Below are 72,089 nucleotides of genomic sequence, written 5' to 3' on the forward strand. Positions count from 1 at the left end.
ATTTTCCCTAGGCTATTCAAATCGAGGTTGTTCAGCCTACTTAGTTGCTGACAAAAAATCGCTTCGAGGTTCATCGCTGGAGCTATTTTTAAACTTAATTGGTTAATTTAATTGTTATAGTAGGTTAAAAATTATCCTCTAAACCCACGACCGCCGACAACGGGACAGATCTCATACAGGGGACAACGGAAGGTAGGTTGTTTATTTTTACATTAAAAAGCGCTTCTTAAGATCCCTTTATACAAAGTTTTATGTTGCGAGTAGCTAATTTGGGGCCCCATTAAATCCCGCAGTATTTTTCTGGGCATTTGGGATACAAATTCACCGCAACATTCCAAACCAGCGCGTTACACAGAGTTCCACAGGATCCCACTCGAAAGCTGATTTAAATGGCCGCTGATTTACAGCAATTGAACACTAAATTCCTTCCATTTGGCCTATAAATTAATGTAAATGAGATTTAAAAATCATGTTTTATTGTGAATTCTTTGTGAATGTTATTTGGACACTTAGGCTATTTAAAAATGTTAATCTTTTCTTAAGAAATGGATAGATGTTTAGATCTAGTAATTGAAGTTTGGAATTAGCTACAATTGGGTAACTAATTAATTATATGCTTTAATTTCAGGTCATCCAAGTAAGATTGTTTCATATTTGTTTCAGAATGCTTCAATCTATAATAACTGAAAATGTATTTCAGTTCTCCTAATTTTTAAGAAAGTTATGGCCATTTCACTGTCCTCGATCACAGCTTTTGTGTTAAGTCAATGGAAAATCAATAGGGAACAAGATGCTAATTTCCGAGTATGAAAATGGCCATAACTTTTTTAATACTGAAGATATGAAAGTGAATTAGGTGTCAAATTAAACTTATTTTTGAGCTTTATCTGATGGGATAAATTGCAAACTTGATTTTTTAAATCTCAAAATTTTGTAACATTGCTAGTATATGGATAGGACAGGTTTGGAAGGAAATGGACCAAACGCGCAGGTGGGACTAGTGTAGCTGGGAAATGTTGGTCGGCGTGGGCAAGTTGGGCCGAAGGGCTTGTTTCCACACTGTATCATTCTATGACTCTATGAGTCTAATATGGTCTGTGCAGAGTTAGCAGATACTCCCTGCATGGATTTTTTCAGCATAATCGGGTTTTCTTCCACTTCTGAAAATATGTGCAGTCCATAGGTTAGTTTGTCGCAGCAAATTGCCCTATCTCTAAGAGGGGTGGAATCAGAGGATGAGCTGATTAGAATGTGGACATAATAAAATAGGATTAATGTATGGTTAGTGTGGATGATGCTGGTGGGCGGCGCGACTCACGTCTCTGCAGTCCGTCTGTCTTTTTATTATTTTTTGTCTCATTTCAATGTAGTTTTAATTTTTTTGATGGGGTATGTGTGTGTGGGGGGCGGGGGGTGGTGGGGACACTTTTAAAATCTTTCCCCTGCACGGAGAACCCGACCTTTTCCCTGTCGGGTCTCCGTTGTCGTTGGGGCCTAGCACCGTGGAGCGGCCTCCGGCAGGTATGACCTGGGGTTCCAGTCCCGGAGCCTCAGAGCTACTCACCATTGTAGAGCTGGCCGAGTTCGGAGCGGTGGTGGCGCGCTGCTGCGGCCCGACCCCCGGAGATTCGGAGGCTTACCGCAGGTCTGGTGGACAGTAATAGCAGGAGCCCGCGGGTCCCTGCTGGGAGACCGCTTTTCGGGGCTTCCGCAATGGCAACTTCACCCGCCCAAGTTGCGGGGCCGAAGAGTACCTGGAGCGGGGCCTTACATCACCGCCCCGCGCGGCTTGGAACGGCTGCGGGACTTTGCTAGCGCACGCCCGGGGCTCCAACAATAAGACCCGGAGCGTGGCCTTGCATCACCCGGCGCGGTGTTAATGGTCGCGGGACAATTACCATCGCCCGCCGGGGGCTTTGACTCTGATATCGGGAGGGGAATGGGGAGTGCAGGGGAGAGATAAGTTTTTGCCTTCCATCACAGTGAGGAGGAGATGCCCTGTGATGGATGTCTGTGTAAATTGTGTTGTGTCTTGGGTCTTTTTCTTGTGTGTATGACTGCAGAAACAACATTTAATTTGAACCTTGAGGCGCAGGCTCTTGGCACACCTCACAACCATGCCTACCATCAATTTTTATTAATACTGATTTGTGATTAATACCATTTATGATTCCTCACCGATGTCTCCTCTACATCCTGTAGTTCTGGTCTTGATTCCCCCTCCACCCAGGCAGAACAAGGATAGAGTTCCACTGACCCTCATCTTTCATCCCACCAGCCTCCACATCCAATATATATATCATCTGATATTTCCTTCACCTCCAAAAAAATCCCACCACCAGTCACTTCTTCCCATCCACATGCCTTCCTACCTTTGACAGTGACTGCTCCCTCCACCACTCCTTGGTTCACTCATCTATTCCCACCCAAACCATCTTCAAGACCAGTATTAAAACACATTTATATTCCTTGGCTTTTGACCCTGCTTGAGACTTTGCTCCTGTTTTAGTGCTTTTAATGTTTTTAATTTTATTGTTTTTACTCTCTCTTTTAATGTTTTTATTGTCGTGTAATAATTTTTTGTCCATGATTAGTCATGTACAGCACTTTGTGGCAACAGTGGTTGTTTTAAAGTGCTCTATAAATAAAGTTATTATTATTATTATAAAACCACCCCCTCCACAGGTACTTTCCCCTGCAACTACAGTAGATGCAACACACATCCTCCATATCCACCCTCACCACCATCCAGGGATCCCTACAGTCCTTCCAAGTGAGACAGAGATTCACATGCACCTTGTGCATCCACATCTATGGCATCCGGTGGTCCCAATGTGGTCTCCAGTACACTATGTGACCAAGCATATACTCAGCAACCGTTTTGTCAAACATTTATGCTCGTTCCACCAATGCCTACAGGATCTCTCGCTTGCTAACCATTTTAGCTCCATTCCCATACTGACCTTTCTGTCCTGGGCTTCCTCCGTTACCAGAGTGAGACCACACACAAACTGGAGGGACAGCCCCTCATATTGGTTAGCTTACAAGTCAATGGGATAAACATTTAATTCTCCAATTTTAAGTAATTATTACAAAATGACTCCCTCCCTTCTCTCCATATACCAACCCCTCCCCTTTCCCGATCTCGCCCATGCTCCATTTGGCTTGCATCCATTTCTCCCCTCCCCAACATTCCTTCCTTAAGCTTAACATTCTCTATGCTTGTCTGGTATGGTCACACAACCTCGCAGGATAAGATTCGGCTGGAGAGAATAGTGCGCCAAGCTTCTAAGATCATTGGTTGCAGCAGACTTCCCTCAGTGACATCAATTTACTCAACAAGACTCACCAGAAAGGCCAAAAAAATCATAGCAGATCACTTTCACCCGGCACATTACCTCTTTAATCTCCTCCCATCAGGAAGGAGATATAGAAGCATTAAAAGTAAAACATCTCGCTTCAGAGACAGCACCTACCTCCAAGCCATCAGATATTTGAATTTGCACTAATCATTTTGCACTTTCTTTTGCACTTGCACTTACGCTTAATATGACGCTGTTGGGTACTGTCCTTCCTGTATATATTGTCCTTCGTACGGTATTGTCTGTATTATTTATTGTGGTGTATGTGGTGGTTATATTGTACTGTATTGTATCTGCCTGAGAGCGAACCAAGACACATTCCTATCAACTTGTTGACATGGCAATAAATTTCTTGAATCTTGAATCTTCACAATTCATAAGGAGATAAGTGGTAGGAGCAGAATTAGGCCATTTGGCCCATCAAGTATACTCCGCCATTCAATCATGGCTGATACCTCCCTCATGTTTTCAAGAGAGAGGAAGATTCAGCTCTTTCGGGCTAAAGTAATCAAGGGATATGGGAAAAAAGCAGGAACGGGGTACTGATTTTAGACAATCAGCCATGATCATATTGAAAGGTGGTGCTGGCTCGAAGGGCTGAAGGGCCCACTCCTGCACCTATTTTTCTATGTTTCTATGCTTCATAACCCCATTCTCCTGCCTTTTTTCGATAACCCGACAACCGTACTAATCAAGAATCTGTGCTTTAAAAATATCCATTGATTTGGCCTCCAGTGCCTTCTGTGACAAATAATTCCACAGATTCACCACCCTCTGACTAAAGAAATTCCTTCTCATCTCCTTCCTAAAGGAATGTCCTTTAATTCTGAGGCTATGACCTCTAGTCTTAGACTCTCCCACTAGTGGAAACATCCCCTCCACATCTACTCTATCCAAGCCAATTGACAACTACCCATTTGTTGTACATCCTCTGGTTTTTCATCTTTGGCCTTTGCCCAATCATCTGCCTATGAAAAAACCCTCCTCATCTGCATCAGCCTATTACCTGCCAGGCTTTGCCCTGTCCCTCCTCATCCAGCTTTCTTTTCTCCTCCTTACAATCAATCAGAAGGTTTGCTACCCAAAACATCATCTACCAACATTTTTCAGAGATGCTGCCTAACCCTCTGAGCTCTTTGTATCTTCTCCTCTTTATGATTATGTATTCCTTAGTCTTCCATATATTGACAATTCAAGTGGTTGAGAGAACCTGCCCCCACCACCCATTTGAACAAATGAATAAGTTTATGAATGAATGAATCTCGAATGCTCACAAAGAGTGCATTTGAGATTCCTGTGTGGAAAAATCTAATCTGTGGATCCTTTCTAAGCTTCTTGTCCCTATGCTCTGTGAGGGAGGTGGGGGGGGGGGGGGGGGGGGGGGGGGGGGGGGGGAGAAGAACAATGGAAGACCTGGCATGGGGGGACTGCTGTGAGGGGGGAGAGGAAGAACAATGGAGGACCTGGCGTGGGGGCCCGCCGTGAGGGAGGTGGGAGGAGAACTATGGACAATTGGGGAGAGTGGGAGAACAAAGGACAATGGGAACCCAGCGCGGGGGGACCGCTGTTTGGAAAGAACAAAAGTAGGAGCCGGCGTGCTTTGTAACTTTGTCAGTGCCGTAGGTGGCTGCTATTTCTATACATTGGGTATGCAGCAAAGAATTTCACTGTGCCTAGTCACATGTGACAATAAAGTATTCCATTCCATCAAATGAAAATAACAAACAGCAAGAACTGATCCTTGCGGTAAATCACTGGTCTTAGGTATCCAATCACAAAAATAACTCTTCACCGTCAATTTTCTGCCTCCTATTACCAAGACAATTGTGGATCCAATTTGCCAAATCGACCAGGATCCCAACATTCTGGACACAGCCCTCCATGTGGGACCATATGAAAAGGCTTTACTGAGCTAAAATATAGATCACATTAGGCATAATGCAATAATCTATACGTTACTCTTCGATAAAATCAGAAAATAATCAGACAGGATCCCTCCTAGATTACTTACCTTCTTTGATTAATCCCAGTCTTTCAGTTTAGATTACTGCCCCCCACCTCCCGCCACTGCAAACTTTTCCTACAACTGATGATAAACTCATAGGCTTTCACTTAGATATCTCAATCCCAATACTCTTCTGGAATGAAGGTAGCAGACGTATTGAGTCCCCCCCATAACCTGGTACTTCACCTGTGGCAAGTGATGATTGGATGAGAAAGTGTCCTAGCATTTTGCAGTTCCATCCCACTGATTACAATATCCTTTTCCTTAAATAAAAACATATTCATCTAAGTCCTCACCTGCATCATTTGGTTTCACACAAATTGCCACATGTGTATATTTTATCCCCCTGGATACCACCATTTATTTCTTGAGCTTATTTGAAAAACAAATTTTCAAGTTGCCATTCTACTTTCTTTTAGTACCCGTTTACATTTTGTATACTCTTTGAACTCCTTCCCCTGTACTCTATACCCACAATAGGCTTTTTCTTTAAAAATAGTCACAATGATGGCTGGATAAAAATATATTGACTGTTCATTTTGTTTACTAGAACACAGACAGCACATCACAATAGTACAGGAAAGAAATTTAGCATTTGCCAATTTTGCTTGTAAATTTAATTTATATTCACAAATAAAAGAAAGTGTGTTTTGTTTTCTCCCCAGTGTGGACATGTCAAATAGGGCATAGGTATAAGGTGAGAGGAGATGTGTGGGCGAGATGTGTGATTTTTGTAAAGAACACTGTGGTGGGTGCCTGGGATGCACTACCAGGGGTAGTGGTCGAGGCAGGTATGATAACGGCATTCAAGATCCTTTTCGATAGGTACATTAATATGTAGGGAATGGATCATGAGCAGGGCACGTCCAACTTGGCATCACATTTGGCATTGATATTGTGGGCCAAAGAGCCCGTTCTCATGCTGTACTATTCTATGAAGAAAAAATATTGATGTAGCTTGAATAAAGTTACTTTAAAGCCACAGATTTTCTTATTAGGAGAACTTTTATGTCCTATGCATTTAAATTAGGAATTAATATTTATGTTGCACCATACACATGCAATGTTGTATGACATTCCTTTGTCAATGAATTGACACCGATGCAACACCTTTTCAAAATAAATCTTAATACCATCATTTTACCAACAAAAGTATGTCATACAATCAGACTAAGTATTTGCATAGCAATATTACATTTGCAAGCAGTACTTTGTACAGACCACAACATATCTCCAAATTAATCTTTAACTATACTTGCATTGAGATTTGCGGTGCATTTACTTTTGCTCAGTAGCCGCCAAGTCAAAAATTAATCACTCAAGTCACAGTTAATAGATAGGACTATTTACAAAACAATAGACCATACAGGGACTAGTGTACTGATAACCGAGGCATGGGTTTAAAAACTGCTGCACCATTGAATTCTCCATGGTTGACAAATTGATTATTTACAGCTTTTGGTTACTTTGCTTGGCACAAATTGATTGGAGCATTTTATACACTAGTGTGACTGAACGTACAGCAGCCCATTGGTTGAAGAGGAGTTCGAAAGAACCTTGGGTCATGGAAGGTACTACACATATACTGAATCTATTCAATTTCTCCTTTTTCTTTCTTCTATTGTTACAATCTTACAATGATTTAAAAGTTACACATCAACTTAAACAGTCAGCTCTAGAGCATTTCTTTACTTATAAAACTCTGATCTTGGATGTATATTTATTTGTGTGTTTGTGTGTAATCACATCTTCGTGAAAAAACGACGCGGTAATGGTAATATTTTTAAATATTCCGGTTGACATTTTTCCCTTGGTCCTAAATTGCCTTAACTGAAAATTTCATGCTTTATTTCTCGAGTTATTAATGAAAATATTCAAAAATCTGACAAAACATTGAATTTAAAAATGACTGTCTTTCGCTGATGATGTCACTGAAGACCAAAGATCATAGCTGAAGACTGCGGCGGCCCAACTCGCTGTCCTTTGGTTGACGCTCGCCCGCCCGCCGCCTCACTCGGGGTTCTCATGTTGGCGCATGGTGGGGAGGGGTGCTGCCGCTCTCTGACTCTGTCGCTGCCCTCTCTCTGCCCCTGCCTCTGCCCTTTGCCACAGGCCGCCCCCCCCCCCCCCCCCCCCCCCCCCCCCCCCATCCGCAACTGCGCATTGAGGGGACGGGATCTAACGGGTCCCACTTGGTCTAGTACTTTATAAAAGTATTAGTTCAAAATGTAATTTAAGTTTGCTAGGCTTTGGCATAAGTTTAGTGTATTATTGTCATGTGTACTGAGGTACAGAGAAAAGTTTTTTTGATGTTGTGTACTATTGGTATAATCCTATAGGAATTTTAAAAAATGAATAAAGTTTTTATTGGGTGTCCTTAAAGTAAGCATACAGGTACAACAGGCAGTAAAGAAAGCTAATATATGGTTGGCCTTCATAAAGAGAGGAGTTGAGTAAAGAGCAAAGAGGTCTTTCTGCAGTTGTACAGGGCCCTGGTGAGACCACACCCGGAGTATTGTGTGCAGTTTTGGTCTCCTAATTTGAGGAAGTACATTCTTGCTATTGAGGTAGTGCACAAGGTTAATGGCGGGACTGTCATATGATGAAAGAATGTAGTGACTGGGCTTGTATTCACTGCAATTTTATAGGATGAGAGGGATCTTATAGAAACATATATAAATTATCAGGGGATTGGACATGCTAGATGCAGAAAACATGTTCCTGTTGGGGGTGTCAAGAGCCAAGGGCCCCAGTTTAAGAATAAGGGGTAGGCCATTTAGAACATAGATGAGGAAAAACTTTTTCACACAGAGTTGGGAATTTGTGGAATTCTCTGCCTCAGGAGGCAGTGGAGGCCGATTCTCTGGATACATTCAAAAGAGAGTTAGGTATTCTTAGGGCCAGCGGAATCAAGGGGTACGTGGAGAAGGCAGGAACAATGATCACATTGAATGGTGGTGCTGGCTCAAAGGGCCGAATGGCCTACTCCTGCACCTATTGTATCTATGTATCTATAAAGTACTTTGCTATTGAAAGAACATAGCTTTGCATGGGAAATTGCGTCCATAAATTTGATTGTATTTTTTGAAGAGGTGTCTAATAGGATTGATAAGGGCACGGCTATAGATGTTGCCTCATGAACTTATGCAACATCTTTGACAAGCTCCCACATGGTAGGTATGATTAAATGGGATCCAGGGCAAGTGAGCCAATTCAATACAAAATTGGTTTGGTTGCAAGAAGCAGGTGATCCTGGAAGATTGTTTTCAGATTGGAGGCCTAACCAGTGGTGCATTGCAAGGATCAGGGTTGGGTTCCCAGCTTGCCATCTAAAATGCGAATATGGGTGGCATGATTAGAAAGTTTGCAAAGGACACCAAAATTAGTTGTATTGTGGAGAGCAAAGGAGGTTATCACATGTTACAACAGTACAAAGTGAATGACAGGCCCCCGAGTGTTGTCGGGTACATATACACAAGTTTCCTGAAAAAGACAACATTGTTTGGCAGGCTGGTCAAAAATGCATATGACATGCTTGCTTTCATAGGTTAAGGAATTTAGTACAAGAGCTAGGATGTCATGTCACAGTAGTACAAGATATTGGTGAGATTGCACATGGTATATTGTGTGGTCCCTGTTTACCACACTTTTAGAAGTATGTGATTAAGTTAGAGAAGGTGCAGAAAAGAAAAATCACAGGTTTACTGCTGCGGCTGGAGGAATTGAGTTACAAGTAAAAACTGTTTCCCCTGGAGGCCGAAAGATGATATTACGGAGATTTATAAAATCTTGAGGCCTAGATAAGCTGAAGTCAGTCTTTCCTCTCGGTAGGTAAGTCTAAAACTAGAAGACATGTGGTAAGGTGAGAGGAAAAGATTCATTGGGAACCTGAGGGACACATTTATCCACACAGAGTGTGTGGGTATATAAAACGAACTGCCAGGGAAAGCAGTATAGGCAGGTACAATTACAATGTTTAAGTTATTTGAAGAGATATATGGAAAGGATTAGAGATATGGGCCAAATACAGGCAAATGGGACAAACTCCAATCAGAACGTTGATCAGAATGGATCGGTTGGGTTGCGCTATTTAACTTGATGAGTTCGATTTTGTCCGGCTCTATGAAATTGAAGTCTCTATCATGTCTGCCATTAGCTAACTTGCTTTGGTTCTTCATCTGCAAAAACAGCGATTTTGAAAATTCAAAGTCAGGCCCAGTTTCTCAAGTCCATTGTTTCTCCATATGTGTCCATCCTTCTCCACCCCTACAACCATGTTCCCTCTAATTTTTAGTAGTTTGTGGGATCAGAAATCTTGTATTGTGCATTTTTTTATGCTGTTACAAATGTGTGTGCGCACTGAATTCTTGTGCAAATATATGACCTCATAAGCTTTTGGTGTAGCAGTTTTTACTATTTCGTTAAGCCATTCAACTTTAAACCAGCTTGCAGTTTTTTTGCGCTTCACACCCTTTGCATCCTTTGAATTTGACATGGTGAATCAAAGTTTCTTTTAAAAAATCTCAATAAGCCAGCTACAGAATTTGAAATGGATCTTCGTAAACTGTACAATAAAGTCAATATGATTATGCGATTTTTACAAATAAATATAAATTATATACTGTATAATACTGTATAATTATTGATTACTACATCTTAGGTAACACTGTAGTGTCTTGGACATATAGACTCTTGAATGTTTTCGTTTTTCAAATGAAAGTTCTTTATTTTAACTGTAACTAGTCCTCCCCTTCCCCTCCCTCCCCTCCCTCCTCTCCCCTCTCACTATACCCCCCTCCCCTCCTCCTCCCTCTCCCATCTCTCCACTCCTCCTCCCTCCCCTCTTTATCCCTGTCCCCCTTTCCCCCCTCCCCCCTCCCTCTCCCCAAGGTCCAGTTCCGTCCATTTATCACTGGGTTCCTGCCAGCAGCGCCGGCATCTTTATGGAGGGCGGCCCTGGCACTCCCCTGGGTGAAGCGCGGGGACGGATGTGGTGCCCGTGGACCGGATTTCTAGAAACAGCACAGAAGCAGGCCCTTCGGCCCATCGAGTCCGCACTGACCAGCGATCATCCCATACCAACCACACCAACCTATACACTAGGGACAATTTAACAACCTACTTATGCCAATTAACCTATGACTCTGCAAGTGTTCGTAATGCGGGAGAAAAACTATGCAGTCACATGGAGAAAGTACAAACTTTGTACAGACAGCACCCATAGTCAGGATCAAACCAGGGTCTCTAGTGCTGTAAGGCAGCAACTCTGCCACTATACCTCTTCAAGTATTTCCTTTCACATTATATATCTCATTATGCTCCATTAAACTAGACTAATTTCCTACAATATGCACATTACTGAAAAAAGTTACCTCGCTGTATATTTCCTCGCTCCAATAACTTTCGACGATTCTATATAGTGTTCAATTCCATAAACAGTTTTTTTTTTAAACTGTACCTGTAATTTCTTCCACAATTCCTTTTAAAACTAGAAGTCTGATCTCGAAAGCTGATGCTTATCCAAATCAAATATACTGATATCCTCTCTTTAATTTGTTTGTAACAGTTTCTCTTCCATCCATAATGGGCCTGTCCCACTTACACAACTCTATTGGTAACTGCCGGCACCCGTCATAGGTCGTTGCAGGTCGCTACGACTCTTTGGGTGACTGAGGAGACTACTCACGACCATACAGGCGATACACTAGCGACATGTCACGGGTGAAGCCTGTATAGTTGTGAATAGTCGCCCAAAGAGTCAAACCTTGTTCTGGTCGCCGCTGGATTTTCAACATGTTGAAAATTTTCAGCGACCTGCTGTGGCTATGACGGGTGCCTGCAAGACGCCGAAAAAATTGCATGTGGGACAGGCCCATTAGAAAACAGATTAAGGGCATTTAATCTGTCAGATCCACGTTGCTTCTCCTGTTTCTTCCGCACCCCTCACATATTTTTGCAGTTATGACTATATACAACTTTAAACAGGGCACTTAATACTTTTCTAGAATTTGTTGTCAGCTTTGGTTCCCTACTGCTCTTTTACTTTTTTTGTATCTGTTCTTTATCTAGCATGTACAGCTTTTAGGATTGCATCAAATAAAGTCTTAGTGTTTGTTGTAGGTTTAATTGAATTGAATTGAATTCAATATATTAGCCAAGTATGTATATATACAAGGAATTTGCCTTGGTGCTTTGCTCACAAGTAACAACACGATATACAGTAAACAATTAAGAATGAAACATTATAATTTAAACATGTGAAGAATGAAATATAATAAAATAAAATACCAGTGCAAAAGGAGGCTACAGACTTTTGGTTGTTGAGTAGAGCTACTGCTCGTGGAAAAAAGCTGTTTTTATGTCTGGCTATGGCGGTTTTTATGGTTTTATGTCTGGCTGTTTTTATGTCTGGCTTTGACAGCTTGGAGCTGCCTTCCAGAAGAGTTCAAAGAGTTTTTGGCCAGGGTGAGAGGGGTCAGACATGATCTCATCCACTCGCTTCCTGGCCCTTGCAGTGTACAGTTCGTCGATGGGGGGGGGGGGGGGGGGGGGGGGGGAGAGAGGGTTGCAGCCAACCACCTTCTTGGCTGATTGAACAATGCGCTGCAGCCTCCGGACATCGTACTTGGTGGCTGTGCCTAACCAGGCCATGATGGAGAAAGTTAGGACAGACTCTATGATGGCTGTATAAAACTGGACCATCATTGCCTGTGGCAGATTGTGTGTTCTCAGCTGTTGCAGGAAGTACATCCTCTGTTGGGCCTTTTTGACTGTGGAGTCATGGTGGCCTCCCATTTAAGGTCCTTGGAGATGATGGTTCCAAGGAACTTAAATTACTCCACAGATGTGACTTGTGGTGTTGTTGATGGTGAGTGGAGTGAGGGGAGAGGGAGCTCTCCTAAAGTTTACAATCAATTCCACTGTCTTAAGAGCATTGAGCTCCAGATTCATGGATTTAGGACTCTCCCAACCCATCTGCCTCTGGATCAAGGACTTTCTGTCTAACCGCCCCCAGGCCGTTAGACTGGGCCATCACCTCTCCACCCCCATCACACTCAGCACTGGCTCCCCACAGGGCTGTGTGTTGAGCCCCCTCCTCAACGCCCTCTACACCCACGATTGTTTCCCCGCCCACTCCACCAACACTATCGTCAAGTTTGCGGACGACACGACTGTGGTTGGACGTATCTCAGGAGGAGATGAGACAGCCTACAGGGAGGAAATCCAAAGACTGGCAGTGTGGTGTTCAGACAACAACCTCATCCTAAACACCACAAAAACAAAGGAAATTATCATAGACTTCCGTAAGAACAGTGCAGCCCCCAAACCCCTATTCATCAATGGGGACTGTGTGGAAAGGGTCTCAGACTTCAGATTCTTGGGCACACAAATTACGGAGGATCTCTCCTGGACTACAAACACCACCACAGCAGTCAAGAAGGCCCAGCAGCGACTCTACTTTCTGAGGATCCTCAGGAACAACAACCTGGAGGAGAAGCTGCTGGTGTCTTTCTACCGCTGCTCCATCGAGAGTGTGCTGGCGTACTGTATAACCACATGGTATGCCAGCTGCTCTGCTGCGGACAGGAGAGCCCTTCAAAGGGTCATCAACACCGCACAAATAATCACTGGCTGCCCACTGCCCTCCCTGAAGGACATCTTCAGCTCTCGCTGCCTTGGCAGGGCAGCCAACATCCTGAAGGACCCTTCCCACCCTGGACACAACCTGTTCCACCTGCTCCCCTCTGGCAGACAGTACAAGTCTTTCAAAACTTGCACAAACAGACTCAGAGACAGTTTCTACCCCATAGCCAACTTAACAATGCAAAATAAGAAATAACACTCACATTCAACTGAAATGTTTTACCTCAGCTACTATTGTTATTTATCTGTAATTTTTTTTTAATATGTATATATTTTTACCTTTTCTTATATATTTAAAATTACTCTTGTGAATCGCACCGTGGGATTGACTTTTAAATTTCGTTGCACCATGTGCAATGACAATAAAGAGATTCATTCATTCATTCATTCATTCATTCAGATTGTTGCGATGGCACCAGGACGCCAACTGTGTCACTTCCTGTCTGTAGGCAGATTCCTTCACATCCTGGATTTGTCCAATCAGGGTTGTGTCATCTGCAAACTTGAGAAGCTTGACAGAGGAGTCTGTGGAGGTGCAGTCGTTGGTGTAGAGAGAGTAAAGGAGAGGGGAGAGTAGCTCCTATGCTGAGGGTCAGCGGGTCCGAGATGTGCTTTCCCAGCCTCACAAGCTGCTTCCTGTCTGTCAGGAAGTTGCCGATCCACTGATAGAGGGGTTCAGGCACAGTCAACTGGGCAAGTTTGGAGTGTCATAGCTCTGGCACAATGGTGTTGAAGCAGAGCTAAAATCCACAAACAAAATCCTTGCATAGGTCCCCTGGAGGTCTAGATGCTGGAGGATGAAATGCAGGCCTAGGTTGACTGAGTCATCCACTGAACTATTGGCCTGGTATGCAAACTACAGGGGGTTCAGCAGGGGGTTTGTGATATTTTTCATGTGGGCCAGCACATGTCTTTCAAGGGTCTTCATGATTACAGAGGTCAGTGCGACAGGCCTGTAGCCATTAAGATCAGTAATCTTTGGCTTTTTGGGTACTGGAACAATAGTGGAGACTTTGAAGCAGGAACGGACATTGCAGGTTTGCAGGGACTGGTTGAAAATGTTGGTGTAGACTGGTGCCAGTTGTTCGGCACAGAGTTTGAGGGTAGAGGGCGAAACGTTGTCCGGTCCTGGAGATTTCCGGCTTTTCAGTCTCCTGAATAGCACTCCTCCTCCTCAATGTCTATTGTTAGTGATGGAGAAGTGGCCAGACTGATGTTGGGCAGCAAGGAGGGGGTGGGTTGTGGACCAGGGCACAGTCTTTGCTGACACATTTTGCCAATCATTGTAGATTTCTTTATTCAACTTTAGTTGCAATACAAATCCCCCAACCAAAGCCAATTATTAATTGTTTTCCAAAAGACCTCACATGATTGAGAGTCTGGTAGCACTGGACTGACTGAGTTTCCCCAGACCTTTGGGCATTATTTTTATGAATGCAGAAACATACTTCTAATTGATTTAAAAACATTACACTGTTTTCCAGTGAATAGGCAAGTTTAAAAAGGATCACAAGAAATGTGTGCTGGTTTAGATGTTAGATGCCCAATCGAGGAACACTCGGCTTTAGTTCTATAAAACACAAATAACTTAACTCTAATTAAGGTGTAGGAAGGAACTTCAGATGTTGGTTTACACCAAAGATGGACACAAAATGCTGGAGTATCTCAACGGGACAGGCAGCATCTCTGGAAAGATGGAAAGGATGACGTTTCAGGTGGAGACCCTTCTTCGGTCCGAAGAATTTGAAGTTAATCTGGTTAATAATTTCAGACATTGTGTTTTTGTTTCAGATTTCCAACGTCTGCATTTTTTATTATTTGCATCGAAGATCTACTCAGATGATAGCCATAATCATTGAATGGAATTAAGAAATCTGGGAAAATCCAAATTCAAAGGGAAAATACTGCCACTATTTTTTCCCACTTAGGTAGAACATATGCCTTCAGAATTGGAATTGGCAAGGAAGACACAAAATAATATCAAAAAGATAGCTTTTGGCAAATTATGTAATGGTAGCGACAATGGATGGGTGCAAGATATCCCAGCACATTATTTTATATTTAGTAAATCAAAAGCTGGATATATATTTAAAAAAAGCTACAAATATGACCAACATTATTTTTAAAATCCATGTACCACATTGAAACCGAAAGACTGCAAATATTGGTTTATTGTAATTTTTTTGCAAGAGACAAGTCTGACGCAGTAGTCAGATTCCTCACCCATGGGAGAAAAAGTGAAAGACTTAATGTCCAAGAGATTGAGCGACAAAGTGATCGGAGCCTTAGGCTGGCAAATTGACGTGTGGTTAAATCATTCAGGATTGCAAAGGAATCAGCAGTAATGTTGACTGATCAGTAAAACAGATACAGAACCTTTGCTCAGTGATGACTAAAGTCAGCAAAATGGTGAATTCATGAGGAGCTAGTAATGAATTGATTTGACAAAACTTGAAAAGTTCAAGAAAGTTCTCCAGGTTACCACAATGATAGATTGTTGATGAATTTACTGAGTAGGCGGAATACTTTTAGCCACAGGAAATCAGACTCAAATAAACAAAAAGGGATCAGTTGGGATATAAGAGTAAACATAAGGACAGAGGCTGCTGGCGAGTCGCCAGCGGTGACAGGCTGTATGCAAAACCAACGTGGGCGTGAAGATGCCACAGTTGTGTCACAGTGCCAGTGGGACTGTATCACATTGCATAGCATGAATGATGCAGTGTAGACAGCTAACCTTGCAAGCTCAACTCATTTAAATATACTGAATACGCACCCTGTGGAGATGTAGAGAATGTGATGTATGCATAGGTCGAATATTTAAGAGAACATCACTTAAAGGGCATATGTTTACACTTAAATGGCTTTGTGCCAAGCTCGAAGGAACAAGGAAAGCAGATGCATGGGCATAGTACCAAAATGTTCGAGTATCTTTCAGATACTTATTTGGGCCCTTTAGAGCTGGTCTTCCCCATCAGTCATCCTCTGAACAGTGCCCATAATATGCATACCAAGTCACTGAAGAATCATACACAGAGATATGACAAAAAAAAATATCCAAATGAAATAATTCTTAAAATGTACTTCAAATATATCACAAACAGAGCGAAGAGACTTCAGTCTGCTGAGGTTGGATACAAATTGATAGACAATTGACCATAGTGAATCAATAACTTATTTTACATAATTTCAAATAAAATTATGAACTATTAAAACATAAAACATTGGTTAGCAGCTTAATACCTTGTCTTGATCAATTTAGCAGTAAATGAGAATGAATTGGATTTATCAAATGTTATCTAACAAAAAATATCTCGACACACTTTGTAGAATTATAAAAATCTGAATAAAGCTAACAATCCCAATTATTAATAATCTTCTTAATAAGGGAACTAGTCAAACAGTTCCAATATAACAAGAATGATTGTGCCACTAGAGCAGGCCTCAGTTTCCACATTACAACTTTCCAGAAATACTGCACGAGGCATGACAGGAAGATCTTTCTCATACAGAGTTGTGAGTTTGTGGAATTCTCTGCCTCAGAGGCCGATGGAGGCCAGTTCTCTGGATACTTTCAAGATCGAGCTAGATAGGCCTCTTAAAGATAGCGGAGTCATGGGAAATGGGGGGAAGGCAGGAACGGGGTACTGATTGGCGATGATCAGCCATGATTACATTGAATGGTGGTGCTGGCTCGAAGGGGCAAATGTCCTACTCCTGCACCTATTGTCTATCAAATTCCAGTAAAACCTCATTTGCCTCCAATACTGTAAACAGTGAAAATGAATGATAAGAGTATCACCATGGTAATAAGAGTAAGTAATGGAATATTTCATGTGACCCACTGATGGTTATGCACTCCATTCTGAATGTACTACAAATCTTAATTACCTATTGCAATCCAACAATGATTAAATTATAGTTCAAGCAAAAATAATTTTCTCTAATAAACCATTAAAGTATGTGCAGTTTAGGATATGTTAAACCCTAAGCTATGCTGCCTACTTAATTTTTCATCCCACCTTTCTGAACTAAATAGTTTTGTTATTGCAAGTCAAATCTTAGATTTCATTTATATGTTCTCAGTAAAATGCTTTTTGAAAATATTAGCTTCTGTTAAATTAACAGTTTCAAAATAACAAAATAAAGATTTAAGTGCTCTTGGCATCTAATTGTTATTTTATGACAAACATTTCACATGATGCTGTACTACTGAACAACGAGGATATTATAGGAGAAATAGGCAATAGGCAGGAATTGTTTTAGGAACTGACAGGGAAAGTGGAGCCATCACGATGCAACAGAATCCCTTCCTACAAAAGATAGATAATACAGAAGTGGTCTAAGGTGAAGATTGTATCAATCCATTATACATCAACAATATCAGTCCACATCCAGATCCTGACTTGGAACCAATATTGTCTAAAAACAGGAAATCCAAGTGCATTTCATTCAACTATGGTGTGTATATAGTTGAAAAATGGGCCTAACATGCTGCCTAATTGAAATGCTTTTTAATTTTTTTTTTCTGATTTATGTGATTAACTTATTTAATGAGGTAGAAAGGTGGAATAATACATTGTGTTTAGTCACACGTTTCAGTCCTGAATATCCAACAGCAACAAAAACAAATTAACATCTTTTCATCCCTCCCTGCCATTAAATTTGATCACCCTTAACTAATGGTGTGTTCAATTCAGAGAAAAAGAATGGATTTGTAATCACCATGACAGTATCTTTTGCTAAATGACTTTGTCTTCTTGGTATTTATTTTTGCTTCAGAAGAGCACAAAGAAACAACAGCATTATATATTTTACGTGCATCAATGATTTAAATGTTAACTGGATTAAAGCTGCAAATTTTTAAAGTGCCAATTATAATAGCCAAAATTTAATAGCATTACATTTTATATTTAAAAAAATCACATTGTACATTTTTAAACACAATTGTATAGTCTAAAGGCAGGCTTAAAATCTTGTCAACGCCATATGTTAGAATAATTTAGATTTTCTGCTATTTCAGAAATTACACATTCTTTGAAATTTGAGTCCAGATGGATGATTTGCCTCTGGGGCCTTGTTAAATGAACCAGATCACAGGACCCACAATCGGTCTCATCTAAACATTATGTGAATTGAGTTCCGACCTAATAAACCAAAATAACAAATTATTGGAAAGAGAACAGAGATTAATTGCACAAAGCCCACTCAACCAGGGCTCTTCTGTACATTTGTTTGGTCCATGGCACTTTCCAATGATTAACATTTTTTTACACTATTCACTTTTATCACTCCTACTCTGAACAGACTCACACTTAACATTAAGACACACTTCTTTTTCCTCCCTCTATACAAATCAAATGCTTCAGTCACCAGCACACTTCTTTACATCCTTCATAGAAGATGGCGAGAGAAAAATATTACCCTCAGCAAATGGACAAATAAAAACTGCTAACACGAAGCAGTTAGTAGCATTCGTGGAAAGAGAGAGTAAGAACTGATGGTCAGAGAAGCCATTAAATATTTCCAGTTTTTATTTTTCTCAATTTCCAATAAATGCATTTGATTTTTATTCCTCATCTTGCAATCTCCCATCATAGTGAAGCATCAACCTCTACTTGCCCCTTTCCTGCATCATGGCCATAATTAGGGAACCTTTCTGCTTTCAGCTAGCCCAAATCCTCAGGCTACACAGTCACAGTAACCAACTCTACACATAATTAAGATTAGCTTCATACAGAAACTCCACATGGCAAATCACAGAGTTGCCTGTATGCAGAATGGGTCGAAGGGCAGTTCAGGTCCCAGCTCCCTGAAGGACATTGTCAGAAACAGAGTTTTGTCCAGAGGAGTGAAAAGTTTGGAAAGGACAGCCAACAAGCAAAGTAGGTTGGGAATGCATAAGCACCACGAGTCACTGGCTGACCTGCAAGAAAACCTTTCATGAACTTGGGAAAGGATAGGTTTAAATTTCAAAATAATGTTTCCAGCATGGCAGCCATGTCCAACTATACCCCAACATGTACTTCCTGAGGACATTAAAAAAGACTGGTCTGCCCCAACAGCTGCTGACAACCTTCTACCGCTGCACCACAGAGAGCATATTAACGTATGGCATCTCTGTGTGGTATCTCAGCTGCACGAAGGCGGAGAGGAGAGCTGTTCAGCGCGTCATCCACAGAGCGCAGAAGATTATTGGGACACAGCTACCAGGCTTGGAGGGCATCTACCAAACACGGTGCCTAAGGAAGGCTGTCAGCATCCATAAAGACTCCTCGTACCCTTGTAATGGACTGTTCGAACTACTTCCCTCTGGCAGACGTTACAAGGCCTTCTACGCCTGAACTTTCAGACTCAGGAACAGCTTTCTTTTTCTTTTTTTTCAATTCAATTTTAATGTCATTGCACAGATACAAGTATGGGTACAACGAAATGCAGTTTAGCGTCAGTCCGTGGTAATAGTGCAATATAGAAATAAAAATACAGAATAAGCAAACAATGTGAACGGTTCCAGAGAGACTGGAGAAATCTATCGGCGGGACTATCCGAGTTCAGTCCTGGACTCCCCCAATGTGATAGCCTGTCCAACCCCTTGTTGTTGTAGAAGCTGTCTTCCTCTGACATCCTACTAGTATGGAGAACCTGAGGCTGGCCTGTACCGTCCGTGGTAATAGTGCCCTGATGGGAGGAGGGCAAACATCGGCGGGACTCCATGCAATGTGATAGGGTGTAGAAGAGGGGTCTTTGATGATCCTGTCCCGCCTCCCTGATCTCAGGAGGGCAAACAGTCCATTTTCAGTGAGAGGGCATCCCCGGCCCGGTCAGGTTTTCGGTGGGGGCACTGAGGGATGTACTGAGCGGTTTTTCACCACCCGTTGTAGTGCCTTCCTGTCCACTACGGTGCAACTGCTGTACCATACCGTGAAGCAGGTGGTCAGGATGCTTTTGATGGTACAGCGGTAAAAAGTTGGTCAGGATCCGGGGGGACAGGTGAGCTTTCTTGAGCCTCCTCAGGAAGTAAAGGCGCTGCTGCACCTTTTTGATCAGCTTGGAGGTGTTGAGGGACCAGGACAGATCCTCCGAGATGTGTACCCCGAGGAATTTGTAGTTGGAGACGCGCTCCACCTCAGTCCCGTTTATATGGATGGGGGTATGTCTGCCCCCTCTGTTCTTCCTGAAGTCAACAATAATTTCCTTCGGCTTCTTGGAGTTGAGGACAAGGTTATTGTTGGCACACCAGGTTGTCAGGTGCTGGACCTCATCCCTGTAGGCTGACTCGTTGTTGTCACTGATCAGTCCTACCACCGTGGTGTCGTCGGCAAAGTTAATGATGGTATGGAGCCATTCTTATGGATGCAGTCATGGGTGAAGAGGGAGTAGAGAAGAGGGCTGAGCACACAGCCCTGTGGCACGCCGGTGTTCAGTGTTATAGTGGAGGAGGTGAGGTTGTTGACCCTAACAGACTGTGGTATGTTGGTGAGGAAATCCAGTGTCCAATTGCAGAGGGAGGTGGAGATGCTAAGTCCGCTGAGTTTGGTGATCAAGCTGGCGGGGATGACAGTGTTAAAGGCAGAGTTGAAATCAATGAACAGCAGCCTGATGTAGGAGTTGTTGTAGTCCAGGTGGGTCAGGGCAGAGTGTAGGGCCGCCGATATGGCGTCCTCTGTAGACCTGTTGGCCCGGTAGGCAAACTGATGGGGGTCCAGTGTGGGGGGGGGGGGGGGAGGCTGGCTTTGAGGTGAGCCAAGATCAGCCGCTCAAAGCACTTTGCAATGACAGGGGTGAGTGCCACTGGGCGGAAGTCGTTGAGACTCCCTGTAGCTGATTGTTTGGGCACTGGCACAATGGTTGATGTCTTGAGGCAAGTGGGGACAACACCCTGGGCCAGTGACAGATTGAAAATGTCAGTGAAGACCAGGGATAGTTGTCCAGCACATGCCCTGAGCACCCGCCCGGGGATGCCATCGGGGCCGGCAGCTTTGTGCTCATTCACCTTGCTCAGTGCATCTTGTACAGCAGAGGTGGAGAGACTGAGGGGTTGTTCATTCAGGGATGGAGCAACTTTGATGGCTGGAGTTTTGTTGTCCCGGTCAAAGCGAGCATTGTCAGGAAGGGAGACGTTGTCTGGGGGGGGGAGCGGGGTGTTAACTTTATGGTAATCGGCAATGGATTTGATTCCTTGCCACATGTGCCTGGGGTCGGAGTTGTTTTGGAAATGCTCCTCAATCTGCCGTTTGTGATTGAGTTTAGCATTCCTAATTCCCTTTTTCAGGTAGGTCCAGGATGAGCTGTATCCCTCAGCATTGCCAGATCTGAAAGCGGCAGCGCGAGCCTTCAGCAGGAGTTTGACCTCCCTGCTCATCCACGGCTTCAGGTTAGGGAAGTCTTAATCTCTTTGTGGGTAGTGACGTTGTCAGTGCAAAATTTTATATAGTCCAAAACGGTTGAGGTGTATGAGTTGATGTCCACTTGGGAGTTAAAGGTGGCCTGGGTAGCAAACAGACTCCAGTCCGTTTGCTGAAACTGTCCCTCTAAAACAGAGACGGCCCCCTCAGGCCAAACCTTCACTGTCCTCATGGTAGGTTTCACACGTCTGATCAGAGGTGTGTATTTGGGGAGCAGGAACAGAGAGAGGTGGTCAGACTGTCCAAGGTGGGGGAGGGGGAGGGCTTTGTAGGCTTCACTAATATTAGTGTATTGAGTATAGAAGCTGGGACGTAATGTTAAAATTGTACAAGGCATTGGTGAGACCAAATCTGGAGTATGGTGTACAATTTTGGTCGCCAAATTATAAGAAGGATGTCAACAAAATAGAGAGAGTACAGAGGAGATTTACTAGAATGTTGCCTGGGTTTCAACAACTAAGTTACAGAGATAGGTTGAATAAGTTAGGTCTTTATTCTCTGGAGCGCAGAAGGTTAAGGGGGGACCTGATAGAGGTCTTTAAAATGATGAGAGGGATAGACAGAGTTGATGTGGACAAGCTTTTCCCTTTGAGAATAGGGAAGATTCAAACAAGAGGACATGACTTCAGAATTAAGGGACAGAAGTTTAGGGGTAATATGAGGGGGAACTTCTTTACGCAGAGAGTGGTGGCGGTGTGGAATGAGCTCCCAGTGGAAGTGGTGGAGGCAGGTTCATTGGTATCATTTAAAAATAAATTGGATAGGCATATGGATGAGAAGGGAATGGAGGGTTATGGTACGAGTGCAGGCAGGTGGGACTAAGGGGAAAAAAATATGTTCGGCATGGACTTGTAGGGCCGAGATGGCCTGTTTCCGTGCTGTAATTGTTATATGGTTATATGGTTAAGTCCAGAATATTGTTTCCTCTGGTTGGGCAGGAAACATGCTGATGGAACTTGGGGAGTACAGTTTTAAGGTTGGAGTGGTTGAAATCACCCGCAACAATAAATGCCCCTCTGGGTGTGCAGTTAGTTGTTTGCTGATAGCAGCTTGCAGCTCTTCCATTGCTAGCCTGGCATTAGCGTCCGGGGGTACATAGACTGCAGTGATAACAGTCGATGTGAATTCTCTGGGCAGATAGAAGGGCCTGCACTTTATCATCAGGTATTCCAGGTCAGCAGAGCAGTGACTACCAATCCTAACAACGTCCGTACACCATGTGTTGTTCACATAATGCACAGTCCGCCGCCCTTGGTCTTACCGGAGTCCTCCGCTGTTCTGTCGACCCTGAAGACAGTGCGTCCCTCCAGCTCGATGGCGTTGTCCGGGATGTTGGCATTGAGCCATGTTTCGGTGAAGACCAGCCTTAGTTTGTCGATTTTACTCACCAGGGACCGGACATTTGCGAGGAAAATGCTGGGCAGAGCTGGTTGGTGCGGGTTTGATTTCAGCCTAGCTCGATAGCCTCCCCGCTTCCCACGTCTTTGTTTGGGGGGGGGTCCGGGCACTTCCTGTCGGGGGAGCTGGCCTGCTAGACCACTGTGTCCTGGCGATCTCCGGCGGCAGTTGGAAGTCGCTTCTGGGGCTCGTTGTGCAGAGACGGCCGAGCTCCAGTAGCTCCTGACGGCCGTACAGAGTCTTCGCTAGAGTCCTCCGGGCGATAACTAAGGTAATTATTAACAGAAAAAAAAACTATATTGCAAAAACTACGGAGACGCAGAGCCTCGCGTTGTGCACGCGACGCCATCTTGGAATTTACCAAAACAAAATTCCCAGAGCTATAGCGGCTCTGAACCGGCCCGGCTCAGTGCCTCCCCACCCCCCCTGGACTGTCTCCATCGGATGGTCACGTCGCACAGACACATCTGCACTTTAGTCTGTTTGAACTGTTTTGACTATTTTACTGTTCTTTTTACAATCCATGTTCTCGGGGTATCTAAATCTAAATGTAATTAGTTATTTATGTTATGACATCGGATGGAAGCTGCATACGAAATCTCGTTGCACTTATGTGCAATGACAATAAAATATATTATTATTATTATTACATGCTCCAAATTTTCAGTATTTGTTGTCTGAAGACCATTTACTTTGCAGATGACGTCACTGTTCCCAATTGTCTGGATGCTCCTGTTGAATCAGTCACTTTATGTAGAAAACTTTGTTTCTTTTTATGTTATTTATTCATTGTATGGACAGCATTGCAAGGCAGGATTTATTGCCTTGGCTTAGATGTCCTCTGAAGTGTTAGAGAGCCACTACCAGAAAAGGAAACCAAAAATAAGCTACAAGAATTAATAAACAGTTAAGAAAATTCCTTTAATTCTGTTGTTCCATAATGTCAATGAGGTTTTGTTCATGACCAACTATTAATCCATGAAAGGCAATTTCCTTTGCACCTTTGTGGATTTTGTCATTCATCAGCAATGCACAAGCACAAAGGATTCTCCTTTCCAAGTTCCCCTATTTGACATATCACTTGTTTACTTTAAGCTGTTTAGTTATCCAGGCAATTCTGTATTCCCAGTTTGAAAAACAGGTTTGGTCCATCATAACTAATATACACGTCTAAAAGGTACCTCGAGGGAAGCACTTTCTCATTCATTCATCCACAAGATCAGGAAAGATAAGAGAGCGTGCAGAACCAAGCTTCCTTGCTTTAGGCACATCTGCACACTTATTCCAAAAAGACAAGAGCTATTCAAATGACACTATATCCTCCAGAGAAATCACAAACTCATTTTAAGAGCTCGTTCGATTTGCCACAATAAATTGGACAACATAGATCAGAACATGCCCTGATGGAATTATTTAAAAAAACTTTATATAGTTGATATGATCAGAACATGTCTTTCACTACATTGTATCTTTAAATGAATACATTATCTTACAACGTGTCAATGCCATGCATATTCCCTCCTTCAATAATGCAACCATTAAGAATACGATAAGTTGTTATACAGATCAGAACCCCTCAGGTCCAGAGGTGGCATGAACAGATTGTAGTCCTTGCACAAAGTCTTTGTGGTGGCTGAGCCAAGTGTCAGTCCACACCTCAACATTAACTCCCATACTAAGCAATGATCCAGTTGACAGCATTCACCGAGCAAACAAGGTCTTGGTTTTTGTTTACTCATTTCGGTGTCGAGGCATTCTGCCATATGTCTTGAAAGGTCTGCTTGCTGAATTAACCCATGAGATCCATCATCTTCTTATCCTACAGTGCCTCCAGGATATTTCATGGCCTGCTGGGCATGGGATCCAAGATGTTTTTCATTTGGAAGTGATGTAGCAAGTTCCAACTGAATGGAACATTGTACAGCAATGAGACTGAGCCTCTAAATCAGTTCTGGCAAAAGGTATAACATAGGCACCAAGCGACACTAGGCCTTTATGTATTCCAGCACAGCTCAATGCAATCACACATAAAAGGTGTGCATTGGAATGGGGAACACATTAGGTACATGTTCTTCCTTTCATAGGAGATCAGTACTGTTAAGATCTCAGGCTCAAATAGAAGATATTTCAGGTGACTGCCATGGTAGAAGTGGGGTGTAACTCCTTGTTCACCACATACAGCAGCACTCAGAGTACTTGATGACCTAGTTCTTGCTCAACATAGAGGGGGAGCATCACTTCTACATTCCTACTTTATCCATGTTACTCTCATTCATGCCACATGTAACAGCTCCTTCATCCTGATTCCCAGCACTTTCATGTATCCTGGCCCAACATTAAAGAGAAAAGAAGATCAGTACTTTGCAAATGCTGACACTTGAAGATCAAAGTTTGAAGCTTTCATCAAAGATAAAAAGCCAACCTATTGCCATTTTAAAAGACAATTCCTTGTTCAACTCTAATGGAAATGGCATGCTGGCACTGTTATCCAATCATAGAAACATAGAAAATAGGTGCAGGAGTAGGCCATTCGGCCCTTTGAGCCCATTCAATATGATCATGGCTGATCATCCAAGTCAGTATCCTGTACCTGCCTTCTCTCCATATCCCCTGATCCCTCTAGCCACAAGGGCCACATCTAACTCACTCTTAAATATAGCCAATGAACTGGTCTCAACAAACTTTCTGTGGCAGATAATTCCACAGATTCACCACTCTCTGTGTGACCAATTTTTTTCTCATCTCGGTCCTTAAAAGTCCTTATCCTTAAACTGTGACCCCTTGTTCTGGACTTCCCCAACATCACGAACAATTTTCTTGAATCTAGCCTGTCCAACCCCTTAAGAATTTTATAAGTTTCGATAAAATCCCCCCTCAATCGTCTAAATTCTAGCGAGTACAAGCCGAGTCTATCCAGCCTTTCTTCATATGAAAGTCCTGCCATCCCAGGAATCAGTCTGGTGAACCTTCTCTGTACTCCCTCTATGGAAATAATGTCTTTCCTCTGATTAGGAGACCAAAACTGTACACAATACTCCAGGTGTTGTCTAACCAATACCCTGTACAACTGCAGTAGAACCTCCCTGCTCCTATACTCAAATCCCTTTGCTACGAATGCTAACAAGGGGCGCATTTCTAATTTCCTGTTTGATGCCATCCCCAACTCCACTACTACTGTTGGGTGGCCTGTACACAACTCCCACTAACGTTTTCTGTCCCTTAGTGTTTCGCAGCTCAACCCATATTGATTCCATATCCTCCAAACTAATGTCCTTCCTTTCTATTGCGTTAATCTCCTCTCTGACCAGCAACGCTACCCCACCTCCTTTTCCTTTCTATCTATCCCTCCTGAATATTGAATATCCCTGGATGTTCAGCTCCCAGCCTTGATCACCCTGGAGCCATGTCTACGTGATCCCAACTATATCATATTCATTAATAACTATCTTCACATTCAACTCATCCATCTTATTATGAATGCTCCTTGCATTGAGACACAAAGCCTTCAGAGTGTTATAGGTGATCGCTCCACTCTCCCTCATCTTGTTTGCACCCTTTTAGCATCACTGCGGTCGATTGGTTGAGGCCACCTAAAAGCAGTCAAGGACCTCGTAAATGTATGATAAAAACGAGCCCCGCTGACAATGAGAAATGAACACAAGACCAAGCAAGTTATTTTCATAGCATATCCCCTTTCATGGAGAATTGAAAGCAGCTGTTGAAATTGCTTGTGGTATTTAAAAAAAAAAATTGCATTTAATGTAAACAGGTACAAAATCCATGGGTAACATCAGTTTCCAAAAATGTCAGGATGTTCAGATGAAAATCAGTTTTTATCTTATGCATCATTAAACCTCCAGAACTCAGACAACTGTCACTTTTTAATACATTGAGTATTTTACAAAAATAAATGCACAATGCTCAAAACATCAGAAGGGAGAAAGAAAGGATTAGTAAATCAATAAATATTTTAGCAGACAGAAAGGTTTGACTAACACACAGTGCACAATTGTGAATTGCCTGAAGCCACCTGTGACATTAAGAATATATTAAATCCTGCTGAAAGTACCATTCTGCAGCACAGAAACCAAAATTTGTACCCGACAGCCTATCATTGTGTGGTTGAGACATTCAATTATACTCTCACAGGCTAGTTTAATTTCATCTTTGCAAGTCAAAATACAAACTCAAAAGAAATGTAGGGCTTAGTCAAGTAACAATCCTTCCCAATAGCATACAGAGTTAGCAAATGAGGCTTTTGACATCACGTATAACATCAAGCTGTGTATTTCCAATATTTAACAGACATTGCATTAACTATTGTATCAACTAATATTTTGTTACAAAACTAACAGCAATGTTGCTCATCTTTTAGAATCATAAATAACTTTTCCTTATTCCACTGACCTTTTTGTTTATTTTTTTTAAGATATTTATAATTATCTATCATATATTGAATTAGCTAAAGCAAATTGAGGAAATGCAAGCTTGTTGCTAAATAATGTGTGGGTAACAATCAGCCTACAGGCATTGATAATCAAATCGTACATCTCCAGGCAGTGAGGCTATAGTAGCAATTATTTTAAGAGCAGAAAATACTAAAAACACTGTGGCTCAGGCAGCGGAGAGAGAGGCAGAGATAACATTTCAGATTAATGATCCTCCATCTACCAACAGATTTTCAGCCAATGAGTTCCAAATTACAAACACGAATGAAAAAAATCAACCACTTTTCCAATTATCCTATTAATTACCTTAGATCTCTGTTCCCTAGTTCTTGACCATTGCTGATGGAAAAGATCCTTCCTGTTCATCTTAAACATTCTAGCTTTATGTAAACTTTAAATCTTCCTACAGCTTTCTTTGTTCCTAAGATGCACCAGTCTAGTTGGTTTCCTTCATTGCTAACCTTTTCCTAAAACCTAATAAATCTTCTTTGCATCCCCTCTAGCCTGATAACATTCTTCCCATAGTTTCTCAAACTGTACTCAACATTCTACCTGTGGCTTTACTGGTGTGATTTAAGTGGTTGCAACATACATACCCTGAATCAGTAGTTCCAAGATAAGATAGGATAGGTAGCAAATTTAGCTGTGTTTTATTAGACGAAAGTTACAAAACAGTTCTTCACTATGCCTACTGCTAAACTACAGTAGACAACTAATTCTAGGGAGTTCATTACCTGCCTGCTTAAAAGATCAGGTGTAGGTTTCCTCCGACATCCCAATGACCTGCAGATTTGTAGGTTAATTGGCTTTCAGTCATTGGCATGTAGAATGCGAAAGTGGGAAAATATTGAACTGGTAAAGGTGTGATCGACAGTCGGTGTAGACACAGTGAGCCGAAGGGCCCATTTCCATGCTGTACAGTATCTCAAACCTGAAGTATTGCGTACAGTTTTGGTCTCCAAATCTGAGGAAGGACATTATTGCCATAGAGGGAGTGCAGAGACAGTTCACCAGACTGATTGCTGGGATGTCAGGACTGTCTTAATGAAGAAAGACTGGATAGACTTGGTTTATACTCTCTAGAATTTAGGAGATTGAGAGGGGATCTTATAGAAACTTACAAAATTCTTAAGGGGTTGGACAGGCTAGATGCAGGAAGATTGTTCCCGATGTTGGGGAAGTCCAGGACAAGGGGTCACAGCTTAAGGATAAGGGGAAATCCTTTAAAACCGAGATGAGAAGAGCTTTTTTCACACAGAGAGTGGTGAATCTCTGGAACTCTCTGACACAGAGGGTAGTTGAGGCCAGTTCATTGGCTATATTTAAGAGGGAGTTAGATGTGGCCCTTGTGTCTAAGGGGATCAGGGGGTATGGAGAGAAGGCAGGTACGGGATACTGAGTTGGATGATCAGCCATGATCATATTGAATGACGGTGCAGGCTCGAAGGGCTGAATGGCCTACTCCTGCACCTAATTTCTATGTTTCTATGTTTCTATGTTTCTAAAACGAACTAAAAGATACACACAGAAAAACTGGACATATGGGACAACTCTTTACTCTCATTCTGGTTTCTAATTATCAGGACGCAGCCACTTGTCTTATAGCTGCCTCCTGAATGCTGACAGTGTGCACCTACATCAATCCACCTGCTGGACAGCACTACACCATTGGAAATTATCATCTTTCTGGCTGACAGTGAAATAAACAGCACTTCAGCATTTCATTGGAGGGTCCAGTGTAGTTGTGTTGTGCATCAACCATGCACATGCTGTTGTTTTTAAATGCACTAACTTGTGATTGATAGCTTACTCCAGGGGAACATTACACACTGCTCCAGAGTTAAGCTGAAATGACACTAGTTTCTCTTGTACCTGCATTTTGGCAAAAATGCATTTACCAGGCATTCCTTCAATAGAATTAACCTTGTCTGGCACCAGTTACATTGGGTTCTGTTGATACACTGAATCCACTCTATTACTGTCTCTCTATATTTTATTTTATTCATTCCATGATATTTTATCCAGTCCATGATCTTTAGTGCCCCACTGCTTAGGCGTTGTTTGCAAATATTTAATTCAGATTGTACACACTTTATCACATACATAAAAGATTTTGTATCATCCACAATACTTGCAGCAGCTAATTGGGGCAGTTTAGTTAAGAAATACAACTGGGAAACAGGCCCTTCAACCCACAGAGACAATGCCGCTCCCATACACTAGTTCTATCCAACAGAGAGACAATTTACAGAAGCCAATTAACCTACAAACCCGCATGTCTTTGAAATGTGGGAGGAAACCAGAGCACCTGGAAAAAACACATACTGTCACGGGGAGAATGTACAAACTCCGTCAGACAGCACCCAAAGCCAGATCAAACCCAGGTCTCTGTCACTGTAACTCTAACACTGTGCCAGTGTCACCTTTCAGTTGAGTTGCCTTCCCCTCATCCCCCAGTCCTGCTGGCATTTCATATTTAGGATAGCCTCCAATATCTACAGAAGAGATCTACAGAAGGTGCTGCCTCAAAGGCAGCCAGCATCATCAAGGACCCACACTACTCTGGCCATGCCCTCATTTCACTCCCACCATCAAGGGAACCAAGGTGGTATAGAAGTCAGAAAACTGACCCTTCATTCCTGGCAAGTTGACAAGCCAGCCCGTAATGCAACCAGCCAATATGCTCTCTACTGTACACATATAACAGTTCAAGCACATATTAGTATAAGAATATAAAATGTGAAATTGTAATGGGATTAAATGATCATTGGCAAACCAGCTGGCTATACAATATCATTTGGCCCATCAACTCTGTGCCAGCTTCCCATGGAACAATTTCTCTTGGCCCATTCCTCCTTTCCTCATGCCCCAGCAACTCATTCCCACACACATGCCAAACTGGTCATTAATCTATATTGTAGGATGATTTTTCTTCACTGTGGATTGTCACCTTGTCATGGTGGAGAAGTTTGTGTGGACCCGAGATCCTGAGGGCGATCCCTTCTGGAGCTGTGTTCCTGATAGGGCCATCCATAGTGGTAAGGTCGAGGGGGAGGACTCTGACAATGAGCAATCCAGCCAAGACCTCAACGGTGGAACCGGTGGAGGATGATGGCTGACCTTAGTGGAGCTTCACAACGGCTGGGAAGGTGGATGAAGGCTGCAGCAGAAAAGGGTCTCCGGTCGTCTTGGACTCCATGTCACCAGATCCTGACCCAGATCTATCAAGGACCGTGGGGTGGCTGCCTGTGCATCAGTCTCCCTAGTTAAACAAAGTCGCGCACAGGTGTCCACCAGGCGTCCTCCATGGAGCACCCTTGAGGGGTGAAGGAAAACACTAAATGCAACCCTCCACTGCCTTGTGCCTATTACCTTATTCAGGAAAGGTGAAGACTGGATCCGGTGGAATACGCGGAGGAGACTACCATCTGGCGGTTCAACAGATAGGAAGGTGGACCCAACAAGGTTTTGTGGAGCGCAATTAGGGCACTATGTTCACGTAGAACACTGGTGGCCATCCACTGTATCCTTACCTATCGCCAGCCGTCTTGACTGTGTCTTGCCACTGGATCCAGATAGGCTGGGACGAGAGAGTGAAGCTGAAAATTTGCGCAACTCTCCCTCAATTTAATTTAAGTCAAGTGCAAGTCATGACTTCAGGACCTGTACTGCCCAACTGGGCGAAGCAAGATCACCACAGGAGCACGTGTAGCTGAGAAGAAGCGCATCGCAGAAGCTCAAAGGAAAAATGCCGCGTACAAGGCCACTTCAACTTCTACTGGGGCACCCACCCAACTGCGTCCTACATGCGGGCGAGCCTTCCAGGCCCGGATCGGTCTCACCAGTCATCTCGAGACCCACAAACAAAAACACAGATGTCATGGTCTTCTTCGACTACGAAGGACAAACAGCAACAGGATGATTTACACTAGCCAATTAACCTACTAGGATATCTTTGGGATGTGGGAAAAAAACCCAGATCATCCAGTTTAAATTCACAGTGTCACGAAGTGAGGCAAACTTCAATTAGACAGCATACATTGACAGGATCATATCTGGTTTCTTGGAAATGAAGCAGCAGGACTAACTGCTGTGCCATTGCCCAACCCATACAATATTTCTACACCAGTCTCAGATATCATTGCAACTTTGCCTGTAAACATTTTCCAGAGTCAACCCTGAGTGCTACCTTAATTTGAACACCCAGTTTCAACAAGCAAGTTGATCTTTGGTTAGCATACCCTAGGATCTCCCATCATCATTTTAGCTCAGTTGAAAACAAGTACGAAAACATTGTCTTTGTCTCCAAGGGAAATATTAGTATTACATAACAATTTCATTTGTCAGCTGGTTACAGGCAATGCATCATCTTCCATATCCTTTTCAATATCGAGTGCAACCCTTTCTTTCTGTTGTCTCTATATCTTAGACAGCAACTCAAATGTCTTTGTTCAATGCTGCAATGGAGATTAACCTTTATTAATCCACTTGAATCACTCTGCTCGGTGGGCCGAAGGACTTGGTTCCATGCTAATAATTTCATTCATCATACATTTTAGACTAGTTTATACTGCAGAGTTTCATTAAGAATGCACATCTTATATTACTAAAAGTCTGATCTTGACCACTTCCTGTTGTTCTGTTTATTGATTAAAAAAAAAACACTGCCACTTTCTGCTGCGATTTTTGGCCAACTTACTCAGAGTCCCCCTCTGCTGTGCAGGAAGAGGATTTTTCCCATCGATGAAAAATCAAAGAGTTATTAGTGTTTAAAAAAATGTTGAGATTCTCTATCCTGAAGGCCACGCCCCTTCCGGAGTGACTATAAAACCCGGAAATGTTGAGTGCCTCAGTCAGTCTCTGCAAGATGGGGGAGCGAGTTGGTCATGTCTCTCAGTCGGAGCTGTGAATAACACTGAACACATGTCTACGAAACTGTGAGTGTGATTTTAGTGACCTTGATTGCCCTTAATGTGGTTTGAAAATGAAAATGTGGTTGGTTTGAAATAAAGCACAGCAAATGGTTGGCGGTAATTGGTTTGAAATAAAGAACAGCAAATGGTTGGTGGTGGTTAGTTTGAAATAAAGCACAGCAAATGGTTGGTGGTGGTTGGTTTGAAATAAAGCACAGCAAATGGTTGGTGGTGATTGGTTTGAAATGGCAAATGATTAAAAGTCTAAACTTGACAACTTCCTGTTTGCACGCTTACCGTGCCTTTCCTCGTGCTCCATTGGGCAGATCCGATCATGTAATGCTGCTGCTCATCCCCGCATAGACACAAAATCTGAAATCCATCAAGCCCAAAACAATAACTGTTAAGTCCTGGTCAGAGGATGTCATCGAAACGTTAAGGGGATGTTTTGAATACACTGATTGGGACCTCTTCCTCGACGCATCTGGCAACAACATCGACGTGTACACTGACGTGGTGATGTCATACGTCCGCTACTGTGAAGAACTGTGCGTCCCCTACAAAACTGTCACAATACCCAGTAATGGTAAACCCTGGTTCAACAAGGATATACAACTTCTTTGAAAAAAGAAGAATGCAGCCTACACAAATGGAAACAGTGATCAGTACAAAACAGCAAAATATGAACTCAGGTCTGCAATATGGAAGGCAAAGTCAGCTTATTCAAAGAAATTGGAACAACAATTCAAAACTCATAATTCAAGAGAAGTCTGGAAAAATCTACAGAAGATGACGGACTACAAAAAACGTCCTGTTCCCATCCCAAATGAGGATCCGGATTTACCGGAAAAACTGAACACTTTTTATGCACGCTTTGATAATGCCACCCCGCCATCTATGCCTCCCCCTCCACCTAACTCAGCACCATTCACCATCTCTGAGGAGGAAGTTAGAGCGGCCTTCAAAAATCTTAATAAAAGAAAAGCGGCAGGGCCAGACGACCTCAGCCCCGCTGCTCTCAACTACTGTGCAGCTCAGCTGGTTCCTGTGTTCACCTCCATCTTTCACCTCCCTCAGCCAATGTAGAGTCCCACAGTGTTTCAAATCATCCATCATCATCCCTGTGCCCAAGTCCTCCAAGGTGAGCTGTCTGAACGATTTTAGACCTGTTGCACTAACATCAGTTGCCATGAAGGCCTTTGAGCACATAGTCCTCACCCATCTGAAAACACACACTGCCCCCATCATGGACCCTTTCCAATTTGCATATAGCGCCAACCGGTCTGTTGAGGATGCTATTAACTTAGCTCTTCACTACTCCCTACATCATCTGGAATCACCGAACACTTATGCACGCATCCTGTTTATAGACTTTAGCTCGGCCTTTAACACCATGCATCCAATTAAACTCTATAATAAACTGTTGGACATGAGCATTCACCCAGCCATGTGCCATTGCATCCAGCACTTTTTTACAAACAGACAGCAAAGAGTCAAGGTGGGTGAAAAACTCTCCAGCCCTCTGACTCTCAACACAGGGTGCGTTCTGTCACCTCAGCTCTTCTCACTTTACACCAACAACCTCATATCCCAATGCAGCTCAGTCAAAATTTTCAAATATGCAGATGACACAACAATAATTGGCCTCATCTCAGCCAACAACGGATCACAATACCATCAAACAGTCAACAGCGCAGTCAAATGGTGTGCAGACAACAACCTCCAGCTTAATTCATCAAAACCCTTGGAAATCACCATAGACTTCAGATGCAAACAAAACCCCAAACCCCCGGTCCATGTCAACTCCCATCCCATAACCTCCATGAACTCATTCAAGTTTCTGGGCACCTATATCTGCAATAATCTAAAATGGCACATCAACGCAGACCACATCATTAAGAAAGGACAACAACGCCTATACTTCCTTAGACAGCTCAAAATGTTCAGAGTCCGCAAACACCTCCTGGTTCGTTTCTATCAATCCATTATCAAAAGCATCATCACCTCCTCAATCACAGTCTGGTACGGAAACACTGACAGTCACTCACTACACAGAAAACAACGCATTGTCTACAAGGCCTCCAGGACCATAAACTCACCCCTCCTCTCAACCAATTCCATTTACCTCCAACGTACCTCAAAACAGGCAATAAAGATCATCTCGGACCCCTCCCATCCAGCAAACCACCTTTTCCAGTCTTTCCCTTCAGGGAGGCGCCTCAGGTCACTTGCCACAAAATCCACCTGTTTTAAAAACAGCTTCTTCCCCTCAGCAATAAGAACACTCAATTCACTCCAATGACAGACAACACTAAGGACTCTTGATGTATATAGTGTCTTGTCTATGGTCTTTGTCTGTTCTTTTGCACTATGTTCTGTTGGTGAGATTTGTGATGTGGTATGGATGCACTTTATTACTATGATCTGTGTTGTTATATGTGTTAATGTGACTAAAGCAGTGTACCATCATGTACCGACCCAAATACCACCAACCCTGGTTGCGTGGCAAATAAAGATTCTATCTATCTATATTGATTTTAGATAAAACACCAAAAGTCTGATCTTGACCACTTCCTGTTGTTCAGTATAAATATTAAAAAAAACAAAAAAAAACACTGCCACTTATGGCTGTGATTTTTGTCCATCTTACTCAGTCCCCTCCGTTGTGCAGGACAAGAGGATTTTTCCCATCGATGAAAAATAAAAGAGTTATTAGTGTTTAAAAAATGTCGAGGTTCTCTCTCCTGAAGGCCACGTCCCTTCTGGAGGGACTATAACACCCAGAAGTGTTGAGTGCCTCAGTCAGTCTCTGCAAGATGGGGGAGTGAGAGGGTCACATCTCTCAGTCCCCTTCTGCTCATCAGGTGCAGAGGATTCTCCCCATCAATGAAAAATAAATGTGTTATTAGTGTTTAAAAATGTTGAGAATCTTTCCCCTGTCAATCATGCCATGAAGAACACGCCCCTTCCGGTGGGAGGGGGGAGGGATTATAAAACCAGGACATGTGGGTGTGGCTCAATCTCTGCAAGATGGGGGAGGGAGAAGTCATGACTGTCTGAGCTGTGATTCAACTGAACACACTGAATGTCTATTGAACTGTGTGTGGTGTTTATATGGTGTTTATGTGGTGTTTTGTGGTGGTTTCACCCTGCTTGAAATGGTATGAAACTGCACTTGAATTTGGTGGACCTGCACTCTGCTTGAAGTGGTATGAAACTGCACTTGAATTCGATGGCCTTGCACACTGCTTGGTAGTAGGAAACTGCACTTGAATTTGGTGGCCACGCATCCTGCTTGAAGTGGTAAGAAATTGAACTTGAATTTGGTGGCCTTACAGCCTGCTTGCAATGGTAGGAAACTGCATTGGAATTTGGTGGCCTTACACCCTGCTTGAAATGGAATTTTGAGGAACAGCCATGAGTCAACTGCTAGCCCACCAGCCATGAGTGAGCTGCCAGCACATCAGGCTTGAGTGACTGAGCTGCCACCCCAAGAATTCATTTGGCCCACAATGTCCATACTAGCCCTCTGGAAACCAGTCCCTTCAGCCCACAACACCCATACTAGCACTCCAGAATGTCCCCTACTGGCCATCAATATCGGAATTGGTGGAGAGGTGGAATATTGCGTTGAGGGACCAGTCCTCCCATGTGAACATGGGACCCAATGGGTCCCACTTACTCTAGTAATCTTCTTAAAGGTATTGGTTGATAGCCAATAAATTAAACTAACTACTTTGACGCAAAAATGAAAGTTCTAGAAGATCTTGATGGGTCAGTATACCTGTGGAGGGAAATGAACTATTGACAATTTGAGTTGAGACCCTTCCTGTGGGTCAGCAAGGGTTCCAACCCAAAACCTCTACTGTCCATTTCACTCCATGGATGCTGCCTAACATATCAGGTTGCTCCAGCACTTCATTGTTTGCTCCAGATTCCAGCATCTGCAGCCTTGTGCCTAACAACAGGTTGCTTATCCTATTGTGCATGTTTGTGATATTCAATGTAGCCTAGATTTTAATTAATTTTCTTATTGGACAATATTTGGCCTAAACTCTCATTATGTCCTTGAATGCCTCCCACAGCTCTGATATATATTTACCTTCAGGTATCTAGTCATGGTCACACTCAACATGCTCAAAATTGATTCTTCTCCAATTTAGACCTTCTCTGGACCCATTTTTCTTAACATTGCTAAACATAGCCAAATTATGATCACTGCCACCAAAATGCTCTCTCATTATTATCATCCATCTGGAAGAAGCAGTTTTATGAGAATGTTTTAGAGAAGAGATAACCACAACACTTCAGTGTAAAAAACAACTAATATCCAGTTGGTTTGAAGTAGAGAATGTATGCATATGCACAGCAATCAGCTTTTAAGATATTTAAAACATTTATTTCTCAGAAAAAATAGGCAAATTGTTTGAGATTGAAATCCAAGCTGCACACGATAGTGGATTTTTATTTCTTTGCAGTAGTCCATAGCCTCAGTTTGAAATACCTTTGAGTATCTAGCCTACATTCAGCTAACATTACATCTGTATATCATGACATCGCTGCTTTACTGGATGGTTCTCTGCACCATTGACCAGCAGTAATTGCAGCAGTTAATTTTATAGAAAGCATCGTTAAAATTTATTTCACAATGCAGAGTCGTAAACTTCTGCCTGGTTTCCCATTCCCAATTTCTTGCCCATCAGTCTTCCAAGATCAACCACCTCCCAATCCCTAGGTTTCAAATCGATTTTTTTAATACTAGTAAACACACACCCCAGATTCCAGGAACCAACTTGGTCTCATAGCACCTTCTGTTCCTAGCCCCACCTCAGGGCTGCACTTCATTCTGCCCCAATGAAGTTTATCGCTTCTGACTGGCGATTCTTGGTATGAATGTGGATATGAAGATGATGAATTTGGATGAATGTGGTTGATTTTTTTTTTCAATGCCTCTAGTATCCTATAAACAATATGTAGGTATGTTACAAAACTTACCTTCAGCGGTGCTGCAGTTCTGCCACTGGCCGTGTGCGCGACTTTGATGCCTTTGAGAGGGGGGGCGGGATTAAAATGCCGTTTTCTCCTGCCTGTCGGAGTCGATCTTTCTCAGGCTGTTCAGCTGCTGCAGAGAAATCGCTCCGACATCCGTTCTATGAAGCTTTTTAAAAACATCGCTGCATAATTTAATTGCTGGAGTAAAATAAAAATCAACTTCTAACGCCATCAAATCCGACAATGGGACGGGTTGTTTGTTATGTCTTGATGACATTAAATCCTGGATGGCCCTAAACTTTCTAGGATTTAATGAAAAGAAGACAGAGGTGATATTGTTTGGTCCCAATGGCTGCCGTGAACCTCCCCCTGTTGACTTGGGCACGGTATGTGAAGCCAACAGTTTTGAATCTGGGTTTTAAGATGGACAGTGATTTTAAATTGGATCATCAAATAGGCGCGGTAGTAAAGTCCAGCTTCTTTCATTTAAGGCAGCTGGCAAAGGTGAAGCCCATTCTTGAGCGGCAGCATTTTGAAACAGTAATCCATGCCTTTATCACGCCTAGGCTGGATTACTGTAACGCACTCTATTTTGGAGTTGCTCGATCTTCCCTGACTCGTCTCCAGTTGGTTCAAAATGCTGCTGCTCGCCTTTTAACTGGAACTCGAAAGAGGGAGCACATAACGCCAATTCTGGCCTCCATCCACTGGCTCCCGGTGTACTTTTGAGTTCATTTTAAGACTCTTTTATTTGTTTTTAAATCTTTAAATGGCCTCGCCCCGCCTTACCTCTCTGAGCTGCTTCATCCCTACGCTCCTGCCCGGTGCCTCAGGTCAGCTGATCAGCTGCTCCTGGAGGTACCGAGGTCTAAGCGGAAGCTCAGAGGGGATAGAGCCTTCTCTGTTGCTGCTCCGGCGTTATGGAACACTCTGCCGTTGCACATCAGACAGGCCCCCTCACTGTCCATCTTCAAAACCAATCTTAAAACCCATTTCTATTCCTTGGCTTTTGACCCTGCATGAGACTTTGCTCCTGTTTTAGTGTTTTTAATTTTTTTTTAATTGTTTTTACTCTCTCTTTTAATGTTTTTATTGTCGTGTAATAATTTTTTGTCCATGATTAGTCATGTACAGCACTTTGTTGCAACAGTGGTTGTTTTTAAAGTGCTCTATAAATAAAGTAAAAAGAAAACTTAAAAAAACCTTACATTAGGACAGAGATGGAGAGGGGAGACATTCAGTATCAAGAGGAAAGGGTGAAATGTGTGGAATTATGAAGGAGAGTATGAGAAAGGGAGGATCATGGTTTGTACAGGATAATAGAATGGATGTAACAAAACAAGTGTTAGAAAAGGAGAATGCACATCTCTTCTGCCATGCACACTCACCACAGGGTTTGGATCAAGATTGAAGATGAAAATAAGATTTGTTTGCAGATTATTTCCTCTTTTGCAAACAATCATTAAAAACAGTCACCTGGAAAGCACACATTAGCTCTAATTATATTATTTAGGTAAATTCAGATTAGATCTATTTAATGCCTCGGTTATACAATACCAGCAACGTATTAACATGGTCTCAAAAGGAATGAATCAAATAGAATATGACTGCACGTACATTGTAGAATAGACGATCAAAAACTTGGACAAATAGTTAGGTTTAGGGTGCAACATTGCCAGTATTGCAATTGCAGATATTTAGGGGCCTTTTGTCTCTGGAGATGTTTTCTTAAATAGATAGAAGAGAAACCATGGATTGAAAAACAACACAAGAGTTTTAAGCATGTACAAGTACAGATTGGATCTATTCACGAGAACAGTCTCTATGCAACAGATATATGGATCAATGATATGGCACAGTACATACTTCAGCAAAAAACCCCACAAAAATAAACCCCATCATGGTATAGAATCAAAAGCCTTAAGCACAGATCAAGTCTATATATTCAATATCGTAGTGTACATCATTAACATTCTCCAATTTCTTCAAAAAACTGTACTACACCCACTATGCACAACCCAATGATCTCTCTCCCACCCCATAAATGTTTTCTTTGCCAGTATTTGTTCTTTCAAATATTCAACATCCTTAACAGAGATTAAGATCATTGTAGGTGGGCCAAGGATATGAGAGTCCTCCAATCACTTCAAGGTTCCTTTAGCGAACAAAAAGCAAAATGTTACAGATGTAGAAAATAAGAAAATATTGGAAAGAAAACACAGATGGATAGAGAAGCAGCACCAGTGTTTTTTTTCTGATGAACTTCAAGTCAAGTCAAGAGAGTTTATTGTCATATGTTCCAGATAGGACAATGAAATTCTTGCTTTGCATCAGCACCACGGAATATAGTAGGCACGAGTACAGAACATATCATATAAGTATATACACACATAAATAAGCAGATGAAGTGCAAATAAACAGATAATGGTCTATTAGTGTTCAGAGATTTGTTTCAGTTGAGTTTAATAGCCTGATGGCTGTGGGGAAGAGTTATTTCAACCTGGACGTTGCAGTCTTCAGGTTCCTGTACCTTCTACCTGAAAGTACCGGGGAGATGAGTGTGTGGCCAGGATAGATTCCCTCTATGGTTGGGAGGTCAGAGCCAATGATGGACTGGGCAGTGTTTACTACTTTTTGTAGTCTTTTCTGCTCCTGGGCACTCAAGTTCCTGAACCAAGCCACGATGCAACCAGTCAGCATGCTCTCTATTGTTCACTTGCAGAAGTTAGCGAGAGTCCTCCTTGACATACCGACTCTCCGTAATCTTCTCAGGAAGTAGAGTCGCTGATGTGCTTTCTTAAAAATTGCATCAGTATTCTCGGACCAGGAGAGATCTTCCGAAATATGCACGCCCAGGAATTTGAAGTTCTTGACTCTCTCCACCATTGACCCGTTGATATAAACGGGATTGTGGGTCCCCATCCTACCCCTTCCAAAGTCCACAATCAGTTCCTTGGTTTTGCTGGTGTTGAGGGCCAGGTTATTGTGCTGGCACCATTTGGTCAGTCGGTCGATCTCACTTCTATACTCTGACTCGTTCCCATCAGTGATACGTACCACAACAGTGGTGTCGTCATCGAACTTGGTGATGAAGTTCACACTATGACTGGCTACGCAGTCATGAGTATAGAGTGAGTATAGCAGGGGGCTTCCACCAGAAGAGAGAAACTTTAGAAGTGACCAAATCCAACTAGTTCCATGCCGTGTCCTCTTTCCAAAACAATGAAATTGCTATCCTTTCAGATGCATAGTTTTCCCAATAAATTAATCTACTTCCACTCCAACCCCTTCCAGTGCAATCCTGCTCACAGGGTTGGGGAAAGAAAAGCCAATAGACCACTTTCTGTCCATTCCCTTCATGATCTTAAATATATTTATCAGATGCATCTGCACTTTCCTCTGTTGCAAGGAGAACATTTCAGATTTTGCAACCTGCCCACACGTAAAGCTCATTAGCTCTCAAATCAATTTCTGCAAATGTCTTCCACATCCACAACATATTTTATAGTTTTCCTGGAGTCTTTAAACATGTTTTAAGTTGCAGAGATGGGGTGGGTTTTAGAACAAGGTATACACCTATGATAGGACAGAAACTAACAGAACCTGAATGACACAAGAGGTAAGAAGCAGATGAGAGAAGGTGAAGGCTTCTTAATTGTAAATGCCAATTGGAGGAGTTCTAAACAGAGAGGGGGGAATAATATAATTACTGCTTCTACTCCTCACATTCCACCCTACCAGCCTCACATTTAAAGGACCATCATTTGTCACAGCCACCATGATATCAAAATATAACATATCTTGCCCTCTACCCTTTCACAATTCCAATGGGATCTTTTACTTCATGATGCTCCGATTCCTCTTCTATTTCCACCAACACCCAATCCCCTTCTCACACCATCCTTCCTTGTAAATGCAATGGTGTAACAGCCAATATTTAAACTCTCCTTTCACCACTGCAGGAGCACAAATGAAGATGACGAAAGTTTAAAAAAAATGATGCTGAAAATCTGAAATAAAGTTCCAGAAAAAAAAAAATTTAGAGAAAAAATTAAAGAGAAAGTTAACGCTTCGTGTTGTGGACCCTTATCTGCACTTGTACTTTTGCATTCAGTGCTCGTGATGTGTTATCCTATACAATCTTTAGCACTACGATTTTTCGCCAGCTCACTAACCATTCTCCTGTGCTGCGAGTGGTGGAATATTGCGTTGGGGAATGGGTTGTGTTGGGGAACCAGGCCTCTCATGTGACTGGGACCCAGTGTACTCACTATATGCAGATTAAGCAACCAGTCTACAAAACATCTCCAAGCAAGTTAGTCCCCGAGTTTTCAGTTGCCCATCATTCTAATTCTCCATCCCAACATTGTATTTCAGATCCGACGCTGTTCATGGAAGATCAAGGCGAAAAAAATAATTTTGCTATGCAGCCCATTACAGCCCTCATGATTTAACAATATTAATTAATCAGACTGACACATCCACTTCATTAACCTTTCCACATAGCCTGTCTGTCCTGCTGAACATTACTAGCATTCTTGGTTTTTAATCTTATGAACTCCTGTAAACCGAGTGTTGTGTTGTTCTTTAATTTCTGCAGCATCAATTAAGGATACTTCCAAGATCCATGTATGTTCATGCGTTCCCCTTTTGCTCAGAAATTCAACAAAAGGAAACAATTGCTGCATATTGATTGTCTGATATCAAGATTATACTTTAATCTGTCAGAGGTCTGAACTCTTCCAAATATATCAGATTGTGTTGAACATATTTGTATAAACACATTCTTTTCAAATTAGTTAATATTCAAGGATTGCTTTATTTAATTTGCAAGTTTACAGCAGATGTAGAAAAGTGTCATATTATGCATTACATTTTCAGCTTTCTTCATCTGTTCACCAAGACTGATGGGCACTGTGTTAAAGAAAGGATCCAAATAGAAGAGTCTTCGAACCGTATCTAAGGTCTGACACTCAATTAACTTTTTCAATTGATTGTTTCATTGTAATGACTATAACTACAGACAGATTATCTGATAGAAGGGACAAATTAATGCCAGGGTCAAATAAATGTCTAGTGCATTGGGTAGCTGGATTACATAGCAATTATCTCAGTGAGATTAACTGACACATTTGGAGTTTAGGGAATACTAGCTGCCCATGATCGGTTTCAGAAATTACATTGCAACAAATCTTGAAATCCAACCCCCACCCAAAAGAAAAGCTGCTTTGTGATTAAAGTGCACATTTCATTTAGCCTGATGGTTGAAATTCCATTGCAAATGACTCCAACCTCTGTAAACAATTCACATCCGGTGAACACTGTGGCTAAAGAAATACTTCAGTCCACGCTTCAGATCCACACGTTTGTTAGGCTTCATAGAATCAGGTTTGGTTCTTAGTGTTGTGAGTACTGCTGATTTTAAACAACATAACCTGAGAATATTAAAAAAAAACAAGCTTGTTCGATCTGAAGCAGCAACGTTGGCAAAAGACTGAATCATTGCAAATAGCAAGATCTTGACACAACTCCAAAATTCAATCACATGATCTTAGAACCTCCTCCCTCCACCCTCCCCAATGAAATTGGCAATTGAACTGGTCATTGAGATATTGCACAGAAACACTCCCTACCATCTGCCAAATCCACGCTGACTACCCATTTCCACTAATTACATATAAATCCCATTATTTGTAAAATTCTTCCCACATTCTTCACAATTCTACGGTTGAGCCTTTCCAATAGGACAGTAGTTCTTCAAAAAGTCATAAATCAAATAATTTAGCTCAGCAAATGAATCCATTGTTAACATTTAAAACATTTAGAAATTCATGACTTTAGATTCAGATGCTTGAATTAGCAGAGCCATTTACCACAGAAGGAACATTATGATCAGAAACTGCACAACCCCAATGCTTCAACAATGAGTTAGAAAAAACAATTTATTCCCCAAAGATTTTCCATTACTGACCTATGTATGATAGACCTTTTCCACGTGCAAGAATTCTACATTTTGAAATGTAATTTACTGTGCGCATGCCCAAGTTCCAATAGAAGAATAAATAAGTAGTAATTTCAAAGTAGGATTAAAAAAAATAAATGATTAAAATGATGCACTGAGCTCACATTTTTACCTAAACATGTGTACATTTTATCTCCACTGCCTTAGCAGTAATCAGCTGGAGAAAATTCTGAGTAATGCTGAACTCCCAATGGCATTTTATTCCAATGTCCAAAGTTACTATGTGCCAAATCATCAGTCAAACATTGAAAGGAAGACAAAAAAAAAATTAATGACAATATGCATCCCAACAGATAGTTTACTCCATTCAACCTGACTGATTGCATGATTTATAAACAAGAAGCACCTGTGAGTCCTAATGGGCTGGGACTAATTGTTATTTTTCCAAGGAAGCAGTTTAAAAGTAAATAAATTACATTCCCACTCAAGTCTCAATTGAAAGATGATATGAGTAAATGTAACCATGATTTGAATTATGCTTTGAACTAAACCTCTTTTCCTCTTAAAGCAGAGTTTTAAATAAAACTTGAAGAATGATCTGATTTACAGCCATACCCGTTTCTGATTTGCCAAGCAGCATGCCCAACAACCAGCCCTGAATGAGGAACAATTCCCTCCAGTTAAATAATCATGAAATTATTACCACCAGACTCCACCACAAATCCTGATCCCTGGGCAGTTCCCTCCATCTCTTCCTACCCCACCTTATTTCCTGAAGTTAAACCTGTCAATTCACAACTTGGGCTTTTATTTGAGACCAGCTTTAGGTCACAGATCCACTCAATCACTATCAATACCTCCTTCACATTCTCCAATACTTTTTCAAGAGTCAAGAGTCAAGAGTCAATTTAATTGTCATTTGGACCCCTGGAGGTCCAAACGAAATGCCGTTTCTGCAGCCATACATTACACACAAATAGACCCCAGACACAACATAATTACATTTTACATAAACATCCATCACATAGCTGTGATGGAAGGCAAAATAAACTTATCTCTCCACTGCACTCTCCCCCCCCCCCCCCCGATGTCAGAGTCAAAGTCATAGCCCCCGGCTGGCGATGGCGATTGTCCCGCGGCCATTAAAGCCACGCCGGGTGGTGCGAGGTCGCACACCGGGTCTTGGTGTTGGAGCCCCCGGCGTGCGCTCGCAGAGTCCGCGGCCATTCCAGTCGCGCGGGGCAGTGATGTAGGCCCCGCTCCAGGAGCTCTTCAACCCCGCAACTCGGGCGGGAGAATTCGCCGTTGCAGAAGCCCCGAAAAGCGGTCTCCCTCCAGGGAGCCGTGGGCTCCCGGCGCCGCCGTCCGCAGACCCGCAGCAGCAGCCTCCGACTCTCCGGTAGCAGCAGCAGCAGCAGCAGCAGCAGCAGCAGCGCTCCTCCACCGCTCCACCCGCTCCGGACTCGGCCAGCTCCGCGACGACGGCAACGGTGAGTCGGCACCCGAGTCCCCGGCTTCTTCCCGTTGGAGGCCGCTCCTCGTTGCGGCCTCAACGACACCTGAGACCCGACGAGAAAAGGTCGGGTCTCCAGTGCAGGGAGAGATTCAAAAAGTTTCCCCCCCCCTCCCACCCCACCCCACCCCCCACCCCCCACACACACCCCCAACATAAAATAACAAAAACTACATAAAAACACAGACAAAAAGTAATAAAAACGCGGACAGGCTGCAGAGGCCGCTGCTGGCCAGAGCCGTGCCGCCTACCGGAAGTTTACCCCTGCCTCAGTTGATCTGCTCTTGCTTTTGTTATCTCTTCATTAGTTCGGTGATCTCTTAAATCCATTAGCTTCCATAAGTTCGAATCAATCAAATCTTTTATTTACCCATCTCCTTAATGTTGTGCCCTATTTTTCCCACTGCTGGTCCCTACATTGCAAAATCGGGTCTGGAGGTCGGGACCGATTTTAAAGACTTACCGGAGTTTCATGTCGCGGTGCTGATGACGTCATCAGTAAGCGCCGTGGATTTAACGGAGGGAAAATCATTTTAAATGAAAAACACATCTCCAGGTCAGAGCCCACAGAGGAAAGTGACAAAACACCTGCTGAAGACTCAGGAACATCAAGAAACTGCAAAACTAACCTCTGGAGTGGATTCTGGAATGGCTACACGATCTAAGACTGAGTTGATCACAAAAGAGAAAACTGAAATGGAGGAATTAAAGAACTCGGTAAGAGATTTGAAAAATGATGTGAAAGCTGGAAATTTAAATTTGATGGAAAACATACAATCCATTAATGCTGGTAATGAAAAAATACTTGCGGGCATTGGTGCTCTGCAAAAAAAAGTTGATGATGTGCAAGAAGAGCTAACGGGGAAAATTAATAAGGTGGCAGAAGAGTCCACAAAGATGTTTGAGGCTGTGCATGAAACTATTTCCGCAAATGCAATTGCAGTGAAAGATTTGGAAGCTGTTGTGGAAGAGATGGCTGGAGATATGGAGGCAATGAAGTTAGAATTAGACAGCCTCAAGAGCCAATTTACAAAAGTATCTGATAAATGTGTTGAACTAGAAGCTCGCTCAAGACGTCAAAATATACGAATACGTGGAGTGAAAGAGGGAGCTGAGGGGGAAAACGCTCGTGAGTTCACTGCCAATTTAATCAAACATGTACTCAATTTACCTGAGGCACCAGTAATTGAAGAAGCACATCGACTACCTAGATTTAAACCAAGATTTCAAGGAGAACAAGCCTACCCACGACAGATCATAGTCAAACTTCGGGATATCCCAACAGTGGAAGCGCTGATGAAAAAAATTAAACACGGAGAGAAGATGATGTATGGAAATGATTCTATTAAACTTCTACGGGACTACCCTTATGAGATTGTGCAAAAGAGAAGAAAGTTCTCACAGACCAGAGAAGCTCTCTACGGTGTCAAGGGCGTCATATGTGGAGTGTTTTATCCGGCTAGGATGCGTATCACTTTCAAGGGAATCTCAAAAACATTCACTAACCCGGTAGAATCCCTTAAATACGCTCAAGAAATCGTGGCTAAGGCAGCAACAAAAGAAGATTGATCACCAGACGTCATGAACTAATTAATGTGCTTATTCCCCCAACAAGAATATTAGTAGAAAAGTGAAAAAAGTGAATAACACCAAGCTTTAAAAATGATTATTCGCAACAGATTTTCCACGAGACATGTCTAGACATTATAATCTTCTCTCGAATTTAATTCAAGGACATGCGATGCTCAAACCAGGAAACATTGATAACAGAAGAATGCAGATCTGCTGAGCTGAGAGAGAGTGAAAAACATCACATGGCTTACATACTCTTACAGAGTCTTACAAAGTATAGAGAATTATTAGTAATTAATAATTAACAATACTAATACATAAACTGATATTGATAAAAATGTGTTATAACGCAGACAACATGGTAATCTCACAGGTTCCGCAGCTCGAGTGGGGAGGGGAAGAGACTCAGGCACCTGGCTTAATTCCAGGAGCCTGACTCTGGTTAACCCTTTCAACGAACAGCTCACTTTTAACAATACTAAAACCAATTACAAATAGTTAAGAGATAAAGAGAGAGGAATATATGTAACTGAATACTTGATTAGATTTGATAAGTCGGAATGAAACATATATATATATATACTGCAATGGGGTGAAATAGAACTGATTTGGAAACGGTACCGACCCCCTAGGTTTTGAGTAATAAAGTCAGCGGGGCTAACCTCATAACAGCTACGCCGGAAGCAATATCGATGTCGTATCCCACAGACGAGTGGGCCACTCACTACGGTGTCGGAAACCCAGACACCGTACATTTATTCTATATACTTTTTTTTTATCACAATATGTCACATTTATGTGGTTTTTTTTCAAGGACAATCGCAGAGGGGAACTACCAAGAAAGTCTATAATATAAATGCTCCCAAAATAACCAGAGTCCTGAGGTATGGATGCACCATAATAAGTAAGGTCATTAAAATTGGTAAAAATGTATGACGACAATCAAAGGAAAATGGGAGGAGTCACACTATGTAGTTGGAATATAAGGGGTATTAATGAACCTATTAAAAGGGGCAAGATACTAGCTCAGTTGAAAGCATACAACACGGACATTTCGTTCCTACAGGAAACGCATCTTAAACATCAAGATCAGACGAGACTGAGGGCTAACTGGATAGGCCAAACATTTCACTCTTCATTCACTTCCAAATCCAGAGGTACTGCAATTATTATTCGTAAAGGAATTCCATTTAAATCAAAGAATACTATTTCAGATAAGGAAGGGAGATATCTTATAGTAGCAGGAGAGATCAATAATACGCCAATTACGCTGGTAAATATATATGCGCCCAACTTTGATAACCCTCAATTTTTTAATAAAATTCTGAATATAATTGCAGAATTTAATTATCAAAATGTTATAATTGGAGGAGACTTCAACTGTGTTTTAGACCCTTATTTAGATAAATCGATGCAAAAACAAAAAGGTAATATGAAATCTAAAACCAGTGAACTCTTACATACATATATGGAAAACACAAATATAGCAGATGTATGGAGGATTGCAAATCCGACGGGAAGGGACTACTCGTTCTATTCAACGGTGCATAAAACATATTCACGGATAGACTATTTTCTTGTGGATACAAAATTAATTACACACACTATGAATCCTAAATACCACATTAATGCGATTTCAGATCACTCTCCTTTAACCTTTGTTTTAAAATTAGAAGGAATGTCTATGAATAAATCGTTCTGGAGGTTTAATTCGCAACTTTTAAAAGACCCACAAGGGAGTATATATCTAAAAAAACAGATGGACTTATTCTTTGAGATAAATGATACACCAGATATATCCCCCACGCTATTATGGGAATCCTTTAAAGCATTTATTAGAGGAGTCATTATTTCATTTCAAGCTTATCAAAATAAAAAGAATAAGAAAGAACAAAGACATTTAGAAGAACAAATAAAACAATTAGATACAGATAATGCTAAAGATCCAACTATGGATAAACATAATAAAATCCTATTATTGAAATTCAAGCTGAATAAATTATTGTCAGAGAAAGTTATAACATTATTCCAAGTTACAAAACAAGAACACTTCGAATTCGGGGACAAACCCCACAAACTTTTAGCACGCCAATTGAAAAAAAACGGGAAAAAGAGAATGCAATACTAAAGATTAAATCAGATAGTGGGGAATTATTAACATTACCCAAGGATATCAATAAAAGATTTGCTCAATTTTACCAAAATCTATATACATCTAAAACGTCAATAGATAATAATAAAGTTTCAGAATTTCTGGAAAATTGTAACCTCCCAAAATTAGAATTGAGGGAACAAGAGGAACTGGGAGCAACAATTACTTCTAAGGAGATAGAAGACACAATAAACAACACTAAAGAATGGCAAAAACACCAGGACCAGACGGATTCAGTAGTGAATTCTATAAAGCCTTTTACGATATAGTTACCCCACGATTACAGAAAATGTATACATACGCTTTTAAAGAGCAAAGCTTACCCGAAACATTAGCAGAATCAACGATCACATTAATACTTAAAAAAGATAAAAACATAGAAGAACCAGGCTCATATAGAGCTATTGCTTTGTTAAATACGGATCAAAAAATAATAGCGAAAACACTAGCCAGTAGACTAAGCAGGTACGTTAGTAGACTAATAAATGGAGATCAAACAGGATTTATACCTAAGAGACACTCATTCAATAATTTGAGACGTTTGCTTAACATAATGCACTCACATAAATCTCACGACCAAGAGTTATCTATTATCTCACTGGACGCAGAAAAAGCGTTTGATCAAGTAGAATGGGATTATATGATTAAAGTATTGCAAAAAATCCAATTGGGAGAAAACTTTATCACATGGATAAAACTATTATATAACAAACCTACGGCTAGAATAGTTAAGTCTAATAATATTTATTATCCTCGAAATTTGAAACTGGCAATCAAAAAGGGGCACAATATAGACATAATTAATAGAAAGGATGCTGGTGAAAAAGGCGTTTACAGTCCGAATTGCCTCTGGGAAGAAACTCCTTCTCAACCTCTCCGTTCTCACTGCATGGCAACGGAGGCGTTTGCCTGACCGTAGCGGCTGGAACAGTCCGTTGCAGGGGTGGAAGAGGTCTCTCATGATTTTGTTTGCTCTGGAGTTGCACCTAATAATATATTATCCTCGAAATTTGAACTATCAAGGGGCAATAGACAAGGATGCTCATTATCACCGCTGTTATTTGCTTTGGTAATTGAACCCCTTGCTGAAAAAATAAGAACACATCCGGATATTTATGGTTATAATACAAAATACTCAAAGAATAAAATATCCCTATATGCCGATGATGTACTACTGTACATCACAAAACCACAAATTAGTATACCAAACATATTAAATTTAATTGAGGACTTTGGATCCTTTTCGGGATATAGAATAAATTGGAACAAAAGTGAAATTATGTCGATAAAACCAAAAGACTCAACACATCTTCGGAAATTTCCCTTTAAAATAGCTACAGAAAAATTCAAATATTTGGGGAATTGAAATTACTAGAAATTACCAGGATATGTTTAAAGCCAATTATAATCCCTTACTCAAGAAATTGAATAATCTGATTAAATTCTGGAAAACACTTCCGATGTCCTTAATAGGCAGAATAAATGCTATTAAAATGATTTTCTTACCACAAATTCTATACCTATTTCAATCAATACCTATATATCTCCCAAAAAAGTTTTTCAAAAAATTGGACTCAGACATTACAAATTTTATATGGGATTATAAATCCCATAGAATACAAATAGCACACCTTAATAAACGAAAAGAGCTGGGGGGTCTAGCGCTCCCTAATTTTATGTATTATAATTGGGCAGTAAATATTAAAAATATGATTCACCTGCTGGACAATTCTGCACAGCAGGCGGACTGGATGGTAATGGAAAAAGGGGACTGCTCCCCGAGTAATATAGGAGCGACCATCCTCTCACCAATAAATTTGAATAATAAAAATTATAATAAAAATCCAATTATACATAACACAATAAGAACATGGAAACAAATAAAACAGAATTTAAAATTAAGAAACCTATCTCTTTTAATACCAATAGTCAATAATCCATCGTTTAAACCATCAATCATAGACAAATCATTTATACAATGGGAAAGAATGGGAATTAAAACGCTCGAAGATCTGTATGAATTGGGAAATTTACTATCATTTCAACAACTACAACTGAAATATAATTTGAAAAATAACCAATATTTTAAATATCTTCAAATTTGTGATTATCTGAAAAAACACACAAAAGACTATCATAATATGCCTTCCGATTTATTGGATGAAGCAATGAAGACAAAGGCGGAATCAGCTAATTTAATATCGTACCTATATAATATCATTTTAAACATAGAAATACCCACAACAGATGGAATTAGAAAAGATTGGGAACAAGAATTAGCTATAAAAATCTCAAAAGAGACCTGGGATAATCATTTACTACAGGTGCATAAATGTTCGATCAACGTACGACATACGCTCATCCAATTTAAAACATTACATAGATTATATTATTCAAAAACTAAATTAAATAAAATCTTCCCTAATGTTTCACCAATCTGTGATAAATGCCTGTGTCAAGAAGCTACCATAGCGCACTCTTTTGTTTTTTGTACAAAAATCCAAAAATTCTGGTATGAAATATTTGATATTTTTTCAAAATTGATCAAAATAAAACTGGTACCAAAACCAGAATGGATTATCTTCGGAATATCGGAAGGTAACCCTGAATTAAACGTGTTTCAGAAGAATTTATTTAATTACGGGCTAATAATGGGAAAAAAGCTTATACTTAAATTCTGGAAAAATGCGCCCACACCAACAATAAAAATGTGGATATCAAATATGTTTGAAACATTACATCTGGAAGAGATGAGATTCCTCCTAGCAGGTAAAGCAGACCAATTCCAAAAGACGTGGTCTATGTTTCTGGACCTATTACAAGTATGAGGTGCAATAGTAATTAAAAAAAAACAAATATATAAATAAGTGGTATCAGGACCTGGTAACGGGAGGTAAAACAACAAAAACAGACTTGGTTGGTAGTCCCCTTTCTGCGGAGTTTAATGTTATAATAGAGCGATTGTTTCTATTTTCTCTTTCTTTCTTTTCTAGGGTCTATTTTCTCACTTTACTTCCTTCTCTAACTTCTTTCCTAAGGGGCTTTCTTTTCCCAACACTCTTGCACTTCACGACTCTCTTGCACTTTCTTTACTTTCCTTACTTCTACCTTTTTCTTAAAGCTCAAAAAAAATGCAATTAGCTACTTCAAACCCACTGTTTTCCACAGCTATCTAGATTACATCTCTTCCGACCATATATCTTCTAAGAAAGTCATCTCCTTTTCTCAGTCTCTGCTGCATCTGTTGATGAGATGAGGCTTTCCACTCCAGGAAAAACTGAAATGTATTTTGTCAGGAGTTGTGGCTTCCCCCCACTTTAGTTGATCAAGCCTTTGCTCCCATTTGCTCTAAATTGTGTACTTTTGCTCACTCACCACCTCCCTCCAGGCAGAAAAGGGTTTGAGATCCCTTAGTTCTTATTTTTCATGCGACCAGCCTTTACATCCAGCATATTATTCTTCAACATTTCAGATAGAAACATAGGATCCCATCACGTCAAATCTTCCCCTCACTCCTTTCTGATTTCCACTTGGACCATTCTGTGACTTTTCTCATCCATCTCTCCCCCTGCCCAGGCACTGTCTCTGCAACCATCGGTGATTTAATCCCGTATACTCACATCCTTCTAGGGCCCTAAACACCCTTTCCAGAGATTCACCTGCACCTCCTTCATCCTTATATATTGCATTTGGTGCTCACACACCACCATCACCATCACTCACTGATTAGCCCGACATCAGTGGTGGGGAAGATGCTGGGGTTGATTATTAAAGATGTAATAGCGACGCATTTGGATAGCAGTAACAGGATCGGTCCAAATCAGCATGGATTTACGAAGGGGAAATCATGTTTGACTAATCCTCTGGAATTTTTTGAGGATGTAACAAGTAAAATGGACAAGGGAAAGGCCAACATACCATTAGCTTTCTTCACTGCCTGCTGTACCTGTATGCTTACTTTCAGTGACTGATGTACAGACACACCCAGGTCTTGTTGCACCTCCCCTTTTCCTAATCTGACATAATTCAGATAATAATCTGCCTCCCTGTTCTTGCCACCAAAGTGGTTGACCTCACATTTAACCACATTTTACTGCATCTGCCCATTCACCCAACTATCCAAGTCACCCTGCAGCCTCATAGCATCCTCATCACAGCTCACACTGTCACCCAGCTTTGTGTCATCTGCAAACTTGGAGATGTCACATTTAATTCCTTTGTCTAAATCATTAATCTTCTATATATTACAAAAACTTTGTTCTTGACCGGTTTCGGCGACCTGTGCTGCGATTTCCGAGAGAACGCCACCACCTACGGCCGTCATTTTTGGCCACCTCGCTCAGAGCCCCCCTCCGCCGTATGTGTGCCGAGGATTTTTCCCGTCTATGAAATATGATAGAGATATTAATGATTTTACAAAATTCTCCATTCTCTCTGTTGCCCCCACTGGCAGCAGGGGAGAGGGACTATAAAACCAGGAAGTGGTGTGCCTCATTCAGTCTCTTCAAGATGGAGGAAGGCAGAGGGTCACGTTCCTCTGAACTGTGAATAACACTGAACACATGTCCACACAACTATGAGTAAGTACCCTTAATGTGGTTTGAAAATGAAAATATGGTTGAAGTAAAAAAGCACTGCCTGCAAATGGTTGTTTGGGTTGAAATAAAAAGGCACTCTTTCTCCCCTCCACTCCTCTCCCCCCCATCCTACTCTCCCCCCCTCTCCTCCTCCTCCCCTCACCTCACCCCCCCCCTCAGCACACACCCCCTCACTCCCCCCTCTCCTCTCTCCCCCCTCTCCTCCCCCCCTCTCCTCTCCCTCCCCTCCACCCTTCTCTCTCTCGCTCCCCTATTTTCTCCCCCTCCTCCCCTCCATCCCCTCCCCCACCATCCCACCCCTAATCCCCCCCCCTCCTCCCCCCCCTCTCCTCACCTCACCCCCCCCTCAGCACACCCCCTCACGCCCCCTCTCCTCCCCTCCCCTCTCTCCTCTCCCCCCCCCCCCCCCTTCTCTCCCCTTTTCTCCCCCCCTCCTCCCTTCCATCCCCTCCCCACCATCCCACCCCTAATCCCCCCCCCTCCTCTCCACACACCTCATACCCCCTTTCCTCCACCCTCCCTGCCCCCTGACCTCTCCCCCTCTCTCTCTCCCCCCCCATCTCTCCTCCTCACTCTCTCTCCCCCTCCCTCCTATAACCCCCCTCTCTCTCTCCCCCCCTCTCCACTCCCCCCTCCTCTCTCCCCCCTTCTCTCCTCCTCCCTCTCTTCTCCCCCTCTCCCTCCCCTCTTTTTTTTCTCCCCTCCTCCACTCCATCCCTTCCCCCCATCCCTCCCCTACACACACACCTACCCCCCCCCCCTCCACCCTCCCCCTCCCCCTCCACCCTCCCTGCTCCCCTCCTCTCACCCCCCCTCTCAGCACACCCTCTCTCCCCCCTCCTCTCTCCTGCCCTCCCCCCTCTCTCCTCCCCCTCTCCCCCTTCCCTCTCTCTCCTCCCCTCCCCCCTCCCTCTTTCTCCCATCCTCCCCTCCATCTCCTCCTCCCCCACCCTCCCCCTCCTCTAAACCAACCTCCCCTCCCACACCCCCTACCCTCTTCCCTCCACCCTCCCTGCTCACCACCTCACCCCCCCTCAGCAGCCCCTCACTCTCACTATCACCTCTCTCTCACCCTCTCTCTCTCACCCTCTCCCTCTCCTCTACTCCCCCCCCCACCCTCCTCTCCCTCTTGCCCTTCTCTCTGTGTTCTGTCTCTCTCTGTGTCTCTGCCCCTTCTCTCTCTGCCCTCACTCTCATCCTCCCCCCCTTCCCCCCTAGATGCGACTGCAAGTTGGGGGCTATGTGTCAGTAGATACGGTGGTTATGGGGTAAAAGGAGCAAATTAATAATATTAATATTATATCAAGGGGGGGTAATTAGCATGAGTGGGGCGGGGGGGGGGGGGGTAGTTAGTGTTTGTGACGCTGCATGCCACCTCCCCCCCCCACAACCGCTCGTTGGGGGAACAGACCAAATGGGTCTGTACTTGGTCTAGTATATATTGTAAATAACTTGGGCCCAAGTGCCGAGCCTTGCAGCACCAGTTCTGAACCAGAATGAACCAGTATGATTATGAACCAGTTCATATGTTCATAATCATCTTATTCAAGTTATTTGGCTATTCTTGTCACCCACTTGGCTTATCTCACCTCATGATAACCTACGAACTAGTAATGACTATAACCTACTCCTGTTCCATCTCGTGGTGTTGCTTTACATTTGTTCTCGTTAATTTCATTGATATTTCATGTGGAGGCCTGGAGGGTGAATCACTGGTTTCGCTTGGGCCATGTAACATTCATATGCCTCAAAATATCTGACTGTTTCATCAAAATCTTCTTGGTGCATTTAAGGTCAATCAGCTTTGTCCTTGTTGGGTAGTTTTTGATGAGCTTGTTGGATTAAATTCTCAGCATGGTTGATACCAGTAGATGATTCACTGAGACAATCCATAGTTCTGCACAACTACTCAGACTGAAGACAGCAGCTCCTTTCATTTCAATGACGTAGATCCAGCCATTAGCTTCTATCCATCCATGCATCCCTCTGATTTGCTTCATCCCTAAATATGGAATTTTGCCCGTTCCATGCACTGCCAGCAAAGCATTGACAATTTAACAGATATCATCTGGATATCTTTAGAAAGGACCTTTAGAATGGAGATGAGGAGGAATTTATTTAGTCAGAGGGTGGTGAATCTGTGGAATTCATTGCCACCGAAGGCTGGGAATGTCAAGTCAATTGATATTTTTAAAGCGGAGATTTACAGATTTTTGATTAGTAATAGAGTCAGGGGTTATGGGGAGAAGGCAGGCTAATGGGGCTGAGGGAAAGCCATGATTGAATAGCAGAGTAAACTTGATGAGCTGAACGAGCTAATTATGCTCCCAGAACTTATGAACATGATATCATTAATTTTTAGCTTTTAGGGAAGTTTATTTTGTTCTATATAACGTAAGTGGTCATGTAGAACAAAAATAATCAATTGCATTCCTATTTCAGATGTTAGCATGGTGGCGACCTGAACTGTAGTGTGGATTTCAGTTCCTCGGAACTGTCACATCCAGTCACTCCATGCAGACAAAACCCGCTGAAAATGCTCAGCAGGCGAGACATCATTCTGCGGAGAGGGCAACACAGTTAATGTTCCTGGTCAATGACCCTTCATCTTTTGTCACTGATCTTGAAACATTAACTCTGTTGCTCTCCCCGCTGAGTGCTGTCGCACCTGCTGAGAATATCCAACATTTTTTGGCTTTCTTTCAGATTTGCAGATTTTTAATTTACAGTTTTTACCTGTATTTTCAATATGGGTGTTTAGTTTGAATATCCAGTGCATGCTTAAGCCCTTGCCATCTTCCATGGTATGGATATTTTGAATTTGTTTATTCACATTTACCATTCTACTCTATCTTTGGAATTTACTTTTTGCTTCACTTTCTGTGTGTCAGTCTTCTCCCAGTGGTTGAATCTACCACATACTCCACAGCTTGATTTTTTTTGCAGGGCAGTTTTTCTATGAATACTTGTGATTGTGCTCAGCTCCAGCTCACTTCCAACCTAGTTTATGACCATAACTGGATCAACCCTGGTTCTTTTCTCTTGACTGATTAGAAGGTCAGCTGTTTGAGCTGTTAATACAATACAATAGAACTTTATTCATCCCAGGAGGGAAATTGATCAGCCAACAGTCATAAAAACTCAAAATACATGAAACATGAAATGAAATTGATGACTGCAAAGACTGGGGAGGGGAGGAGAGGATGGGTGGGCGTCAATCTTAGTCTACCCTATGACAGAGGTGGGAGGAGTAGTACAGTTTGGTAGCCACAGGGAAGATGGATCTCCTGTGGCATCCTGTCCTGCATCTTGGTGCAACCAGTCTGTTGCTGAAGGTACTCCTCAGGTTGACCAGTATATCAAGGAGGGGATGAACTGTACTGTCCAGGATGCAACACAGTTTGAGAAGCATCCTCCCCTCCACCTCCCATGAATCCAACCCTGCCCCCAGGACAGAGCCAGCCTTCCTTACAAGTTTGTGATGAGATCCTGATGAGTTTTCATCAGTCATCCTGTGCCCTAATAAACTGCTCCTTCCTGATCAAACCTTTCAACAAATCAACATGTCTTCCTGTTCCTGTATCACAACAAGAGCTATTTTATCCTAGGTATCTACTTGTGTAGGGCGAGTGGGTTCATATACCATCAGGAAGAAGACTATATTTTAATAGAGTTTAAGCATTCGGTATGAAAATCAATTACATATGTCAAGAAAGCATCAAATGTCAAGAAAGCATCAAATAAATAGTCAAAAGACATCTTCTGAGGTTTTAGGGACCGGCTGTATGAATAATATCCATCTGTGTTTAATGCTATGTCAATATTAAAAAAGGGCGTCACCTTTATTCCAAACCTTAAATATGATGTCACCGTCCCTTTATCTTAGGAGGAAGGCCATGAAATTACTTTTTCCATTTAAGTTCTTTTATATTTACACTTTAAAGCATAGCTTTGAGCAGACCTTCATTACAAAGCATAGCTTTGAGCAGACCTTCATTACAAAGCATAGTAATTCTGGGCTTGATTAAAAATGTGCACCGTTATGAGATGTCAAGGTTCGGTATATTTACCATTTATTTTCAACAAATGGCACATATTAAGAATGGCATGATAACAGTTTGGTTAGTGCTTAATAACTTAAAGACTTATTGAAAAAGACACTTAAATGAACAATTTATTATTGAAGCTGATGTTTTTTTGGAAGTAATTATTGAAAGGCATTCTTCGCTAACACTGCCAATGTCAGACAGATAGCTTAGTGAAATGGTTGGAACAGGACCACCTGCTCCACTGGCATATTTTCTTTGATAACCAGTCAGAAAGAATTCAGAATATATTCTTGACATTTTTAGCAATAGAGATCTGAATTTTCTTCTGCATTTTGATTTATTAAGAAATAAAATAGACGTAGAGTATTAGTAAGAGAAGCTTGCGAATAGAATGTTAATGTCTGTGTAAACAGCTGCTGTATAACTAGTTAATGGAAACATGAAAAGAATGGATTGTTTAAGGGTATAAAAACATTAGCACTGATCTCCGAGTTAAAATAGACACAAGCCCATTAATATATGGGAAATGTACCTGGACACTAAACATTCATGGTTTATACCACTGTATGTGCGTTTACAATCTACATAATGCACTGCTTTTACTCACCTATGGTCTTCTGACAGAACTTCCTAAACTTGCAAGCTTTACCACCAGGGAGGCCAATGACAGGTAATCACACATTATCCCGAATTACGGCACCAGGCCCTCAATGCCACAGAAGCCAAGTCCTAGAACTTTGTTTCCGACCACACTCTGGAGTAGATTCTCTGGAAGAACTGTAGCAGTTCAACAGGCAGCTCACCAACTTTTAGAAATACTTAATATGTGCTGGACTTGCCATTAACAATCAGATTAGAAAAAATGTATGAATTAAAAAGGTATCAGTACAACTATGAATGAATGATCGGTCATAACATTTTGAAGATTGACTTGCTGATACAATATAATTTTACAAAAGTTAAAATTTATGTGATCAATCAAATGTTAATGTTTGAGAAGAGCATCTGAGGACTGAGTTGAAAGATCACAACATCTTATGTTAATGTACTGTAAATAGAGTGCTCATCTGCCATTTCAGATCACAAAGAGGCCTTAATGTTATACTACTGGTAATGAAAACATGCATTATATGCTGGGCAATATGAGAAGCTATGATGATCAATAGAGATGGGCAGCAATGCTGCATCAAGGGTCATCTACACTGAGCAAAAAATTAAAGCCCTTATGATCACAGTCCACTGAAGCAAAAACGCCAATTCAATGTTGTCCTTTAGGATTACTTAGGAACAAAAGGTTTTGTCACATTGTGTGGATAATTGCAGATATACTTTCATGTATATTTAAACTCAGTGGTAATACATCATAGTCTGAATAACACTGCGAAAAAATATTGCCAGACCAATGTGTTCCATGGACTTCAACTGTTATTCATCAACAAATACTTGGATTTTCAAGAGACCACTATCTTTTTCCATACCACCAAAGCCCCTTTCTCCCCCCCCCCCCCCCCCCCCCCCCAACAGATCATATTCTTTTAACTATGCATGAATGATATTGTAGAACAGTTGGGCAAGTATGCCGAGTTGTGGATAAGTGTGAGGTGTTGCATTTTGGGATGTCAAACAACGGCAAAACCTTAACAGATGATGGTAGGGCACCAGGGAGTGTTGCTGTGCTGAGGGACCTAGGATTGAAGGCCCCCAATTCTGTGAAATTGGGCTCAAAGGCATATAGGGTGATCAAGGCAACTTTAGGTGCATTGACCTTCATCAGTCAGAGAATTGAGCACAAAAGTTGAGACGTTATGTTACATTATACAAGATGGTGGTGAGGTTGCATTTGGGGTATTGTGTTGAGGTATGGTGACCCTGTCAAAGGATGTCATTTCACTGAAAGAATGCAGATAAGATTTACGAGGATGTTGCCTGGGCTTGAGGGTATGTATTATTTGGAGAGGTTGGGCATGCTAGGGCTTGGAGCACAGGAGGATGAGGAATGATCGTAAAGAGGGTGTAATGACACGCCCATCCTTGGGGCCGCTCCGATCCCCATCACCGGCAAACAGACCAGAGGAAGCTTACAATCAGCATCACAAACAAGGACTGGCTGCTGGAAAACTCCAACACGCTGGAGTAAACTGAAGCCACAGGCAAATTAGCCAAAGCCGAGTCTAATTAGTGGTTATTGGACCAATTTGCCTGCACTTCATCAGCCCCACTCCTCAAACACAGGAGCCACGGGGGGGGGGGGGGGGGGGGGGGGGGGGGGGATGAAAATAAGTTGCCTGGGCCTCTTTACTGAGGAAAGACTGCACCCTTGAGAGAACCAAAGAGAGGAGATGGATGACTCCCAGACAACTACTTCATGGTTAAAAAAACAGTCTCCTTGTATTGTGTTATGCAGTGCAGAGGTGAAACAGTTGATATTAATTGCGCCCTGCTCCTAAAATAGAAATTGCAATCGAACTTGCTTGCACTCATCCAGTAGGAGGGCACCTGGGAGCCCAGAAGACTATAGAATGGATAAGGAACTGATTCAACTCGCCATTGGTTGACACCGAGGTCTGGAACATTTGTTGCTGCTGATGCCCAGACTGCCAGAAGGCAGCACCCAACTACCAAGCCCCTGCCCAGTATTGCTGCCCATAAAGTGCTCATTCAAATGTGTTAGAAGGGACTTGATTGGGTCGCTCCCTAAGACTGCATCAATATACACTCGTCATCCTTGATGATATGACCAGATACCTGGAGGCTGTCCCGCTGAGGAAGACCACAAGGAAAGCCATCACTTGAGATTTGGTTCTCCTACTTCCCAGATTCTGCCTCTCAAAGGGCCTGCTCATGATTGACTTGTGTAAGCTCCTCTGTTTTCATCACCTACACAACTCAGTTTACCATCAACAGACAGACCGTCAAGTGGAGTAATTCAACCAAACACTTAAGTGCATGCTCTGTAACGTGATGACCAAGGATAGGCAAAAAATGGGATCTTATGATCCCATATGTTCTCTTTACTGTTGGGGAGGTTCCCCAGTCCTCCACAAGATTTTTCTTCTCTTGCTGGGGACTCCTTGAAATTGCACTGGAAGCATAGGAACAACAACCGTTGCCATGCTGATCGAGCACATACAATAAAAGAAGGAACACATTGTCAAAATACCACCCAGTGTAAGAGAACACATGGAAGAGGCCCAGTAAGCACGAAAGTTACAACCAGCCAGCTCAGTCCCGCAGGTTGCAGCCCAGTGACAGTCCTAGTTATGATCTCGAATGCTGAGTGTAAGTTTCTGACCACCTGGCAGAGCTTCTATACCATCACTGAATGGGTTGGGCCAGTGATCTACAAGGAAAAGTAGCCTGAACAGAGAAAAAGGGAGTAAATGGAACATTGGCCTTCATAACAAGAGGATTTCAGTATAGGAGTAAAGAGGTTATTCTGCATTTGTATAGGGCTCTGGTAAAACCACATCTGGAGTATTGTGTACAGTTTTGGTCTCCTAATTTGAGGAAGGACATCCTTGTGATTGAGGCAGTGCAGCGTAGGTTCACGAGATTGATCCCTGGGATGGCAGGACTGTCATATGAGGAAAGATTGAAAAGACTAGGCTTCATTTCACTTGAGTTTAGAAGGATGAGGGAGATCTTATAGAAACATCTAAAATGTTAAAAGGACTGGACAAGCTAGATGCAGGAAAAATTTTCCCAATGTTGGGCGAGTCCAGAACCAGGTGCCTCAGTCTTAGAATAAAGGGGAGGCCATTTAAGACTGAAGTGAGAAAAAAACGTTTTCACCCAGAGAGTTGTGAATTTGTGGAATTCCCTGCCACAGAGGGCAGTGGAGGCCAAATCACTGCATGGATTTAAGAGAGAGTTAGATAGAGCTCTAGGGGCTAGTGGAATCAAGGGATATGGGGAGAAGGCAGGCACGGGTTATTGATTTGGGATGATCAGCCATGATCACAATGAATGGTGGTGCTGGCTCAAAGGGCTGAATGGCCTCCTCCAGCACCTATTTTCTATGTTTCTAAATCTATCATGCCTCTTTTTATTTGTTTTTTAGATGGATTGAACCCTCTCCTCTTTTCACAACTTGGACTGAAACACCTGAAGATGTGCAGGCCAGAGCCCATCGCCATTGGGCAACACCACTCTCCCCAACTGTTTCAAGTCAAGTCAAGTCAAGTTTATTTGTCACATACACATACGAGATGGGCAGACAGTTGAACTCTTGGACCAGTTTAAGGTCAACTTCTCAGGTGGACATCTGTCATATCATACAAGATACACACTAACCCTGGAGTAGTTATGCATCAGTGGCCCTTCAGGGTATCAGAAGAGACACTAACAAAAGGGTATTAGCAAGTCCCACTGTCACCCTCTGCTACACAGAACATAGCCTTCTTAACTCTATCTGGGTTATGGCAGTACACAGTTCTTCCCTCTGTGGTGCCTCCGGTACTTTTCAGTGCATGATAGACATTATCCTCCACCGTTATGCCGAGGCCTACCTGAACGATGCAATCAGAGGATTGGGAAGAACACCTGTTGTGCCTCCGGGGTGTGCTACGGGCTTCACGGCAGGTTGGGATCACGGCCAACCACAAGTGCAGCATTGGACAGTCAGAGATGCTGTACCTGGGATATCCCATCAGATGTGGCCTACTTAAACCACAGGGAATGAAAATTGCCGCTATGAGGGGAAACTCCCCAGGCCCACCAACAAAATCCAGAGATATGCCTTCTTTGGGTTGGCTAGCTATTATCGCTGTTTTCTCCCTCTCTTCTCTTCAGTGGCACCCCCCCTCTCAGACATGACCAGGAAGGGCCAACCTCAGAAAATACAGTAGACAACAGCAGCAGAAGTCTTCCAGAGTTAAAAGCAACCCTCTCCAGTGAGCCTGTACTTTCTGAAGGAAACAGTACTTTCTCAGGACTTTAAAGGAGAGGAACATCCAGTGGTTTTCATGTCAGAAATTAATGTTGCCTGAGAAGAGTTACGCTGCTGCAGAGAGCGAGGTCCTTCCTATAAAATGGGCCAACAGGTAATGGTACTATCTGACCAGGTGAAAGTTGAACTTGTCACAGACAACATCCCCCTGCAATGGAGGGCAAAAGTCAAGAACAGTAATTCCTGAATTACATGCTCTCGCTACAAGACTACTTTTTTCAGGTCCAACAATGTTCTGGAGCGTAACATGGGAATGCTGATGGCCTCTCCCAACTTCACAGCCTCTAGGTTGAGTTTGTTACAAACACTTAGGATTTTTGCTAATGGAGGAGGATACATTGTCTCTTGGGGCTGCTCTGATCCCTATCACAGGCCAGCGGAAACAAGGACTGGCTGCTGGAAAACACTGGCACACTCTGGAATAAACTTGAGGCCACAGCCAAACGAACCACAGCTGGGTCCAATTAGTGGTTAATGGACCAATTCACCTGCACCTCGTCAGCCCCACTCTCTGTGTACCCAGGTGTTCCAGCCAGGGAGAAGATGTCACATCCTGCCCAAGCCTCCTCATTGATAATTATGGAATGCACCTTTGAGTAGGTTCAGGTTATTATCTGTTCTGTTGAGTTTATTGTCACGTTAAAAGCTTTTGTTGCATGCTAACCAGTCAGCAGACCTTATATAGTTGGCCCCCTAGAATAGACCTGGACCTTATAGGCACTATTTTGACATTGAAACAAAACTCACTTATTGCGTGAGTTCACCTTACATCGAGTGCCAATGTAATCATTGCTGATCAGGCGTCATGATTGATGCCACAAGGGGTCCAAGATCATTGTCATAGATTGGGTTAATGCACAACGTCTTTTACCCAGAGTAGGGAAATCAAGAACCAGAGGACATGGGTTTAAGGTGAGAGAGGAAAGATTTTAAGGGAACCTGAGGGGCAACTTTTTCCACACACAGGACTGTGGATATATGGAATGAGCTGCCGGAGGAGGTAATTGAGGCAGGTAATATGACCACATTTAAAATATATTTGGATAGGTACATGGAAAGATAGATTTAGTGCAATATGGGCTAAATGTGGGCAGGTGGGAGTAGTGTAGATGGATCATCTTTTTTTGGAATGGGCAAAGTTGGGCTGCATGGTCTGTTTCTGTACTGCATGATACAATGACTGAATCTGAATTTTTAACCTGCAATAATTTGTGAAAGTTTTGAATTTATTTTATATGCCAACTATTTCTCTTAGAGGTTATGATTTGACAATTGCAAATTGGCATTCTGGGTAAAAACTATGAGTCAAAGTTTCAATCTATGTAAAAACAGAATATCTAAAGGTTTGAAATTATACCCCACAAATATGAATTGCTCAAAACAGGAGAAAAATATTCATGCAGCACCTTACATTCCCTCAACATCTCCTGAAGCGTCCATACCAGTGAAGCACTTTGAAATGTCACCATCATTGAAATTTCAGCATGGACATTGCAGAGTTTGCATACCATGGTCCACGAAAAAGGGTAAGTAAATGCACTGTTACAAGAGATAATCTATATTGTTTTTTTTCTGTTCGGCGGGTTAAATATTAGCCCGCTGATATGGCTTGCTCTACAAATAGTACCAGAGGATGGAGTTTATTCACCAGAATAAACAGATAAGTTGAGTATTCTATTTCAGTTGAGAAATGGCACCTACGCATGTGCAGTGCTCTCTTTACTTGGTACATACATCTTGTCTGAAATTCTGCTCATGTTTTTGTGTCTGGATTCTACCTGTGAATCAGTCCAGACTGTTTGGAGCAAATTAGGGCTGAAGCCTAGGCTTATTTTAAAACTTCATTTTATAAATGGAAAGTGATGTAAATTTGAACAATATGGAAGAAAATGCAAGAGTGCAGCATTGTAATCAGAAGTGTTGTGACGTTAATTGGCTGATGTAAACTGCCTTTCATGTAGGGAGGTGATAGGAAAATGCTTTGAAGCATAGGGAGAATAAGAGGAGGAAATGGTACTGATGAGAGTTGAATGAGAGCCTGTATTGACTTGAGTGGCCAATTGGCCTTCTCTGTCTTATTTTAAGGTGAAGGGGAAAAGATTTAATAGGAATCCGAGGGGCAACCTTTTCACACAAAGGGTGGTGGGTGTATGGAACAAGGTGCCAGAGGAGGTAGCTGAGGTAGGGACTATCCCAACATTTATGTAAGAAACAGTTAGACCAATACATTGTTTGAGTGATATCAACCAAATGCAGGCATGTGGGACGTCAACCAGTGTGGGCAAATTGGGCCGAAGGGTCTGTTTCCACTGTATCACTCTATGACTCTATGGCTCTAAAATCAATTTTATTCGGGTTAGGTTAGACATAAAAATGCCAACATTCTTGCATGAGCATTATTTTGAGAGACTGATTAGACCAAAGCAATACAAGGAGATGTTCATCCATAAATATTACAGGGTAACAAGCAGTATAACAAACAAATATAGCCCTGTCTGGTTAAATTTTGTTCTATCAGCAGTAAAACTAAATAAAAACTTACAAATGTCTACTTGTTGATAGACAAAAATGCTGGAGAAACTCAGTGGGTGAGGCAGCATCAATGGAGTGAAGGAAATGGGCAAAGTTTCGGGTTGAGACCCTTGTTCTTCTTTCCTTAAATCTCTTGTAATCAGTTGCCCAATTAAAGAAAAGATGTGCAGGCTTTGGAGGGTACGCAGAAGTGGTTTACCAGGATGCTGCCTGGATTAGAGGATATTATCTATAAGGAAAGGTTAGACAAACTTGGATTGTTTTCTCTAAAGCGTCTAAAGGTGGAGGGGAGGCATAATGGACGTTAATAAAATTGCGAGGCATGGACAGGGTAGACATTCAGAATCTTTTCCCAGGATAGAAGTGTCAAATTCTAGAGGGCACAGCTTTAAGATCAGATGGAAAGTTAAAAGAAGATGTACAGAGCAAACATTTTGACACAGAGGAGTGGATGCCTGGATCATGCTGCTAGGAAGAGTGATGAATGCAGATATGACAATGGTGTTTGAAAGGCTTTTAAATAGGCAATATATATTCAGGGAATTGAAGGAACGAAGCTACATGCTGGTAGAAGGGATTAGTTTAATTTGGCATCAATCAGCCACAGACATTGTGGGCCAAAGGACTTATTCCTGTGCTGCACTTGTCTATGTTCTATTGTGAAGAATGTTTCTGGCTTTTTTGCCTAATCATATTGGATTTTCTGGGCACAGTGAATACTCAAAAAATAGTTGAGGAAGCACATGGTCTTGTGGCTGAACCAATTTGGTTCTACCAACTTAAGTAATGACTGGAACGAAGCATGTGTGCATTTCTTTGTAGCTGATTTTCCTGGGTTCACTATAATCAACAAACTGAACCAGGCCACAAAAACTACAATTTTTAATCAGCATTTGTTTAAAGGATGTGGGTTTTGCTGGCAATACTGGCGCTTATTATTCATTCCTTATTGCTCTTGAACTTGACGTAGTTAAGTCAATCACGTTGTTCCCATATGTCTGTGAATTTAAGATGTAAGTGTCTTATTTGTTACCGATTTTGTTTGTTTTTTTAAAGCCAGGCTGCTCATCACCATCCTTGGTGTTACATCACACAAGGGAGACGTTTGCAAATTGTTAGTGGACCCATTGTATTCTGTGCTTGGGGAGATGAGTGAGTGGGAATTGCCTGCAATATCTTGGTGGGGGCCTTACTAAAATGCCCTGTGATCCCAAACCAAATAGCTGTATTTTAAGCATTCCAAGGCAAAGACTTATTCTACACAATGCTATTGGGATAGAAATGTATTCACTGCTTTATACTAAGTAAATCACCAACAAGGGCAGTCGAGCGGACACGGTCTTTTGAGATCTATAATTTTGTCGCATCCACTTATGCCTCAGTTTAAATTTTCTAGCTGGGTGATCTGTGGATTTTGTTGCACTGAAGAACTGTAAACTCCAATCCCATGTTTCTCATTCTCAAACAAAAAATTTCAAAATAGAAATTCTCGTTATAACCAAGCCCAGATGAATTATGGAACTGTTTGTAAAAAAAAAAAAAAAAAAAAAAAAAAAAGTTGAGCAGAATTCAAACAATTTTATTTTCAGAAGAAATCCTTTATCGTTACTTCTATGTTAACAAACTTGTTCCACTTAAGGTTTCTTCGCATGGATTTGTTCTGTACTTTTTCTTATAGCCAGTTTCCCTCTCCCCTGACTGAGAGTCTGAAGAAGGGTCTCAACCCGAAATGTCGCAATTTCCTTTTCTCCAGAGATGCTGCCTGACCTGCTGAGTTACTCCAGCATTTTGTGTCTATCTTTCATGTTTCTGTGTGTTATATATTTAAGGGCCTGTCGCACTTGGGCGACCTAATCCGCGAGTTCTGGCTAGTTTGCCCTCGACTCATACTCGCAGCATGGTCAACACGAGGTCGGAGGAGGTCTTTGTAACTCTCCTTCATGCACGAGAGTGGTCTCTGTGTACTCAAGGCCTCAGCTAGGTTGCGCCGTTTTTTTCAATATGTTAAAAGATGCCCACGAGTAAAAAAAGGTCGATACTTTTTTTACTCATAGGTTTAGTCATAGTAGGTCGGCATGGTAATCGAGGGAAGTCGAAGGTAGTCATAGATAGTCTTCATCATAGTCGAAGGGAGGTCGAAGGAGGTCGTCTTCACTCTCCATTATTCGGTGTCCAATTTTCCCGAATCTAGTCGTAGCTAGTCGAAGCTGGTCTTCAACATAGTCGAAGGAGGTCTTCAACATGTCATTTTTTCAAACTCCTCTAAACTCACCAATTAGGTCGCCCGTGGGGCAGCCCCTTTATGTTGTAAGCAAATCTTAAATCTAGCACAATACCAATATCAACATGAGAAGAAAATATCAATTAAAATTGTTGAATTATATTAGAATGGTTGGATGAATATTTTGAACCATAGGAGAGTCCAGTAGGTAATTGGATTTGAGCCATAGACCAGATCACGCACAAGCCCACTCAATGATAAAGCAGGTTGAAGGGGCTGATTGAAATAATTATATATTATATTTTCATTTGTTTGAATGCAAATAATGGTCGTAAAATTTTACGTTTAAGCACACATAATTTGAATGCATTGTTTTCAAGTGCCTATGCACTGTTTGTGGCTTTCCTGCAAGTAGGTTTGTTTTAATACCCTGTCCAGTTAATCATCTTATAGTACTTAATTGAGTCATGCATCGTAACTGGATTTTCCCACAAAATAACAGTCAGTACATTTCAAAGTAATTAATTTTATGTCAGCTGTTTTGAGGTTATGCCTGAAGATATGATAAAACAGTATAGTCTTTGAAGGATTTAATTGAATTAATCATTATATTTTGACTCATTCACTTCAAAATCACTGGGGACGTATATATCTCATTATTAATCCTTCAGTGGTGTTTTCAAAGCCTAGCATGCTCTGAGAATCAACATCATAGTGTATAGTAAATGAAATATGAAAAACAGATATCGGTGTTCATTAGCATAAGTAACTAAACCTTGTGTCTACTATCTTGACTATCAAAATAATGAAAAATCTCCAGTGATCATTGTAGAACAAGATATGTTTTAATCTGGGTTTCAGCGAGTAAGATATAGTATGCACTGAAAATAATGGATGACTTTTAAATAAAGAGGTCCACTTTCTTGCACACAACGTTATTGGCAATGCTTCAGGATTTGCACATTACTAAATATGTATGTTAATTTTCTATGAAAGCACAGCATGTATCATTCAGCATAGACAAATGACTCGGTCTTTAGCTGCAGGAGGCACTCAAAATCATAGAATATTAATTTGCTATCTGAAAATCATCCCTTTTTTAATATATTTAGTGCGTGCTGAGGAGGATTTTTTTTATATGCAGTGAGATATATTTGACCCAAGCTACCTCGTATCACAAAAATAAATATTTAGATTCTCTTTTAGATTATAAGGCTTCTTCAAAGTTATGCTCAAAGCATTAACAAATATACAATATATAACATGGAATCATGGTATTGAATTTGGATCCAAGCTATCCCTGCCTTTGGTGCATGAAATAGTCTTTATTTAAATATAACATTGCATAAAAAGTGTATTCTCCTCAACATATCTGTTAAAATAATAATTAAAAGAACAGAACACTATATATGAAAAGGATGATTTTCTGGTAGTAAATTAATATTCTATATGGCACATTGGTAAAGTTGCTGGGTTTGATCCCGACCATGGGTGATCAAGACCCAGATTTGATCCCGACCATGGGTGCTGGCTGTACGGAGTTTGTATGTTCTCCCCATGGCTGCATGGGTTTTCTCCGAGACCTTTGGTTTCCTCCCACGGTCTGAAGACGTACAGATTTGTAGTTTAATTGGCTTGTCATAAATGTATCTTGACCCTAGTGTGTGTGTAGGATAGTGTTAATATGCGGGGATTGCTGGTCATTGCAGACTCGGTAACCGAAGGCCCTGTTTCTGCGCTGTTTTTCTAAACTAAACATTCATTATAAGCCTACAGATTCTCACATCTAACTTGATTATACCTTTTCAAAAAAAAAAAAATGTGGATAGCTTTTTAAAAAAAAAAAGAGGTCCATATCTGTGCACACTTCGTAATTGACAATGCTTCATGATTAGCACATTACTAATCATTTATGTTAATTTTCTACCAGGCAGCTACTCTGGAGAACAATCTGAAGAAGGGTCTCGACCCAAATCGCCACCTTTCCATGTTCTTCAGAGATGCTCTTCAGAGTTGGATGATCAGCAATGATTATATTGAATGGCGGTGCAGGCTCGAATGGCCGAATAGCCTACTCCTGCACCTATTTTATATGTTTCTATGCTGCCTGACCTGCTGAGTTACGTCTGTACTTTGTGTCCTTCTGAGAACCAATGTTCATTCTGCAGCACTGTTGTTGAGGTTCAGTTGCTTTATAAAATCATGAAAGAAATTGCCAGGGTGAATGCACAGAGTCTTTTACCCAGGATTGGGGAATCAAGAACAAGAGAATATTGGTTTAAGATGAGAGGTGAAAGACTTAACAGGAGCCTAAGGAGCAACTTTTTTTATTCAGAGTGGTTGGTATATGGATGTATTGCCTGAGGATGGCACAGTGGTAGGTAGTGTTGCCGCACTCCAGCACCAGAAACCCAGGTTCAATCCTGACAAGGGGTGCTGTCTGTATGGAGTTTGTAAGTTCTCCTTGTGATCGCATTGGGTTTTCTCCAGGTTCCACCCACATCCCAAAGATCCACAAGTTTGTAGGTTAATTGGCTTCTGTAAAATTGTTCCTAGCATGTAGAATAGACCTAGTGTAAGGGTGATCATTGCTTGGCATGGACTCGGTGGGCTGAAGGGCCTGTATCTCTAAAACGCTATATCTCTAAAACATAAAAACTAAAACTAAAGGAGGTTGAGGCAGGTGCAACAAATTTTAAAAGACACCTGGACAGATACATAAATAGGAAAGGTTCATAGGGAGGAAAACAAAAGTGCTGGAGAAACTCAGCGGGTGCGGCAGCATCTATGGAGCGAAGGAAATAGGCAAAGTTTTGTGCCGTAACCCTTCTTCAGAAGGTTCATAGGGATATAGGCCAAGGGTGGGGAAATGAGACCGGCTGAGATGGGGCATCTTGATCAGCATGGACAAGTTGGGCTGAAGGGTTTGTTTCTCTGCTACATGACTCTGACTCTATAAAGTGCAGCAACATATATGGAGTGGTCAAGTAATTCAAAGCACTATAAAGGTAACAACTACTCAGGAATGCCTTTCCCCCTCTTTTATCAGACCACTGAATGTTTCCCACAAAAGCTGGATACAGTCCTGATTTTCCAAGCTACCTCATTGCAGACATTGAACTTTTTCTCTGCAACTGTTAGGCTATAATTTTGAGAAACTGCAGTCTGGTATGTTTCCCCATGCTCTTCAGCTCCTTAGACTTTGGTTTGGCCACATCTCGAGTACTGCATGCAGCACTGGTCACCCCCATTGCAGGAAGGATGTGGAGTCATTGGAGAGGATGCAAAGAAACATAGAAAATAAGTGCAGGTGTAGGTCATTCGGCCCTTCGAGCCAGCACTGCCATTCAATTTGATCATGGCTGATTATCCAAAGTCAGTACCCTGTTCCTGCTTTCTCCCCATATCCCTTGATTCTGTAAGCCCTAAGAGCTATATCTAACTCTCTCTTGAAAACATCCAGTGAATTGGCCTCCACTACCTTATGTGGCAGAGAATTCCACAGATTCACAACTCTCTGGGGGGAAAAAGTGTTTTTCTAATCTCAATCCTACATGGCCATCCCCTTATTCTTAAACTGTGGCCTCTGGTTCTGGACTCCTCCAACATCGGGAACATTTTTAATGCATCTAGCCTGTCCAATCCCTTAAGAATTTTGTATGTTATATATTTTATATTTTATATGTTTTCATTTTTTGTTTTTTTCTGTTTATTTTATATGTTTGAGAATTTGATATATTTCTATAAGATATCCTCTCATCCTTCTAAATTCTAATTCTAGTGTTTCTATGCATCCTCTCCAATGCCTCCACATCCTTCTAAATTCTAGTGAATATGAACCCAGTCGACCCATTCTTTCATCATACGTCAGTCCCTCCATCCCGGGAATGAACCTGGTTAATGCTGTCTGGATTAGAGAGTTTCAGCTACAAGGAGAGCTTGGATAAACTTGGATTGTTTTCATGGAACATCAGAGGTTGAGGTTAAATATGATAGAAATATATAAAATTATGAGAGGCCATGATGAGGTAGAAGGTCAGAATCTTTTTCCCCGGGTGCAAATGTATAATGCAGGAGGGCATAGCTACTGTACAAGGTGAGAAGTGGAAAGTTTAATGGAGTTGTACGGGGCAAGTTCTTTGCACAATGGTGGGGGCCAAAAACACATTGCCAGAGGTGGCATTGGAGGCAGATATAATAGTGACATTCAAGAGGCTTTTAGATAGTGCAAGGGATAGTACAGAGAGATGAGATCTGTTTAACTTGGTAACATGATCTGCACAGATTGTGGGCCGAATGGCTCATTCCTGTGCTGTACTGTTCTATGTTCTAGGTTCTATTGTACAAGTGTTTAGCTTGATACACAAACACAAGTTTTTCACTGTATGTTGACGGGTGACAATAAACATCTAAACCCAAGTAGCTTAATAAGATAAAAAATATCCCGGTTGATTAATCCGAGAATGTCTGTCCATTCCAAATGTACTCAAAGGAAAAGAAAGCACTATCTCAACAAAATAGGCAGTAAAGAAAACAGCAGAAAAAACCTGATCCCCGATTCAACACTTTCTCAAGACTAGTTGTGCATTTCTCACACGGAGTCCTATCACATGCACTACAGTAATTTACGAAGAACTGTTGCAGACTTGCCATGTTTGCACAGATTCCAGGTACATTGCAGAAGGTACTACATTGTGTTGGATTTTAATTTGAGATATTACAATTTCCAGTGTAAATCCCTAGCAAAATGTTATGGAAAAGTGGATAACAGATCAGTTGATATTCACAGAGATTCTTAACCATTTTCCATAGTTGTAATTTGGGAACTATTTGTGATGGCTGCATAATGCTGCCAAGTTGGATGTTCACAATATCTCGCGTTTTACTTTTAATTGTGGGTCTAACTTTTTCTTTCAGTTAGTTTAATGAATCAAAGAAGTGGAAAAAAATGTTGAAACATTCCATTTTGGAAAATTGAAATCATGGGAATGTATGGTTTTTATCAACATGTTTTCGAGATGGGATAACAAAACTTCCTAATCTGTGCTGTTTGTAAATGCACTGTAAAACAACAGCTATGATCATGTTTTGCATTATGAATGGTATCGCTACATCAATTGTCTCATTTGCATAATTTTTCATTGACAAATATCAATAAACTTTATTCATAATTTGCCTATGGTTGCTTATGTTCACTGGTTATTGACTTTTTATTCTTAGTGCATATAGATATACCATAATAACAAAATCAGGTCCCAGGCAAATGGCTACTTGAACGTGGTCCATAATTGATAGATGCACGGAGGGTCCTGTGCTTCAGGTTGACATTCCTGCTTGACTGCAAGATACATTCATTCACTTTCAGTTTCTAATCT

This window comes from Leucoraja erinacea, chromosome 7, assembly GCF_028641065.1.
Source record: "Leucoraja erinacea ecotype New England chromosome 7, Leri_hhj_1, whole genome shotgun sequence".
Classification (NCBI taxonomy): domain Eukaryota; kingdom Metazoa; phylum Chordata; class Chondrichthyes; order Rajiformes; family Rajidae; genus Leucoraja; species Leucoraja erinaceus.